This window comes from Sander vitreus, chromosome 22, assembly GCF_031162955.1.
Source record: "Sander vitreus isolate 19-12246 chromosome 22, sanVit1, whole genome shotgun sequence".
NCBI lineage: Eukaryota > Metazoa > Chordata > Actinopteri > Perciformes > Percidae > Sander > Sander vitreus.
This window is the reverse complement of record NC_135876.1, coordinates 14,620,092-14,691,529: the sequence shown is the minus strand read 5'-3', so window position 1 is coordinate 14,691,529 and position 71,438 is coordinate 14,620,092. Positions and strand designations below refer to the sequence as shown.

Genomic DNA, 71,438 nt, shown 5'->3' with positions numbered 1-71,438 from the left:
TTCAGGCCCATTTCCTTTTGACTCACATTCCACTGGGGTGGCATGACCCCAATGAGACGCCTGCTTTCCCCAGGTGGCAGTGAGCGATGCTCCTCCACAGTGTCGGGGCAGGGGAGCGAGGAGACCCCTCTTTGCCCAATGGGCTGAGCTGGAAAAACAGACGCCCATACAGACTCTTACACATCTCTTACGCACACATACACTCAGTTGCACCCTTCACACCCTCAGGGTCCCAAGCCCACTTTCAAGGAAATTTTGACATGAGCAATTATTGAGGGTTAGGGAGTGACAGGTCTATTCCAGGTTTCAACAGGCGCACAGTAGAGAAGCGGACTGACAATCGTCTGGAATTACAACTGGGGTTTAGGCAGTGTGCTGGACTAAGTGAGCTGCATGTCTGTCTGCCTTTCTCTTAATCCCCCGGGGCTTTTTAGACGAGCGCTCTCTGCCTCTCTCTGGATGTTTACACATCATTAAGGTTCCCCTGTCTCATCTCTGCACTGTCCTTAAAAGAACAGGGCTGCATTGGTCTGAAGTGGAAGAAAAGACACTGTCTGGTCAAGCGTGAGAGAAAGAAAGAAAGCAGTGCTGCAGAGGAGGCAGCAGAATACAGACAGTGAGAAAACACTTCAGTTCATGTCAAGAGGAGGTGTTTGTGAAGTTTTTTAGACAAACTTGATGCTTAGACTTTCATACCTCTTTTTGAGAATATTTTTGTGCAATAGTATTATACAACCAAAACTTTTGCTTGGGCATCATTGCATCATATATTTCTGGAACATATAATTAATCATATCCTTTGCAGTTGTGTCAAATGTGCATATTAGACAGAATTAGACAATTATTATCAAAAGGAAAGTAATCAGTGATTGTTTGCATCATCAACAGGGCTTTAAAACGAACTTTAGAAATCTGACTTCTGAAAGAAAAAAAGCAGGAGTAGGAAAGTCTGGTGTGTGGCAGACACGTTAGACAACACTGGTAATGAAGCATTGGCAGAAAGTGATAATTATTTTAATTAATGATAATGGTTTTAATGATTCAACATTTTGGCTAATTGATTATGATTGATTGCACATTACTAAACAAGGAAAGTGAATCAGGGAGGTAATCAGGGAGATGACAGCACAGGTCAACACTACAGCGTGACGGAACATACACTACACATGCTAATCAGACCCAGAGAGACGGAGAGAGGGAGAGGGAGCGAGAGAGAGACGGGCAGATGGAGGCAGGGATTGAGTTAAAAGAGGTGAATGTATTCTCTAGTTTATCTTCAAATTCAAGATGACTTTTAGCAAATAGCATGCATCTTCTTCAGAAAACAGTTTTGTTTGATGTGAATACAGGATATCTTAACAAAGCAATCATACTGACTGAAAATGCAGTAGATGTTGAGTCACTATATGAATTCACCATTAACAAACTTTTTTTTTAACACAGCTTCTTTTGTATTATGAAATATACATAAATATGTTCCTGTAAAATAACGCTAACCCCCTAACCATTTTAAATAAGCATAACTCAGTTTACTTTAAATCACAAATATCTTTGTGCTCCTAACCCTAACCCTAAACATCTTCACACCTGTATGTGCATTGTAGTAATGCACATCCTATGGAGTAATATCTCTATACATTGTACACATTCATAGTGTGAACCTTTGCACATTCCCTGATCAATATTGTTGCACATCCTGTACGAAACGGCAAAGCTCTCTAATTTTAAAACAATATTGTGCAAACTGTTAATAGTATGTTTTCAATTTTTTATTGTTATCTTTCTATTCTATATTTACATTTCTTGACTTTTGGGGTACTTTTACTTTTCTTTTATGTCCTTTTAATATGTTTATTGTCTGCATCAAACACGTGTACATGTGTAAACCTACTTGGCAATAAACCATATTCTGATTTAAAGTTTGGGACATAAGATCTTTATTTTTACCACTGAAACTGTATTTTTGGTGTCTTATAAATCTGTGTGGGCTACATGGGCACTTGTATGTGTATGACACAATAAATAACTACCTAACTTGTTTCTCTCGTGGCCTTTGTTCATCTGGATTTTATCGTGTGGGTAAAATCCACAACCTAATTGCAGAGGCTGAGAAATTGAACAAAGGTATTTCCTTGTCCAAGAGGTATCACTAGTGTCTCCTCAAAGCCACTTGAAGTGTGTTTCTGTATTGCACCTTCCACATCCTCATCCCACCATACAGTATCACCCTGTGACCCAGCCAGTGAACAACAGTTAAGGAGGGAGTCGGTCCTTCCTCTCCATCTCCTCCTCTTGCTTTCCTCCATCGTGCAGACACTTGTCAGAAGGATGTTTTCACTTCCCATACTCCCCACTCCACCTCCATTTTCAGATCCAATTGTCTAAGCCTCTAGCCATACCCCCACCTCATGCCCATGACATGCAAATCAACTTTGGAGAGATGGTGAGTAGAATGGTGAAGTGTCCTGCCCTCTGCCACCTTCCTCCCCCCTCGTCCTCTGTCCTAGCCCACTGCTCCTTCTCTCATGGGGTGCTCCTCAGAGTGGATGGACTGGGTTCGAGTTTAATTAATGAAATGTATGATAATGTGATTTCTTTAATAGAATGACATAGTCTAATGGTGTTGTGTGATTATGATTAATATAGTACTTTGGTGGGAGAGAACATCAGCCAAAGGCTAAATGAGGACCTTCTCTCTCCTGTTCCAGTCCTGGACACATTTCAGCTCTGCCTTGGACCTTTGAACAGCGCTTGTGTCTGTCTCGTAGCTTAGATAGTGAGTGTTCAAATCACTGAACACCATGTGCTTGTACTTTAACTTGAACATGTTTAAAGGAATAGTTTGACATTAAGGAAATATGCTTATTTGCTTTCTTGCAGAGAGTTAGATGAGAACGTCAATACCACTCTTACTGTATGTCTGTGTGGTAAATGAAGCTGCAGCCAGTAGCTGACTAGCTTAGCTTAGCATAAAGAATAAAAACACAAGGAATCAGCTCCCCTTGCTATGTCCAAAGGCTATGAAATCTGCCTACTATTTTCCCTTTATAATGAGAGTAACTGCTTTGATTTCTGTGAGGTGTTTTCTTCATTTTCCAAATATTATGCCTAATTTTGGGGACAGCAAAAATGGACACATTATCACCTTTTATGTTGATATAGCCTAATTGTTAGCAAACTGTTGCTTATTTACACATTCAGCAGTTAGGGAACACCATTAGCATTGATTTGAAGTTGTGTTTCTGGCCACCTGGCGAAAGTCCATTATTCACTCCCCTTTTCTTGAGGGAATCTCACTTTTTAGCTACTCAATGCAACTATGTTCACCTACTAGTTGCTAACTTCGTCTGTCGTTTGGTGCTAAGCAGGTAGTAAACAGTTGGTTTTTAGTTTTTAGTCAGTTGGCTAGCTGACCTAATGAGCTGCTAGCTATAGCTTCATATTTACTGTACAGACTTGAGATGGACTTGAGAGTTGTCTTCAACGTCTTATCTAACTCTCTGCAAGAAAGTAAACTAGCATATTTCTCTGAATATTGATATTCCTTTTAATTATGAACATACAGCTCTTACCTTAAAAGGGCTGTCCTCAATATACTGAAAACAAATTTAGTCTTGGCTGGGATTGCCTCCACATGGCTCTCATCAGAATTTGATTGACATTCAGAGTCTGGGCCAGGAATGGCTGCACACACTCTCACCTCTGACGTGACAAGCAAACATGGAGCTGGCCTGAACGGCGATAGTGCTCCCACTGCCTAGCTAATTGCTGTCTCTCTGCACTGCGCACTACCTGGGCCGGGCTTCCGTGGGAGATCAGTGCTCATATATAGAGCTCATATCGCTGATCAGCGGATCACAAAGGGAGAGAAAAGGCAGAGGAAATAGGGAGCGCCAACAGTGCTAGTGGCTACAGTGCGAGTACAGTTATTTGGTTAAGGTCTCTACACACTGGGGACATTTTTGTCATTTGTGCGATTAATTCGCACACCAATATATTTTTCCGAACTGTTTTTTTTTTTTTTTCCAGTAGTACTTTCACACAGAACGCCAATATTACATGCCGAAAAAGCGACGTACGAATGAAGACATCAACCAATCACGTTGTTTTGTTTACTAATGAGGAACGGGAGGCTGCTGTCCGGACCATAGGCTGTATAGATGGCAATCTTTCAAACTCTTTTCAATCTTGACAAAGACAGCGTTTACCAGAGCTCTTTCCGTTCTATAAAAGCCCATATGCTACACTGTTTACCAGAGGGAATTAAATTCACTCAGTATTTCGCTAAAAGGAAAATCAATAAAATAGCTTGCAGTAACTTAGTCTAGCTTAGCTTTTCCTGCTTCGGCTTCTCGACCATGGTCAGATAGCACAGGGGGAAACGCATATATATATATATATATTAGGGCTGTCAAAATAATGCGTTAATTTCGATTAATTAATCTGAGAAAAAATAACGCATTCAAAAAAAGAACGCAGATTAATCCATTCCATATTGACGTTTGACCCGGAGCCGTTCTAGCCACCATTGGACTGTAAAATGAAGGAGGGAGACGAGAATGTGCTGCCTGGATCATTAATTGGAACATTTACTTGTAAAAATCTTCTTCCTGCCAACCCTGGCTACCGAAATCTGGTGCCACTGATATGTCTGCGCTTCTCTCTGATGCTCTGAAGATGATACAGGCAACACAAACATCGCTGCACGCTAGTTAACCCTATACTCGACAGCAGCTAACGTTAGCCTACCGCTAGCTAGTAGCTGGATTAAACACGGTTAATATGCTGACAGCTAACGCTAAACAGTGTAAAGTTTGACTGTGTTTTACTGTAGAGGATTCAACACCGGTATGTAACAATCTGCAGCTGCCGTCGGAGAAACAACACAGACGGTGCGTTCAATGAAACTGGTAAACTACAGCTTCGTGGTGCATTTGAAGTTATTGTAAATGTCCTTTTCCCATCTGGTGGTTGTTTTTGTCGTTCAACAGCAATTTACTAGTGAAATAAGTTATTGTTATTGTTATACATTATTATTAAACATTTAATTTTTACCATATGGCCTTAGCAATAAACAAGCCGTTCTTTAATGTCGCCAACTGTTGTTTAGTACCCTTTTTTTTGTTTTTTTTATCGGTTCAGGCACCGTTAATTATGTATGCGATTAATTTTGATTAATTAATCACAGAGTATGTAATTAATTAGATTACATTTTTTAATCGATTGACAGCCCTAATATATATATATATATATATATATATATATATATATATATATATATATATATATATATATATATATATATATATATGGGGGAAACTGAGCTGGAGTCTCTGGAGCTAACCTCGTCACTTCACTCAGCAGCCGGGGAAACAAGACAGGACACCTCTGGTGGTCTGGAGGAGCTGCTGCATTAATTTTTGCTCAAACTGCAGAATCTATCTGCTGTACATTTACTTGATATCTTCACAGCTAAACTGGAACTCTTCTCTGCTCTGATCACTCTCTCACGTCCGCTCACACCGCATCTCCCGTCACTTTCTCTCTCGCTTAAGCAGCATCACCAGAAGGAGCTCAAACTGAACTGGCCTTTTAATTAACAACTGTAGCTAATAGCTGCCGGTATAATTAGTTTTGATTTTGATATTTGCAGACGATTATTTCGCCTTTTCGTGTTGTTTATTCATCACACCCATGGTGTGTAAAGGCTTTTAGCTCCATGGTTAGCTTACACTCATCGGGGGGACTTGGCTTCTGCGGGAGAGCGGTGATCATCAGCGGTAATGTTAACTTAACTACTTTATCAAAAGGGCCAACGGTTTCAACAATCCGTTCTCATTTTGCAGATGGCTAAATAGCGACACCAATGGGAGGGACTCACATGCATGCCCCACCGAATCGGCTACTAAAACAGAACAGAGAAGCACGGATTACAACACACACAGTGACTTACTAATTCTTTGCTCAGGATGCCATTACTCCACTATACTGTATCTTTACATAGCAAATATTTGTTTACTGCTATATTAATGTTCTGAATCTCGAGTACAGCCCCTTTAATAAAACGTAACAATATTTATTTTCTTCATGAAATTACAATGACTAAATCCACCTCCAAATGCTGCTCCTATTTCGGATTGTTTGTGAACTATAATGTCGACCTCACATAAACATGCAGCAGATTAATGTCTTAAACCGATCACTTGTGGTTCTATATATTTTATATTTGCAATAATCCCATGGGTCAAAGGTAGCTATTTTCTCTATCAGATGTAGACTGGTGAAGTGGCAGTCAAGCGTGCATCATATTATCCTTGAAGAGAGTAATGTAGCTGACTGAATGAAAAGGGTAATGATGTGGACAAAGGCCACTTATTTTTCCTCTTTTTAATGGAAGTAACTGCTTTGATTTCTGTGAGGTGTTTTCTTCATTTTCCAAATATTCTGCCTAATTTTACCATATGGCGAGAAAACTTTTCATTAGGCCTTGTTCTGTGTGGAAGCATGAAACGTCAAAACCCATAAAATTCTAGTTCTGAGCTTTAGAAGTGAACATCTTTGGCAGTCAGTGGAAGGTGATGAATCAAGGTGGATTCTTCTCCTTCAGAAACAAAGCCGTCCATCATATCCACCTGTCTGAAGGTTGCTTGAAGGACAGAAGTGAAACCATCGTCTGGAGAAACAGGAGGTTTGAGGGAAGTGCTTCTCCGCAACCGTTTGTCACTCTGATATCTAGTAAATGTGATAATTAATACTGTAATTTAACTAAACCCACTCTGCGAGGTCTGTAATTAAAACTGATGTACCTACTTAGCACACCAAGCATCACAGGTGGGCCCAAATTAATCTGCAAATAGAGCTAAATTGCCTGTGCTTAGCGTTTTCGTCAACGTCACTCACTTTAGGGGGAAATATCTGTAATTAATTCTGATATAACAAAGTCATAAATTTGAGGTTAAATGCAGCCATGACAACAGACGCGATGACAACAAGAGACCTCATCTAGTCGTCCCAGATGGGATCCAAGACTCTGCTTTCTCCCAAGAACTTGGCTGATGCTTCCTCCGACAACCGTTTGCTGCCATAAAGACAAGAGGAAGTATTCAAAGATAGACTCATCTTTTCTTGCATACACTCTCAGTCTTTTTCAATTTTGGGTAAATCGAAATTAACTGGAGTGAAAGCCGACTTCCAGGCTACAGAATGGAAAATGAAGTGATTAGTTCTGGATGGAAGCCAAATGAATGAATGCATTTTTGATTTTGACTTGCAATGAAATGAAGCTGCAGCCGCACAACAATTTACAAGAGTGTACAGTCTGGGTCTTTGCTCTTCCCTATCATTTGTGTGCTACTCTAGGCCCCAAAAAATGTGACAGTTTGGTAAATATCAACTTTTTCTTTCAAGAAATATCTGTCAGCAGGGATCTTATTCCCAGATGAGGAGTATTGAAATCATAAAAAAAAAATACATAAAGTATATCATTCATTTCACAATATAACCTGAGACATCAGCAGCCAAAGACCTTTCCACACCTAGAAAGGGTTTCAAATCATCAAGAACCACAAAGACACTAAATTAGCATATGGATAATGTAAAATGGAGGTGTATTATATTAAAGAGTCCAAATAAAATAAAGGCTCCTACTATGAATGAACAGTATTGTTCATTGTTCTCTCCTGGGTTTTTGATTTGGTTGGTACACACAGCACAAGCTGGCACGCCGCTATTGTTGAGCAAAAATAGTGGATTAAACTGAACGACAGTCAAATCAAAGAAATAATCACATGTTTATGAATATTTAATATGGTCATGGCAAATAAGGCAAGTAATTAGGAGTTTCCATAAATTAGCAAATTGTTATTTTATGTTAATGAGAGATCTTCAGCTTTCTCTCATGAATAATTTATGAATCAACAAAAAGTTTAGCAGGGAAGGAATGAGTGAAGTCTGACTGTTGATCAGACACATGCACATCTGCCGAGACACACAAGCACACAGCTTTCCTAGTGTTTTGTTCAATTTGTCACTTGATATTTATTAGGCTGGAAATGACAGGTTTTTATCAGATGAATGTACAATGCAGCCGGGTGTGGAGTTGTTTTGGAAGGAGAGGTGATACTGGCATTGCAAGCAGACACCACAAACGCCTGTCCACTTTATTTACAAAGCAGACTATAGTAGATTTGGTCCAAAAGGTACAGAAGAAAGAGATCTTGTAAGGTAGACACTGTGAGGAAAAGTGGGGAGAAATAAGGGGGCCAATTGCTGTCTAATGTTAGCAAAATGTAAGAATTTAAAAATTACAGAACAGACGAGTTGGAGGAAATATGCGAATGAGCGTGCAGTGAAGACCCTGCACACTGGTGAGCTGAGAGGGGTCTCACTAAAAGGGTTAATGTGAAGGCGGAGGAGAGGAGTGGGTGGGGCAGGAAGGGCAGTGAGTCAGAAAACAAGAGCAAAACAAATCTGTGATCTGGAACTCGGAGAGCAGCCACTCAGGAGGGATTAATGAGAAGTAGGAGGCTGTGAAATTATGTGGCCTTTGAGTGGGGAGAATGGCCCTAGCAGAGCATGGCCCTGAAATGAGGTGAGACAAACTTCACCTGATCCACAATTAACGGCATCATGCGGATGGGTGACACGGGGTCACAGCAGGGAAGGGTGGGAAGGGGGAGGGGGAAAAAAAATCACAATTCACTTTGTGGCAAATTATCACCCCTCCAAAAAGGGCAGCCATCAGAAAACCAGAACTCAATGATGGGAGGAGAGGATTTCACACACCTGTCTTTTTAAAAGACAGCGACAGGGATGAGAGGAAAGCTTGTTAGAAAGATTTATGCTTAATAGCGACAGACAGTAGCAGGGGATGGAGACAATTAACTGTACGGGAAAAAAAAAAACATAAATACAGAGTGGAAGAGTGAGAGACAGAGGAGGAAAATGGGGTAGAGTTGATTGCACAGGGGGTGAGGAGCAATAACAGGAGCACAAATGATTAAGTGGTGTTAGGGACTAAGAACACTTGTTTGCAAGGACAATCTTTGTGTGCTTTTGTTGTCTGCCGGCCGCTTTTATCTTTGTGTAATTCTCCGTCTGATGAAATGTGTTTAAAGAGATGAATTGGGATCGGAGAAGCCGTCCTGACATGATTATGAGGGATTCATCTGCAGCCATCTGCCACCGTTATGAAAAGGGGGTGGAGGGGGGCCAGCGAAGAGATAGAGAGGAAAAGGGAGAGAGATGGAGGGAGGAAGGGAGGGAGAGAAGTGCAGACCTTCTGTTCAGCAACCCTGCCACACAAACCCACCATTACACAGGCCTCTGGCCTACAGTTTAACATAAAGGCTTGCTTTGCCCCCAGTATTTGAAGGTGAGCTTTGGGTCTAATTAAAGAAGCTAAAGTGGGTCGTCAAACTTGTGCACTTGTTATTATTTTACATGTGTACAAAAGCTCATTAAAACATGATCTTAACGACAGAAAAGATTACTTTGATGCCATATCCATTATAGCTGTTCACCTCTAGAGCATTCAAGTACCATAACATGAAACGTAATCATATTTTTTAGAATATATTCCAGGTGCCACTGGTATTATACTCCGACTTGGAAATGGCACCTAGAGACTACATCATATTCACACACCAGTTGGAGGAGAGGGCACAGCAGATGGGTCCATTGCTCATCACAACGTCCACTTGTTCTAAAGGGGAAAGCGGGGGCCTCAGACAGCATGTCTTAAGTTGTGTAATAGGCTTTTAGTGTCACAAATGAAAGTCACACGTTCGTTGTTTTTTTTCTCAGGTTGTTTTTCCTGAAAGATTTGTTCACACAGCTCAACATCCCAGTGGATAAAATGGAGCATAAGTAAATTGTATACCATAAACCACCATGATCTTATAGAAGAACAGAATGAGGCAAAAACATAAAAATGCATTACTTTTGTTGATATTGAACAGTATTGATGAGTATTATCTCACTCTCTAATCTGTCAGCTGTTGCCATGGCAGCTGGCATGCAGGTTTTTTCCCTCAGTTATAAAATCATAGTGTGTTATTTGCCTCCATAGCTGAATTTTACATTGACATCTGTTTCCTTTTTATGATCACTTTTTTTCCATGTGTGGAAAAATCCCCCAGTTCTGCTGTGTTTTAACAAAGCACCTATTTCATTCTCACCCACTATACACTGAACCATCACTTCATATTACAGGTCAACGATACGGTGCTTAATTATGTGCCGGCTGCTTGGGGCTCCTAATAACCTGTCATTGAGGGGAATTTGAATGTCACACCATATTGTTGGGCCCTAATGGCAGCAGGCAGATCCACTGATGAGCCGTTTTGGGACAATTACAGCGGATATTCAAATCACAGGTCTAGGTGTGTGGTGAACTGCACCGCACACAGCCTGACAGGGGGGCTGACGTGCACGCACGCGCACGCATGCACACACACGCATGCACACACTTGTTGCATCATGACCCCGCAGCCCAACTCTCTTGACACATAAAGAAGACGCCTCCCCCCGCCGCTGCTGGAACAGTTTAACTGCAGCCTGATCGCTTTTATTATCCGCCTAATCCAGATATCAGCGATTTCATCAAGCCGGGAAGATATGCATATCATGAATTATTTTGACACTGAGACCTTTTAATTTTCGCCGGCAATATTTCATCCCACCAATCAGTGCCTGGAGTGGATGTCGGACGTGGCGGTGTCAGAGGACGAGGCTCCCCCCGGCGGATCGAAATCATCCGGGGGACAATAATGAGCTATGGCCACAATTATGAGCTGTCTGTGTGTGCATGCATCTCATCAAGGCCCCCATGCAAGCTGCTGCAGGAGGAGGATCATGCACAGAGATACCCTACACAATGCAAGACATATACAGCAACGGTTTCATTTTTATATTTAAAAAATAAATAAATAAGATGGCCTCAGAATGCAGATCAAGTGTAATCAGGTGTTTCACCTTAGAGCTTCTGGTGGAGAGAGAAGTAGCCACTGAATTTGCATATTTGCATGTACAGCTACTATACTTCACTACTTTTTATAAGCAAATATTAGCCTACATTTACTACTGCAGTAAGTTTACAGAATAACATTAGCGGTAAGTAGCCTAACTATAGGCTACATTTAGGCTAGTTGCTGTAGTCCAATTTGAGTTAATTTGCATTTTACTTAGTCATTGTATTTTGCTTTATACTACAACACTACATTTAATATGGAAATATTACTCTATTTTACAGCTATAGTTAGTTAGGCTACTCTGTGCATTAAGATGTTACATTCAAATCAAAATGTTTTAATGAAATATATTACATCGTTATACAATCAACTCCCCTAGTAGTTCAAATTCACCTTAACCAGCTACAACATTTGATGGTGCTTACATGCATCAGTAATAATTATCCAGTATTATAGTGACAGGAGCCATTCTGCATTATAACTACAATTTTAATGCAGAACTTTTCATTTATAAAAAATATTTGCATTGTGGTACTTAATACTTTGGTACCGGCACCCTTCAAAGAGGAATTATAGCTTGTATGGCTTTATTAAAGCAAATAGTTAAGATATATTTTAAAATGCTTTACATATCAGTTATAATAACGTTTGGGTTGTCAGGTTGTGATCAGTTGGACCATTGGACCATGTGGAAAAGGTCTAAACAACTGAAATCCATTTATCAACAAGATATTCACCTGCAGACTTAATGATGATACCTGAGACTTAGAAAGTTAGAAACCAATGAGCATTTATTACTGGCTTATAACTGATGATCTGTAAAAAGTATTGAACATTTATATAGCATTGATATAGACATAGATAAATCCTTAAGGGATGCCTTATTAGAAAGTGGTACCACTATCACCATGGAGACAAATAAAAATGTTAAAGTAAAAAAGATTTTCAGACTCAACAGCCTCATTACTTAACATTTCTGTTCGCTTTGCACACTCACAGACTACATATAAAATCACAAGGATTCATTATATTCCACAGCACAGGCGTCATGTCTGCCTGTGATATGTGGACTGTCACTTAATACTCTGTGTTCTTACTCCCTGTAGAGCGGGTATTACGTGAGCAAATTGGATGCTCAAACAGTCAGTCCGTGACCTTATCCTCATCCCGGATGTTGACCCCCGTATAAAGAGAGACATTACATCTCGTTACACAACAACACGGCTCGGGCGCTTCGCTCCGGATAAAGAAAAATGTCTCAATTAAATCTTCACCGGCGCCCCCCGCCGAAGAGTTATCGCTGCTCCGGTAGCGCTGATCGCTACACTCACACATCCTCAAAAGTTATTTGACATAAATTGCCGGAGTCACATCATTTCCTGCCACACTCTGAGCTGGATTTACGGCTGATCCCATTGACTGGGAGCTGAACCTCCAATAAAATTCCTCAAGAGCCCATGGGGCCGTGAGACGCACCTATCTACCCTCCATCAGGCCCTCTTCCCCCGTGCGCGCAGATTAACCATGCAAATACGCACAGGTGGGAGGATGATACCGACAACACATTTATGCACATAGTATATGCAACTGGGCTGATATGGCCATGAGGGTGAGGACGACTGTGCACAAGACAGGCTGATTGTGTTTTATCTGATGGGGGGGGGGAAGATGAAACAGGGGGAATGGCAAGGTGCTGTAGCGAAAGAACTCAAGGAGTGAAAGTGAAATTATCTGTGGCTTTAATTTGAAAATGAGAGGTGAGTGCCACTTTTGTTTTCTCTGGAGGATATCCCCTTCTGTGCAAAAAACGTCTGAGAGTCATATACGTTAAAAAAAAGGCAGCAAATGAACCCTTGAGGAAAATCATTTAAAACTGAAAATTGCTTTTTACATTAGTGCTCAGGCATTGTGGAGAAAGGTGCACACTATATTAACTACTAAAAACAACCTTATGGCTGCATTAGTCCACAGATATTACAGTCTGAGGTGAGCGAGGCAGGTTAATGGTTGCAGTATGTTAATGGTTATGATTCTTCTTGCTCAAGCCGACCAGATGGAAATGCAGTTTCAGCCCAGCTCTCGATAGCATTTGGACTCTTAGGTCATCTAATTACAAGTGTTTTCATCAGATGTTTTCAGATTATACACTGGAGCCCACACTTTTTCCATTTGTTTTCCTTGTCAGGCTTGCGGTCTCTCTCTAGTGGTGATAAGTAAGAAGTCTGAGCTCGGTGGCCTCAGAGGTCTCTTCTACTGCAAGTCACTGTGAATGGTTGGTATTTGTGCACAGGTACTGGTACTTGGTACTGCAAGGGACACATGAAAGTAATTCTGAAATGCAGACAATGTAGCATTATCCATAGCTGTCTTTAACAAGATGAGACTAAATGTGTGATTTGAAACAGAATTTTTAAGCGAACAGTTTGGAAATGCTCCAAACTGCTGCTAAATGGACTTTGAGATGTGATTATATTGTGAAAAAATAGAAGATGGTTAACCCTCTGAAAAATGTTTTTTCACTTGTGGTTGCAGCTCTACTTACCAAATTATTTTTGTTTCACTTTGGTCTGTGCATTGAATGTATACCGGAGTTAAAAAGCCAGCTTTCAAGTAACTCAGTGATTTACAAGATGTGCCAATGCTGGACTTCTTCATCCATTTGAGTAAGACCTCACTTAAATTTACTTGTGCTGCAACTTATTTTAATGTCTGATGTGTCCAGGATACATTTGTTATTATAAAGCGGTTCTGTTGTGTTTTACCTTGCAGAATTGTGATGCAAGACTTTGAGGATTTCCCTGTGTGTGTGTGTGTGTGTGTGTGTGTGTATATATATATATATATATAAAAAATAAAGGTTTCATTTAAAATGGCCTGAGCTATTTATTAAAATTTTTTGAAATTGTCATTAAACAAGCTGTCTAGTCAGCTTTCATTCAGTTAATATAGCTTGGCACTGCATTTCATTGCAGCAGCAGCAGCAGCATCAGCAGTGGCAGCAGTGGCTCCAGGGCCTCCAGCTGGGGCTGGCTGCTACCTCTGCCTGCCTACCCGCACCAAGACTGGGGAAAGTGGTGGGCAGGCTACACCATTGCCCTGGGGCACCTCACTTATGCACCAGTAAAGAAAAACAGAATTCTCCCTCTCTCTCTCGGCTGAAAATGGTTGCTGCCTTCAGCAATTTGATTGGACAAAGTAAGGTCTGGAGCACTAGGGTGACCACTGCACATACCATGAAGAGTATCGTGAGAGTATAACACTGGGAAATGATAAGTCAAAACCATCTTATATTCAGTAGAACCAGCCACAAAAAAATATGCTAAAAAATAAAAAGCACCAGACACATTTTGATTTTAAGTTTATCATCGTTTGCATTAACAGTGTAATGGAATCTACAGTTTTAGGATCTGCATTACATAATATACATTTGGGGACAGACACATGAAGTCTGTACACATGAAGTTCCATTTTTGAGGACTTAGTTTGTGGTGTTTTGTCATCCTTACAGATGTGGTATACTAACAGTTGTGGGAAATTTACACTTTGATCAACACATAAGAACAGTTCTAAGAAACAATGTTCAAGTATTTCTTTGCAGTAGCGGACATCAAATATTAAAAATGAGATTAGAAAATGCTATTTAGAGATTTTTTTCCTGTGCAAAATGGACAAAAATGTAATACTGATGATAATCCTAACTTTTAACTAATACCTTTAATTCAAAAACATTATTTTTGAAGGCTGATGCTGAACTATATTAACTACATCTAATGCAAAAAAAAATAGTAGCTTTTCCAGAGAACAACCACCATCAATTCAGATGAATCAGGTCAATCTGTGCCATTCCTCTATCCGTTTGACCTCAACCAACAGTGACGTCCCTGCACCATCAGAATGATAAAAGTTGCCTGGTCAGCATTGTATATAATAATTATTAATAACACTCGCACAAGTCAGAGGAGATAATAATTAAACCTGGTGTGAGTCATGGGGTTGTGAAAGGCGAAAGAAAAGGAATAAACTCACTAAGAGCGTTAGCATTAGCTGCATTAATGCTATATTTTGACTATAAATTGCAAATCAGTATTACAAAAACAGAACAAAAGTTTTCCTTCACATGTAAGGTCTGAGATTTTAGGGAGTCAGGCACCATTTACAAAATGTACATAACCACACCCTTGTTCCACTATACTGTATGCATGTGTGAGCGTGCACCAACATGATCTTGCTTTAAGGACACTGCTGGCTAAACTGAAAACTGAACTTAACGGGTGGGGCAACAATACTATAAAAATGTCAGTGGGAGTCCAAGTAACACAGGGAAGCGTTTGAGGAGCAGGCGGCTGACAGGTTTATCTTCTACATGCTGAGCAAGTGTTTAACTAAAACTATAGACTATAATGGTGATGTGAGATAGAGGGCTGAAAGCAGAGGTAGCCTTAAGTCTGTGCAATTAACACAAATTGCTGTCAGTCAACTCACCGCCACTGCAGAACTCACATTGGATTTGTCCTGCATTATAGCATCATCAGAGGAGTCCAGCTAAACACAGTTTGGGGTTGGTATATTAACCAGCTATGGAGTTCTTCTTTCAGGATGCGACAAACAGTCTAATGCATGTGAGCCAGTGGCTGAATAGGCTGCGGCCTCTTGCTGGTGTCCAGTTTACTATTTCTACTGAAGAGACGTCCCCTTAGTGAGCTAAAAGCTGGGGGAGCCAGTCTGCTGGGAAGCACAAACGTTGCATGCTCGAAGCTCTCAAATTATTTGAATGAATGTAGAAAAAATTATATTAAAAAGTAAAATGTCAAAAAGGCACACATAATAATCACAGATCTAGGCATCAGGCAAGATTGGCACAAAAGACTCATAGCATGCTACTAAAACTGAAGTGGGAAGAAAAAAAAAGAAAGAAATCTGCTTAAATAGGAAATTAAAGTCTGAAAAATATGTATGGTAAAGAAGACAACGATTGAGAATAGACACCAGGAGGAAAGCAACCAAAAATCATGCACACAAAAAAAGGAACTCCCATTTTCCAAGGTATTCAAAATCAGCCTCAGGAGATCTAAATGTGCCTGCCACATGTCAACTGTCAACGCAGCGATACACATTTCCAGAATGCTATTTGGTTTGGGCTGATTTGAAGCCCTCTGGCTGTCTTTTTAAGATATATATGCAGCTAGTATGTAGTTGTTGCACATACAGCCAGTAGTGGGATTTGTAGCTCAATATTTACACAAGTTAAAGTTATTGCAGGTTCCACTTGGCAGTCCAGCACTTGTTGCACACACGTGGCCGGGTTCTGTGTGCTTAGCAGAGGGGAGTCTAGACTAGTGTAGTGCTGTGAGGCAGGGCTTAGTCCGGGACAAGGCTTAGAGACGCTAAGGCTGCAGCTGGATGGTACTTTAGAGAAAACAGGGAGCAGTGAGAGAAACGCAGGAAGTGGTCACCAGTAAAAGGAGCGTGTCAGGAAGTTGGCGGCCGTGCTGAGCCAGCCCACGCCGTCTGTGATGGAACCTACGCGTGTGACAGCTTTGTCTGTCTCCTGGGATGGACTCTCCTCCTCGGGCAGGTAGTCTGGGATATCTGTGTTCTCCTCTACCAGCACCGCTGAGTCCTCCTGGAATGGCAAGATCAGCTGTACAAAGACAGAGAGAATTATATATTTATTTATATTATCACGAAGCATGCAATTTGTCAAAAAAAACAACAAACTATAAAATTCCAGAATTAATGTAAAGCACAGCTGTTCGACTACAGAGCCAAAGAATCATCACCTAGAGTCAGATTACATGACTGAGCCAGGTCTGACCCCTGCTGGTCACATTATATATGACTATTAATGCACCCATTGCCAATTATTTCTTATTATTTGAGAAACAATTATCTGAATTCTTTGCAGATTATTGGAAAACAAACACTTTGGAATCTCATGTGTCGTTAGCAGTTTCAAATACAGCTTCACTATATTTGAGCTCCAAATCGGTAACACTGCTGTAAAAGATTCAACTGGGACTGGTCATGTGTTTGGCAAAAATAAACTAGCCTACAGGCTGAGGCAGAGATGTGACTAGCTAGCTAATCATGTCAGTATGAATAAGTCTCAGCCACAGGCAAGGGCGGCTACGCTCCCTGTACACACATACACAAAACATAAAGAGGCTGTGCTGATCCATCAAATGAAAATGAGTCTTATGTAAAGCAATTTAAGGTAAACAACACAGATCTTACAGTTGTGTCTCTTTCTCACATACGGTATCTGTCTCTCAGCTTACCTCTCCTCCATCCTCGGTCTTCACCACCTGCTGAGCAGTCATTACTTTGGTGGAGTTGATTGCTGTGCCCAACGCCTGTAAAGAAAAAAAACTGCGATCAAACATGAATAGAACATTTTTGGTAAATTAAATGTTAATGCTAAATACTGCTGTTAACCATCAATTACAAGCACATGAGCAGCAACAATGACAATGTTGCTCCCAACACAGCTTGACAATATACTTGTCAGTCTTCCTGTATCGGGCAATTTTTGCTTTCCTTACTATTGGCACCAAGACCAATATCAAAGTTATGCTAGACATCCAACCAACTGGATACAGTATACATAAATGTGAACATGTATAAAAAGGTATAATTTGAAACTTTTCCACATTAAAAAATGTCTAGAAACCACTAGATCTATGTTATATATTTTGTTGAGTTGTGTACTTACATTTTTCCAAATGTTTCCAAAAATGTTCAAACCAGAGAAATCTGTAATTTGACTCAAGGACACGGTCCGTGTCATTTGGTCGCCGTCACCTGTCAATAGGATCATATCCACCCTGGTTGTCTGCCAGAAGCTGCCATAAATTGATTGATTTATCCAGTTTTAAGCCACATTTTTCAGATCTGATTCATTTTTAACTGTCTATTTTAACCAGATGAAGGATTTCAGTCATTGGATGTCTGGATCTTAAGTTATGAGAGAAACGAGCTGACCAAACATTGTAGCAGCTCGGCTCCTCCCCTCCGCCGACGAGACGAACATTTTAAGCGAAACTACTTCTTTATTCGGTGTCTTTAATGGTTCTAATCATCTGGCCTGGCCTGTTTTGGAGAGGAGCAGACCTCTGCGGATAATTTGGCTCCCTGTAAAAACCTTGTGAACAATGAACAATGAAAGAATCCTAACTGGGAGAAGCTGACTGCAATGGCAGCAGTTATGCCTTTTGTTATTGTTTTGATTGAGAGACCCCATAGCAGCAGAAAATTACATATTGTGCATTTAAGAGTACATTTTAATCCATTTTAGGCAAACTTATTTCTGCAATTACTTGCAAGTTGTAAATACCAGTAATAACGTTAAAATCTAACTTTTTGTTACACCTGTCACTTTTGCAGAAATTCAAGCTAAAAAAATACATTAAGTGTATCAAGTTTCAGAGATAAGTGGAAACAGTGTTTGCTTTAGTAATCAACCAGGAAAGTTACTGATAAAGCAGACATTCTTCCATTAAGTGAAACAAATTGTGAAATAAGCAACTGCTATTGACAAATTTACAACTGATAATTGTTATCAGACATTGGCAAGAATATGGTGTGTAAAGTAGTGGATGATTTCCTGCGTCCGGACAGACACTTACCTCCGCTTTAAGGTCAGAGCGGATCCTGACAACACATCTCTTCACAGCCATCTGGAAGGTGAAGCTGATGACCCCTCGAATCTTCAGCAACGCCTCCTCACAAAGGCTCCTTCGAGTCTGACAACAAACAGGAAACAGATGAGATGTGCGAGGCCAACATGTCATGGGTTAAGGGCATGGGTACATTATACAGTATACGATCGAAAATGTGGACGATGCAGAATCAGCTACAGTTTAATTAGGTCAAATGTGGCCATATAAAATACATTATGAAATGTATTATAGTGCAACATACAACATGCTGTTGAGAAATACAGTTACCATGACTATGGTTTCCAGCTGCCACAGTGTTGTGCGTTTCTGCTGTAGTGATAGCGATGCAGCCCACCAGAGGCCGTCTGTCTGCTGTAATGTAATCTGGCTAGGTGCAAGCTTCCTGCAGAGCAGCATTCAGGTTCAATCGCAACGCCCTGCTGTTCAATGGCTGACATTTACAACCTGACCCCTCCACCCCCCCCAATCCTGTACCAGATAGACACCGATAATGACAGCGGCAAACACGATAGCCCAAAAAGAGATTTTTGCACATCAAGGTTTGGTGTGTCTGAGCATGGCAGATGAGTGCCAGTACACCGTGGGAACACTCACAGAGTCATCCAGTCCATCAATGTGCAGCACCACAGTTTTGGCCCTCTTGTTGTTGGAGCCCAGGAAGAAGTGGGCTTTCCGCTGGCAGGAGGCAGCAGCGGCCTCGGCCTGTTCAGCCTCTTCTTTACCAGCTAACTGCAGAATCTCATAGATCTCAGAGGCCAGCAGTTTGGTCTCCCCAGGTGATGTACTCCTTTGGTGAGAGAGTTTTAAAAAATGGGAAGAGGGGAAAACAATCAAAAAGAAAGATTACTTATTTGTCAAATGTGGTTTATGTACACACAAGTGGTCAGTAGTTTATTTGTAAGTCCATTTGTAGCAATACTAAAAAAGGTGCAATGCAGTTGAATGTAGCCATTATTGATGTCAAGAACAAGTAAATTGAATCTTGTACACTTTTAAATGGCCATATTACTGTGCCAAGATATTTCTGTTAAAAGACAAGATAGAAATACCCATGCAAAGGCAGACAAATCATGATGCCTGTATGCCTGTGTGAGAGAGAAGTGTGAAGCATGCCTGAACTTAAAATTAAATCATTAAAGAACAAATCTGGCGCAAAATGAACCTAGGGGTTAATAACACGTGTACCGAGTCGACCGCTCTCTGGGATATGTTTTCATGCTAATCGAATGTGACCAGCTTTAGCCCAAACCGCTAATTAGCTTGTAACGCTAGTCGTCGGGGCACGGCTAAAGTAAAAAGAAATCGCTATTTCTATACCACTAACAAGGCTCAAAATAGCACCACACTTTCATTCACATATACATGTGGGCGCCAACTTGGGAAAACAGTCACGAAATGCTGTGCAACCAGTAACATAGCTCAAGCACGGTGTTTGTCGTTCGACTGGTCGTGACTGTTTTCCCAAAATGGCACCCGTCTGTACACTTAAAAAGTTCTCAATGCTTCAGTTTACATGTAGGGACCCTCATTATGCTACCGTTGAAGTGTGGTAATATTCTGAGCCTTGTTAGTGATATAGAAATAGTGATTTCTTCTTACTTTACTGGTGCCCCGACGACTAGTGTTATAAGCTAATTAGCGGTTTGGGCTAAAACTGGTCACATTCGATTAGCATGAAAACATATCCCAGAAAACGGTCGACTCGGTACACGTGTTATTAACCCCTAGGTTCATTTTGCGTCAGATTTGTCCTTTAAGCTCCCATTTCATAAGCTTCAATGGATGGGGACTGAATCTGACCATGTCCTTCCTGGTCACACACTGGAGATGTAGAACTCAACTACAGAGTGCCACAGCAACAGCCATCTCACCACCTATCCTTTCAATACATTTAGAAATGCTGTCAATCTTTGAGTTATCCCAATAATCTTTGTACAACCATTTAGTGTACCAAAAGACAATGCTGCTACCCATCACACAGCATTCAAACTCTAATTAAGCCTATAATGCATGTCAGTCGTGTTTTAACTGCCCGTTTTGCAAAAACTCCCTAGCAGAGCATAATATTCTAGGGGGCAGCAGCTTTCCTTGAAGAAGCCACATAAGGTCAGTTTCAGTTGCGGATATTATGTGAGGGATCGTGAGTTAAACCTGCAGGCTATACTGCTTTATATGTCATCAAGTCATCACTCCTTCTATAGTAACCACATACGACATCAGCTGTCTGGCCACTGGGAGCCTGGTGCTCCCCAGCGCTGTGCAACACATCCCTACTCGGGCTCTATGGAAGCCAAACACTCTCTTCCATTGATTTACTCTTCCATTCTTCACTACTACGTATTGAATTAGAGGCAACATTTTCTTGATCTTTAGATCTTAATGTGTTGAAGGAATAAAAATAGTTTTCACACCTGTTTGGTGCGACTATGCTGGACGAGCCCCCTCAGCCATGTGTTCCCACTCTGTCCAGCTATGATCGACCTCTACCCAAAGTCAGATTGACTAGACTGCGAGCAGGGAAAGCTGCTGCTGTTACTGCAGGGCTCCTCTTGATGCCACGCCTGACTAGCTGAAGTGACTGGCTTACTCCAGGGCAAGCAAGAGCTTTTCCGCAGGAAGAGAAGAGAGAAGGGGAAGGGGGGGGGGTGCATAATCATACAAGCTACAGCCGGCCACTTGAACATAGGTCTATTCCTATCAGGGTGCTGATAATGACGTGCAGTCACTTAGCAAAACTGCCACAGCCTCTCAGGTGAGACCAGCTATCTGAAGCACAACACCTCCTCAAACAAGATCTGCCTACGACACTACACAGGTGACCAGAGTGTTTTCATCATGCTCTTTTAGAAAGTTAAAGAATAGATTGTGTACGATGCCTCCAGAAAAGCCTACAAATGATACCAGACTAAAAACAAGCAACAAAGAAATATGCTTTACGTATGCCATGTGTGCAAAATGAGCCATCTCTGCAAAATAACATGCTAACTCCACGACAAAATAAGCTCACATCCGTAAAAGCATGCAAGTGGACAAGAAATTGAGGATGGCAAGACGCATTAAAATCTATAAAAGATGCAGAAACAGCAGCTTAACTGTTTAGCACCCTATTCTAATTCAGCTTTAATCACATTCATCCTGACATGGCAAATGAAAGGACATCATCCTGCCTGGAACATTTGCAGACTGGCACACATTGTCCGTGCAAAACAAAAGAAATCCTAGGTTAAGGTTTTACGTAAAGAAAGTGCACAGTGAGCATGTGAGAATGTGTGTGTGTGAGAATGTGTGTGTATGTGTGTGTGTGTGTGTGTGTGTGTGTGTGTGTGTGATGTGGTGATGACAGGGACTTGCTTCTGCATGACATTCTGCAAACTCAGCATCATGCCCAGTTCGCCCTTCATCTTCTCCCTGTTGGCTCGACATTCTGCCAGGTAGCGCACGGCCTGCAAGGACAAGGGCAACCGTTATCTATCCGCCGCTAAAAACTGACAGACCCTTTGTGATATCATAAGAGAGAGAGAGGAGGCTTTTAAAAATGGTAGAGCATGTGCAATGGTAAAATATTACATAACCAAAATAAACACACCTGCACTGACTTCTTGTTTACACTTCACGGGTTACAGTCAAGGAGCAACTGTTACATAAAGCCACTTAAATGTGTACTCACAATACAAGTCATGTCCTGTACTAAAGGGTGGTGGAAGTGGGGAGAGGTTGATATATTAAGACTTTGTATTGTGTTTTCACCACAGAACAGACAGCAGATATCACCAGTGTACAGTGTTTTTAAATATGTAGCCGTTTTAAAGTCACCACTAGCAGCTTGTGACTGGGACACAGTGTTGGGAGAAATGGCCTTCATACGGTTACTGAAACCGTAACTGCTGGACAGCAGGGGGGGGGGACAAAATATGACATGAGCAGAAAACACCCAAATTACCATTAGGGAGCACAACTGATTTCTCAACTAAGACTAATTTAATCAAACGGAGCCTTGCTGTTGATATTTTAACTAGAATGTTTAAATAATTAATGTCTTAATTTCATTGTATAGTGGTACTAAATCATCAACCCTGTGTAGTCAAACCTTATAGTTTTCCAATACGCAACAGTTACTTTCTGTGATGTAAAGAAAAAAAAAAGTAAATAAATGGATGCTGCTGCTTACCAATAGTGCAGAATAGACGACCTGCGGGTTGGGGTGGTCCAAAAAAAGGATGAGACCCGGCAGACAGCCTTGGTCTTCTACTATGGCTCTTCGGTTCAGGGGGTCTGCAGCAAGATCTCGCAGCTGGTTCACCACGGTCAGTGCATCCAGCTCTGCACTCATGGTGCCTCTTGTTTTGATGCCGTGCACATTAAACCAACCTCTTACTCTACTGAAGAAAAAAGTTAAATCAGGGAGCTTACATTATACAAATTAAGGCTGCAGCTAATAATTATTACATAACAAATTTAACCTGTAGAATTTGTCAATTATTTGCTAGGACTACAAAATGATAGAAAATAGTTAAAAATTACTATCACACTTCCCCAGAGTCCAAAAGTGATGTCTTTAAATTGCTTCTTTTTTTTTTGACAACTGATATAAAAAGCCCAAAGATATTTAATTTTCAGTTGTATTAAATAGAGACAAGCAGCAAATCTTCACATTTGAGAAGCTGGAACCAGTGAATGCTTGGCCTTTTATCTTCATAGAGGCCAACAAAACTGTTGACATCATTTTGAAATGAACCAACTAATCAACCAATTGTTACAACACTTATACAAATGCATTTAAGAAGCATTTTTTTGTCATTATGTTACAAAAAAAAATAATCCCAAAAGCTATTTTTATTTTTTACTAATTTGGTGCAGAATAATGATATATACAACATACACACAATAATGATAGCTACACCTTGCGAAATAAAGTATTGGTGACGCCAAGTCTTACGGATTTGTTGGGGTTTCTGGGAGTTTACATCAGCAGTAACCTCTCACATGTTGTGCTACACAATCTGACTGATAGGTGACTCTTGTAAAGTTACTGATTTCACTGATATGCATAGATAACACAGTGGCTATCACATTAGTACACATACATAGCGCATGCTTTGGTAGGAAAAAAATAAAATCAATCGTTTAATCACATGTTTTGCTGCTAATACAATTAAGCCATTTTCGTAAGCCAACATACAAATACTCACTTCTGCTAAAGACACTCTCTACGACCCCCAACCTCACCTCAAAATACGCCCTGACAGAGGCGATTCGGCAGCTAAGCTAACGTAAGGCTAGCTAGCTAGCTAGCTAACTTACTTGACAATTATAGCATACCTTTTAGTCAGTTTTCAGTAAAATCATGAGACAACCCCAGCTGACTTCAGTTACAACAGATGTAAAAACGGCGTGACAAAAAAGTTCCGATACCACCATAAAACAGCTATAACAAAATAATTTCACTAACGCTAGAGGCCTGCGCCTCTTTCTTTACTATGCTCCTTTAGCTAGCAGCTGTGTGAACAGTGTTTGGGTTTTGTAGCACATCGATGGGTACAGCTGTTTTGTGAATGAGGACATCCCAGTTTTCTATAATGATCCCAACAGTTTATACCGTCATACCGGACAAATCTCTGCCAGGGTAGCAAGATTACTTTTCCTAGGATGGCAAAGGCATGTGGAAAGAACGACCTGCAGTCCTCTCCCTCTGATTAGCTAGCACTTGCTGCCTGCTCTGTTTGGGTTGGTTAGGTGTAGGTAAGAGAAGTAGGATTGGTTAGTGTAAAAGTAAGAATGTCAGGTTAAGCCAATAAGAGAAAAAGTAAGGCAGAGTAGGGCGGGACATGCCTTCGTCATCCTGGGAAAAAAATACTCGCCGCCGGGAAATGTAGGGAAGTATAACGAACATACACAAAGTTTCTGTCATATGATTGGACAGTATAATTTGATTGACTGATGTGAAACCCAATCATCAGATAGTTTTCTTTTATAGGTCAAACGCAGTTGGTGGCTTTTTTTGTCAATCAAAGTGAATAACAAATGGTTGCATTTCATGGCCACAACCTAGCCATTGTGATCCATATAATCCAATTGGCTCATAATGTATTCCCACATTAGTGACATCCTGCTGTAGATGTCCGTTGGTTGACAAGGTGGAAAAACTCAGAACGTTGTCTCCCAGCGTCAGTCTTGGTAAGTTGGATTCAAAGTTACACATACACACATACAAGCGATCTTTGATTATGAATGTAACGTCAGTTACACACGTACAACTAACGTTAGCGGTAACTAGAGTTGTGCGTGTCTTCGACATATCCTAAAAAATGTGTCAGCGGTTGGTAAAGTTGCCTGGAGTTAGCTAGCCCGCTATCGTTGTTAGCATCTTTTAGGCACTCTGTCCGCTAAAGAAATAATTTACCCTTTTAATTTTGCTAACACATTAACCTGTACGATTAATCTAGCTCGAAAACATAACGTTACATTTGTTTATGTATTTTTAGATAACCAGCATCGTCCTGTATGTTTTTCTACAATTTGCATATAACGTTAGTGCCTTTGCTAAAATAAAAGCATTAACTGTTAATATTGTACGTTAACGTTAAAGATCATACCATTTTTTATTTATTTTCTTTTTACTTTGACAGTTGTATTACATGCCCCTCTTGTTGGGAAAATGGATCAGAGAAATTCGATTCCATAATCAGTTATTGGCAGCAATGATAATATTGAAAAATGAATTATATTGCCATTAACATTAAAGGCTGATACAGAGAATGTATGTCAGTGTATTGTACTGGAGCATCTTAACACAAGTATACATTGCAGAGACATAAAGTTCCCTTAAGAAGTAATTGTTGGATTTTAAGTTTTGTGTTTAAGGTGATTCTAACTGAAAGTTCTGTTTCCACTAGAATTACCGTTTGGTGATGATACACTTGGTGTTGAGGCATGTGTCCATCTGCCCTTGTGAAACACATCAACAGAAATGAATAAAGACTATGCACGAATCGAAATGGACCTGGTATGTGCCAATTTGTGTTGATGTCTGACTCAATAAAATTTCAAAATTTGATTTCGTAGTCTAACACAGAGCCTGAAACGCCACCGTATTGTACCTTTTGTCTGGCTCTTATCTGAAAGCCCATTGTTAAGGTCTCTCACATGTGTAATATCTGAGAAGTATCAGTCATGGACTAGTGGATGTTTCCACTCGAATGCAGCTTGTGTTGACTGCATTTAGTTAATTACAAAGTTAATTGTAATCAACAGAACGTGGCATTTTTCTCTCTTTCGTTTGTGATGTACTTTTGTTTTGCAGGCTTTTGGATCAGCCAAGCCCTATGGGTCCTCGAGAAGTATTGTGAGGAGAATAGCTTCTAGTCTTCCTTTTAACCCCTGCCCCAGGGTTCATTTTCAGGTAAAGGAAGGTTACCATGATCATCATCTTTATAGTGTTGTCATTTAACAGACAGACCGTCAGTCTTTTAAATGTATATCTTGTACTTTAAGATAGTGGCATGTTCTGTGTCACATTTGCTAGAGTCCTGTCTCTCCTGACTGTTGGAGTCACAGCCACATGACAACAAATCACACACCCTCTCCCAGTTTCGTTTACATCAGGATATCTGACTGTTTTCATTTGTAAACCATAAACAGACTCAACTTTGAAATATTTCAGTTCAGTGGCACATCATTTTAAAAACTGCTTTTCTTTACTTTTCTGTCTCTTTCAACACTGCTTTGTCTTTTCTTCTGTCTCCAGCTACCCTCCCTAGCTTTGAGGAATGCAGTATGTCTGCTTTAGGTCAGTTTGTTCAGCCACCTTCAACAACACTGAGCTGACTAAAGACCTACTGAGCTACCTTCTAACCTACCTGAACCTTTCATTACCATTGTATAGATTCCCTCCACACCTCCTCACTCTGAACTGCCCTCATTTCCTATTTTATTACGTAAATACTTACATTTTTAGTTGTTGAGATCAGTGTTGTAATGTGTCCTGGTGGGTGTTTTAAAAAAAAACAAAAAAAAACATGGCTGTTCTCTCTCTGACAGCTTTATCCGTACAATGAGGATGCTGGTGTCCTGATTGGCAGCAGGAGGCAGAATGGTTTGGTGGCCTCTCTGGCTGATGTCGCCTGGATCGACAGGGATGAGGAGGATGACGAAGACTCCTTTGGCAGGTGAGAGCGCAATAGTGATCTGTCGGCTACATTTTCTAGGAGGAGAATTGCAGTTTCATGTGTAAGAATCTACTTGTTCCTGTGAGTAGCATCTAGAAAAAGGTTATTCTGCCTTAATTGAAACAGGTCAGCGATCCCCCCTGGATTCGTGTTTCGAGCCCGCCAGCCTCATCCTCAGAGAAAACCCTTAACCCGCCAGAGGTCACTACCAAGCCTGCATGAGGGGACGCCAGACCCGCAAGGGCCAACAATCAGCAACAATGAGACCACTCGGAAGATCAGTGCACTGGAGACAGAACTTGCCAAACTCAGAGCTCAGATAGCACAACTCGTATTGGCTCAGGAAAAGACCACACAGCCAGGTATCTCTTACAGTCTTCAAAAACATAGACTTACCTCTTTCCACGTCAAGGGATTTGTTTTCCTCCATTTGCTCCAATGCAGTAATATAAAGTTTCCTCTAGATGGTAGCAGAGTTTCACATGTCATCCAGCTTTGAGATGTTTCTTTCCTTTGTTTCACCTCAGCTGCTACCACGGGGACCCCTCCCCCTCCACCCTGTGGCACCCTGCCTCCCCCTCCTCCTCCACCACCTCCTCCTCCACCACCACCACCACCACTGCCACCGCCACCCTCAAGTCTCCAGCGGACATTTTCTGCCATTGACTTGATAAAGGAGCGCAGAGGGAAGAAGACGGACAGCCAGGCAGTTTTGGATTCAAGGCCAGCAGAAATCCCCAGCATGCTTGATGTCCTGAAAGACATGAGCAAAGTCAAGTTGCGATCAGTCAAAAGGTACCTCTACTTAAATAGTGAATCAATGAGAATACATTCAGATACATTTGGAAATGATCAAATGTGAAGACTAAAGTATTTTTTAAAGGTAATAGATGTTTATCCCAGCTAACCGTAGGTGTTAATGGTCTTGCCTCTGTGCATTACTGTAATGGTTGTTTTATAGTTTGTCATAAACACAGATTCAACTCGAGCTGACACATCTTTTCCTCATTTAGTAGTTTGTCATGCAGCTTCAGAACAACACATGTAGACTTGTGTCTTCTTGAGCAGCTGCTATAAATGGAAAGGTATATGTGTATACCACACAAATAGTCCAGTTCTAATCTTTTGTAATTGCTCAACTGTATGTTTCATAGTCGTCCAGGGGAAAGTGAAGCCAAAGTGAAGTCCAGCGAGCCTGCAGATGCTGCAGCTCTCATCGCCGAGGCCCTGAAACGCAAGTTTGCCCATCGCTATCGACACGACAGTGAACAAGCAGACAAAGAGGAGTTTAAACTTCCCGTTTCAGAAGTAAAACCTCAAACCGAAACCCCTTTGGTGAGAGATGTTACTGTATTCATCACTGTTATCTAAAACAAGCCGCAGACACCACAAAATCAGCCATTAATGAGTCCTTAGTGGAGCAACTGCAAATATTGTTTCTGCTTTCTTTTTTTTAAAGCTCCCATATTATGCTCATTTTCAGGTTCATGATTGTATTTTAAGGTTGTACCAGAATAGGTTTACATGGTTTAATTTTCAACAAACATCATATTTGATGGATTTTTTTCAAAGTTTGTATGCGTGTGGAAGCACCAGAGACACAAAATAACACCCCAAATCCCAGAAAGTTTTTCAATAATATGGGCACTTAAACTTAAAGAGACTGTTGTCTGTGTTTGTAGATATGATATTGAATTAGGAATCGACCGATATGGATTTTTTAGTGCTGATACCGATTGTTTTTCATCAGCCTTAGCCGATGACCGATACGGGCGGCTGATTTTTTTGAGCCGATATTTGGAGCCGATACTGCTTTTGCTCCCTCAATTTACATCATAAAAATGTCAGTCATTTTACATTCATATCACCCAAATTATGTGTGCATCATATGGATGGGTGCACTGCATATGGTTAACTGTGCAAGGGTAAAAGGCTTTCATCAACATCTACAACACAGCCTTGATGATGCATTGCTTGCTGACATATTATAAGACCGATATAATCAGGTCATCACAAAATGTCCTTTGTCGGCACATTTAAATAATTTAAGAAAACCATAAACCTGAAAAGTAGCCATTGAAATAAAGTGCTTGATTTGTAATTTAAGACTGCCATGGTGCTGGAAGCCAGCACTCTGCTAGTGGGGGAGGTGCAGTGGATGTTCTGCACGTGAACTGCAGCGTCTCCAGCAACACAGAGCTGCCTGTGGACGCCTGTCTGTAAATAATGCCGGGAAAAAACTGTCGGCGAACGCAGCAGCCGCGTATCGGCCGATACACGTAAAAACGCAAATATCGGCCCGATATATCGGTCGGCCAATAAAATCGGTCTATCACTATATCGAATAACACCATGTAACATTTTTCTTAAGGTGGAATTTCAGGGTCCATTCTCACAAGTTCTTTTGTTATCCGTGGAATCAAGTATATGTTATTTGACTGGACTCGTCTTAAGTGGTTTGTAGAGTCGTGTGTACTTTATTCTGTCTTATCTGTTTTCACAGTTTGGGCAGCACATGTTGAAATCAACTGGAAAAAGGAAGTTGCTCTGAAAAGGTGATTCTCAACTCGTGGTCCAGATGTGCTGTGGACACTTTGAAGTGCCTTGTCAACCTTTTTATTATCAGCTGTTTCTGTGGAAGAACCAGTCATCTTGACCATCTGTTTTTGCACTTTTATAACTTATATTAGCTTTCTCTTTTACAAACACAATTTATTGTATTTGTTTAACTGAATGTCTTTTTGTTTTTCTGTTGAATAGTTTCAATTTCTGCTCATACCAGTCCTGAGTGAAAGTGTGAGAGGCAACACTACAGAATCATTTAACATTATTCATTTTATTGCTCAATCATTACTTAGGTTTTTGTTAAATGTTGCACATAGCATAGTTGGTCACATTTGCATTCCCATTTTGCAGGGGTCTGTGAAAGCTAAAGAGTTCTTTTATCACAGAACAAAGGGAGCACTTTATTTGTGCTGTATTGTTTATACATGTATGATAGACTAATTTATGATTGGGATCCTTCTATTTATGTTGTGATTTAAGTAGAAAATTAAGATTTTAACAGATAATTATGTTGTAGATTTGTACGTCATTTCTTTCCAAGTGGCATTTAAACGAGTTTGTTCTTTATCTGTTGAGTCTGTGTATGTTGTGTCCCAGTTGCCGGTCTTGCCGGGGCTTGTATGTCTTTTGCTGGTTCAAATATATGCATCCCAGTTTGTGTTTAACTCCTTAGTACGATCCGTGTTTGAGCCAAAAACATTCCAGAGATTCTGCCTTTCATCACCAAATATCTTTTAATGTCCCTTTTTAGGATGATGCATAGTGAGGAAAATAAGATGCTGTAACTGTTAAGCAAATTCATATTTCTAGATTATTGAAAGAACAGGTATGTGCGCATGTTGTCTCAGTTCTGTTCATCATGCCAGCGTAGTTGCTGCTTCAACTACTAGTATTACCTTTTTATAAAGGGAAGGTGGACTGGATGTGGCAATAGTAGGATTTTGTAGAAGAGTTGTCTTCCATAAAAATCATAAAATTTGGATTGTCAAATCTGTAAATTAAAGTTTGTTTTGTCTTGACTTGCTCTGGTCTGTGTTTTAACCCAATAAGTCACATTTTCTCATAAATTGTTCCTTAATAGGATCAGTCAAAGGTTAAGTGTAACTTAACTTGGATACAGTCATTTCTGCTCAGGTTAACTACAGTATTAGATGACATGCTTTAAACATGTAAAAGTCAAAGATTTGTCAACAACAGGTTTTATTATTCAAATCGCAACTGCAACAGGCATGTATCAAAAAGGTCAATACAGCAAAGCCTTTACAAAATCTGGCTCGACACTGAAGTCTTCCCAAAAATGGCTGTCGCAACAAATTGTAAACAGTTTTATCAACAGTCTTACAGCACTTACAGCAAAATACAAATCAGCTAAAGTAAGAAAAGCACCTGTTATCTCTCAAAATGTTTAAACAAACACAATTTGTGCCACTATACAGAATCAAAGTAGACAAACCAAACACAAAGAAATGGAATGTTCAAAGTCAGTCGACCATTTTGTTTCCGTACAAAAAAAAAAAAAAAGTACAGCTGGAGTTGTTCCTCACAACAAAAAGGCAAAGGGATTGGACAGTGCATTCAAAGACAAGCACACCATGCACTTGATGGGAACAGGAGCTGGTTTGGTCACTTAGCATAGTTTGTGCATAGTTATAAGGCATCAATCGAGCAGTCCTTTAGGTTGCATGTGGCTGTGAGACATTCTGCGGAGAGGGAGAGGCTCCTTCAGTAGATCCTAGCCTGGAAAAAAAACAACCCTGCAGCGTCTGCAGTCACCTCCTCTCCCTCTCCCTTTTTATAAGAGACTGGCAAAACCCTGAGCGAGTCAAGTTGCGTGGAGTGGAGTTCCAGGTGAGATGCGTGTGCAGTGAGTAACTGATCTCCAGTCTGGGAGGGAAGCTACCCCGAGTTCAACCAGCACTGGAAGATTCGGAAACATCAGAAAAGGACTAATGTCTACAATACCTTTACAAGGTCTCTTGGAGACACCATCGTTGAGTGCAAGAACACATTGTAGCACAGGTGGAGTTACTTATGGCATCTGGTGCGTTTGACTAAGGTTCTGCTCATGGCTTCAACAGTGGGATGACAGTTCAAACGAGTGGTTCTTCACATCTGTGCTTCCAAGGCAAACCGTGGAGCCGACATGATTCACTTCAGTTCAACAGAAAGAAACGACAAACGAGATGCGTAAACAGTCTTCGTAGAGGCAGCAAAAGGACTGGGCTTGTCACATTTTTTGTTGTCGTTTTTACATGAGGAAGAATCTTCAATACAAATGCAACACGGCATTACTTTAAAGTCTTCGGAGGGTCTCATGTCTGAATACTCCAGTTGTCTCAGTCAGTTTAGATTATTTTTCAAATCTTTGTTTTCAAATGGCACTTCAAAATACCAGAAAAAAAGTCTTCTGCTTTCTCCTTAAGGTTCACCAACAAAGAAAAGTGGTGTGTTCATTCAGTAATGCCAAAACTACAGTGGACAAATAAATAAAACAAAGCAAATAAATGAAAATACAGCAGTAGCCACATGAGGTATCTATGTATTGCTCTATGCCAAAAAAAAAGAGGAATTAAAAATTAAATAAATTAAATAAAATCAGTGGTTTATCAAGATGGGAGGCAAAAGCAACAAAACAAACAAGGTGTTAGGATCAGGTTGTGGCAGCGGCAGGGCTGCAGGCCACTGCATGCCCCACTCGGCCCCCAGTGTGTGGTGAGGCCCCGAGGCCGGGGTCAGGAGGTTGAGGTGAAAGGGCACACGAGGAGTGTCAGGATTCTCTGCTTCCCTGAGGTATTTCTTTGGAGCTGGTTCCTCCTGCGGCTGTAGCGGTGTTGCTGTTTCTTCTAGCGGCGGTGGCGGCGTCTTCTGTGTCGGTGCCGGCTGAGCTGGGCTCCGCCTCCTCGGAGACGGAGGTTTGTTCCTGCTGTAGGCTGCCCCAGCTGGCCTTGTTCAGCCCCATGTGGCCCAGCATGGTCTGGGACAGACGTGTGTCGGAAAAACGGGCCCACTCTGCGAACAGCGGCTCCGCCACGTATGTCATGAAGCCTGAGGGGAGAGAAGAGGCGGCAGGCACACATTAGAGCTAAAGATTAGACACAAGTTGTAAGTGAAAACGGAACACAACAAATATACAACACAGCTCCTCACCAATTTGAATGTTACCAACTGTGTTGATCCCTCTGTCACAAAGTGGGCTGACTTCAAGTTTGTGCTTCTTCTCAATGTCTCCTAATAGAGCATAACAAAATAGACTCAATGTCTGAGCTATTATATGTTCTACTACTACAAAATGACTTACAGAGAATAAACAGAAAGAACAAATCGAGAACCTGTAATGGGGTTAAAGAAAGGAGCAAAAATAAATAACTGAAGGACAATGACAAACAATATAACAGCAGGCAGCAGAAAAGATGATAACCTTGTTGGAAGAACTCCTCGGTCACTTTCTCACTCCACTGTTTGCTCAGCTCCCAGGGTCTGCAGGGGTTACAGATGTCCGCACACTTCAGAGCCATCTGTAGAGGGTGGGAATAAAAACAAAGTTAGAGCCCACAGTTGGCTGAGATGCAGAAGTTGTGTGTGTTTTTATATGACAGAGGAGGTAACCAACCTGCAGGATGAAGTGACGGTGGCTGCCGTTGCTCAAGCACAGGTTCTCCTGGTCCAGGTGCCTGCGAAACCTGGACAGGTACTCATTCTGTCTGCTGATGTCGGTGGCTAAGATTAAGGAGCCCAACTCCCTCTCCATGTTCAGGCTAAGGGGTCGGAAAGACAAAATGATCAGGTTGTTTAGCACTGGTAGCACTGTTTAGGATGTGTGCTACTGTATCTACTGTTAAGTGTAGCAGTTTTCTTGGTGCATCATAATCATTTCAGGTACAGACTGACCTGTCCTCAGCAGGCAGATGGGAGAACAGCCCAGTCTCTCTGAGCAGGCCCACTGCTGATTTCCAGTGGTGGTTTTCCAGAACTGAGGTATTCTGCACATTAAAAAGGGGGAAATAAATGTGCAGAGATACATTCATTTAATAAATTGTATGATGTCTGATACATCCATTCACAAGTTCTGGCAGGCTAAAGAGCGACTGTTAGGTGTTTTTACCCTATAGAGTGTAGCTAGATAGTGGTCAGTCTTGATGAGGAAAGGCTGGTTGACTCCAGGATGGTCCAGGTCATGTGTGGCAGCTGCGAGAAGTCCCAGTAGGATGTCACAGGATGTCAGAGACTTGGCAAGCTGCATTCACAACAACCATTTCAACCATTTTAATTGTCATTACAATACAAAACACTCCTTCACTGAAACACTTTCAGATCTGGAAATTACGTAATGACACTCATGCAACGGTTCATGTCTCACCATGGGTTCCCGCATGTAGCAGTACATGGCCTGTGTGACATCTGCAGCGTGGATAGCATTGTGGTAGGGGTTGTCGCTGTGGTAGTCCTCCTGGACCATGACCAGGAACCTCCAGAGTTTGACCATGTCCAGCTGGAAGAGCTCCACCAAGCCATACTGGTTCAGCAGGTGAAAGGTCAGGGTGATCAGGCTGTTTCCTGAACAAGAGGAATATCAGAGTAAGCATTCTGCTTTCATCGGGTTTGCGGATCTCTTCTTTGCTTGTATTAAACAGGGGGAATTGTACCGCCAGACGTTGTTGCAATGCAAAATATCATCAATCTGTTATGCTCAGTGCATTGTTGGAGTTTTTTTCTGCTTTGTAATTAATTTTATTGGTGCATCCACTTTTCCTAAACCTGCCTCAACTACCTGTTCTTCACTTCCCATAATTACTTATTTAACTTCATTTACTTTTTCTTCCCAAAGCAGTATGCACGGCGACTGTTATCTCTTTTCTCTCTTTCATCTCTTGCTTGAGTTACACAGTATAAATCAAGACAGATGTATGGCGAGAACATGGTCTGAGTCACCCCTTATTCATAATACAACATATCTTGTTCTTATCTACTGAGGCTACTGTCGATGCAAAAATATGTTAGTTCATTATGCTCCCTATGAGACTGTTGTGCTGGTTTAAAAAGAGTCTATAGAGCTAGCCTAACTCGATTACAGCTGCATTGGAAAATGAACAATAAATTGTTGCATCCTCTTCAACAAGCAATGGACGATGAGATACAAAATAAAATTCCGTGATTCAATTATAAAATGAATCTTCATTCAGGTAAATTCTCTCTGTCGGCCAGCATCCAATAGATGGCACCATTGGTAACACATTGAATCTAAGTCTGGTTTAATGCTGGATGATCCCGTCAGTTCTGCATTACTTCTGTGTTATGACTTTGAAAACAACTTCTGATCAGTGTTTCAGATCACATTTTACATACCGTTTGTCAACCTATCGAAGAGGAAAATGTCAAAATTCCAGTTCCCCACTTTTTCCAGCATGCACTACGAGAGGGAGAAAAGAGAAGCACAGAATTAGTGACGTGAAGTCTGAACAAAATACATAATTCTCTAAGTCTTATTATGGTATCATTAAAAATAAAAGGTGCGTGTCATACTCTGGCCTGTCCAGTGTAGTCCTCATCCAGGATGTGGAGGGGGATCTGCTGGGGGACTCCCCGCAGCAGACGGGATGAGTGCAGGTACCTCTGGAAGCTGAGCAGTCTGTGGACCCTCCGTTCAGGAGCAGAGCTCGCTGACGTGGACCCATAGTCCAGCCGTGCTGCACACACACGCATATAAATTGACTAAAGATGTAATATGTAACAATGTTTTTGGTAAACGTTTATTTTACTAGCTCATTAGGCTCTGAGGATCATTTGGGTTGCACAAACTCGGTGGGGATCTTACACCGACACAGAGATATACAAACAGTCTCTGCTGACACAGCCGCCCACTCATAAGCCTTTTCGTCTGGGATCACACAGCAGACATGCTTTGTCAGTGGTCACACACACACGCTGCAATCCGGAAACACGTCAGCATGAGGTAGGATTACTTTGGGGTCAAAATGTCAACACATACACTACTTCTCTGTAACTGGTTTATGTTCTAAAAGGTTTCACTGAGTATGAAAGTGGTTATTTTATCACATGCCCATTCACAAAGCTTTAATAAAAAAGCCTCTCACATGGTTTACACACCTTGGTCTTTGTCATCATGTGAAATACTGTACCAAAGCAGTGCACACACATCTGTCAATCTTGCTGGTAGAGGAACAAACTGTGTGTGGTACAGTTTGATAATGTCTCTACTTATCAAAAAGGAGGCTGGCGAGTCAAGGTAACTGGCTGTGATTCATACTCACTGTGAAGAGTACGGAAGTCGATGTACAGGTATGGGTGGGAGCTTCTTCGTTCCGGTTCAAATCCAACCTGACTTCTCACTCTCACATCTCCTAGAAGAAATCAGCACTTTCCTCAAGATTCATGCTGCTTGAAAATAAATGTGTGCTAGGCTAAGTAGTATTTACAAATATTTTTGAATAAATACTGGAATTGATCTTGCTTAAGTGCCACAAGGATGGGCTTTACCACCAGACAATGGACAGAGCACTACAATAAGACAATCCCAAATGTACGTGAAACTACCAACACAGCCGAAATCCTGCCTCTGTTCCGCTCGCCACAGCCAGACAGCATATGTTTCACCCCAGAGGGTTTACCAGTCTAAAAATCTCAAACTGATTCTGGTTTTCTGGCAGTAGTTCTAGATGACTACTCACTAACTAACTCACTAATATTCCCCTCACTTTACTTAATTGCTATTTTTGCTTATGTTATTTCTGTTTTACAAATTGTTTTGGTAAATTTGGTTTCTTTTGGGTTTCCTGCATGTTTAATATTTTGTGCTAAATGCCTTTTAATCTCAAATGTTTTGCAACTTTTAAAGTACTATATGAATAAACATTTTCTAGAATTCTACAGCACTATATCCTTTGAGTTTTAGCCAGAAAATCACTGTCAAGGCCTCATGGGAACTGTACAGTAGTTGTTGAATGCTAACAAAATAATCAATCTTAATTATATGTCAACTTTTTCTAGTCAATATGGTAGTGGATATGTAGGCATATTTACTGACAGAAAACCTCACCGTCATGTTTCCCCTTTTCATAACAATTAGGAAATAATACGCCTTATACTAAGCATTGAAAGAGAAGCAGGACTTCACCTCTCTATTGTCAAAAAGTGGTAAAAACATCATTTTGGTACTCAGAGCAAACTCAAACAAGCAAAAGATGTGATTTTGTAAATACTATTTCACCCAAGTCTGGTGTATACTATCCATGTGCGGGCACAGTCACGCACAAACACACACTCCCAAGTCCCAGAAGAGAAATTCCAATGGACAGACAAACAGCTGAGCATGCAATGCCATGTCAGGACAGTCTGCTCTACTAATAGTACTCAGAGCCACGGAGAGGGATCTATAGTACATCCATGACCGTTTTTAGTAGTCAGGCAGAGAAAAAGGAACAGGCTCTAGACTCAGACCAAAAAGACGGCGGTCGGCCTGCTTGTATACTGCAGTCAAGAGCAGTGACAGCACAGTGAGGTGACAGGATGGTGCTATGACACTGATGCAGTAAAATGCGATTGTGTCGTTCCAGGCAACACTTTATATGCGGCAAGACTTTATATGGCAGTTTACTCATCAAGGTGCTAAACAGTGCAATGGTAGGTTTCCAGCATGGGACTTCTGATTGTGTCGTATGTGCATTTGAATTCAAATCAAAGCGGTCACACAGGTGTGTTCCCCCAACCAGCATGTTACTTACTTGCAAAGAGCTGTTTGAATACTACACAAGCTCCTATCAAAATACCAAAAACTAAGAATTACAATTCAAGGCATAACAATGCTCAACATTATTTTTAAAAAGCTGTTTGTAAAGTTGTTGTTTTGAATGTGGAGAGTGAAACCGTATCAGTGGCCTTTACACGTGCAAAAAACATAAATTAGGACCAAAAAAACATTACAATTCATGCACTCCTAGGCAGTGAGCGTGTGTGTGTGTGTGTGTGTGTACATATAAGTATATCTGTTACATCAATCTCATGTGCTAGGGCTCGGCACACGTGTGTGAGCTTGTGTGATTAGTGTGTTTTCAGAGTCAAAGGGTCCATGTTTCCCCTACAGTGCATTAGTGCCGGCACTCTGGGGTGGATGTAGGTCATGTCACTATAACCGATGCGGCAAAAGCTCTGAGTCCTGTTATTTGAAAGCATATCAGCATTAACTTAGCATACTGAACCCTGGCCCAAGCAAACACCAGTCTGCATTAGTGTGCCTCTCCTCACACTCAATTTAATATAAAATCTACAGACACAGATGCTTTATGCTGGTGACGTATGAGACCACCATACTTAGCCAAGTAAAATGAGAAACAAAGTGTGGCAATATTATGTGAAAGCTACAGTACAGGATTTCAACAAAGACATACAGTAAGCCCTAAACTGACCCTGCTGTTTAATGCCCCCTGCCTACTTACTAAGCGTCACAACAGCAATATGATATCTATGAATGACACTGACAGGATAACACTGTGAGCAATTCTACTTTCTTTCTTGCTGCTTACTACCAGCCAAACGCCATCTGATTTAAAGCAACACTATGTAACATTTCCCAACGCGAGCTGTAGTTCCAATGAGACATCCTGTAGGGGGACCGAAGAGGGAAAAGTTACTTAGTGTTGCTTTAATAATTAAGGTGGCAAAAGTTGCATGCGAGGGCACATTTGTGTGGGGTAGACTGATGTCAGAGGTCCACCCAGGCTCTAATCGCACCATTATCCTCAATAGCCTTATTGATTAGGAAGCCAAGACTGCTCTGGCTGCTTCCTAGAAGCATTTGACTCCATCTGCCTGGCAGAGCTAGGAGTCCTCCTCTCATATGTTTTTTAAACTGCTTATCCTGTTTAGGTATGCTGAGGGCAGCAATGGGCAAATGGACACACACGCAGTATGTACATAAAGACACCAACGAACCCTTAGTCTGTTTAGCGTTCAAATGAAATTCTGTACTGATCCAATTTCAAAAAGACACTCAACACTACAGATACACACAATCTTAGCGTGTTCTGATTGAGAAATTACCAAAAGGTCAGGGATTGAGTGGACACTCCGGCGCGGCCACATCTCTTTATAATCTTTACATCCCTCTCTCCATTTCTGGTCCATCCATTTTCCATTTAAACCTACTGATGTCTGGAAAGTGTGTGCATCTAAAATGCATGTGTGTGTGTGTGTGTGTGTGTGTGTGTGTACGCACCAAGAGTGGGAAAACACTTACCTAGCATGCGAATGTACAGTGCTGTCTGGTCTGAGCTGTCGTAGGAAATGGCTCCTCGTCTCTGAACAAACAAACAGAAACATCATCAAGTGTCAAATGTTTATACCAATATAATGTAATTATATTATTACAACAATGTAATATAGGTCCCAAAATTGATGTGGGTAATATCACAACCACATCTCTCCCAAACACACACAAAATACAGGCAATGTTTTTAACATACACACCAAGTTTGATAAGTAAAGGGTGGTGTAATGTTGCACAAACTACTACACTGATAAATATGTTGCAGCTCCATATCATCAGCCTGATGCAACACTACACCATTGATATCAGTCATGTGAGAGCACACACGCGCACACACACACGCACACACACACACACTGATGTCAGCAGGTGAATGCAATTTTAATTCATTTGAATTTGCATTTACCTTAGTGGAACTAATAACCAGGACAGATGCAGCCCACCAACCCTTGACAAGTCAATACCATTCCTCAATAGTATTTGAGAAATAATTTTTTTTTTTTTTTTTTTAACAGCATATTAATCTAAAACATTATGGATAGCATCAAGTTTGCATTTTCTTCCTTTAAATAATCAGCAGCTGCATCACAATAAACAAAACAAACATTTTCTTTTCTAGGTTTCTGGAACCGCAGTAACCACTGAACTTCTGTAAAATAATACAATGTAACTTTTGGTTTGAATAAAGGGGCTTCTGTTTATGTTAGAAGGCGAACAAGTTACCAAAATATAGATATCCTAGCAAATAATACGATTTGTTGTCGGTTTTATTTTTTCGTGTGTCTACAACTCCCTGCAGTGCCAACAGAATCCCTCACCAGGAGGCAGCCGCAGCAGTAGAGCACTACAGTGGTAGTTGTAGCAAGTATGACTGTGGTAACGGCATATTTGCTCTGTCGACAGACAGCTGCTCCAGGCTAAACTGAGGTGTTGGCTCACCTCTCTATGCACTCCACACATCCTAGCCCCCCTCCAGGCTGACTATTCTCTCCCTTCTGGAGCTACTCTTGTATAGGGTTACCCATTCCACAGGGAGCCTGATGAGTGGGCCATTTCCTGACAACCAGCAAACTGGTCACACCATCAACACATGCAAACACAAATGTACATGCTTGTATATTCCTTACTTCATATCCTTAGGATTACTGTGCCTCTCCTTCACACACACACACACACACACACACACCTAACACTGTCTGTCCTCTCAGCTCATGACAGCTGCCAATCCAAAGCTAATATTTTACTGGCTAGCAAACAGCTCGACTCGAGGTGGGTAATCTGCAAAGCTGTATTTTAGTGTCAACAGGCATCTGTGTTTACACACAGCACCAGTGGTTAGTGTGAATATTATATATTGTGTGTACAGTATGCATGGGTTGTGTGTGTGTGAGACATGCATGGGAATTGTATAATACTAGCTCTAGGGCTGGGAATCGAAGAGTGACCAGCCCTGCCAACACTTCAAACATTTCAGCCAGAGCTAGCCCCCCCACACACACACACCTAGTTGGCACTTAAGTGGACATTGGTATGTGCTCCTTTCTGATAACAAGCTCAATGTCACATTCCCACTGTGAACGGAGGGGAAAGTCACGTTTTACCCTTGAAGTGGCCAGTCCATAACACACACCCCTGCCATGCCTTGTAGTGCCAATACACACAAAAACATACACCCATGGTCCTGTCATGGTCTGAAATTAACTTGAGCCCCTTTTTAAGCTGTGTTTTTGGCATTTATGCTTCACAACTGAGGGTGATGGGAAATAAGGGAGAGAGAGAAGCATAGGATGTCAAAGGTAGGACTTAATGTCACAGACAGGAAATCCACTTATACATTTGATTGGTTTGATTTGCTGTCCATCTTTGCACACGCTTATAACAAATTGAAATCATATGAAACATTAGGGATATAGTCCAGAAATAGAGACAGAGCGCATTTAAAGGCAGGGTTGGTAACTATTTCCAATATACACTTTTTTTTTTTTTTATATATACATTGTTCGAAATGGTCTTTACACCCGACAGCAATAAATAATTTATGGGCACTGAAAAAGAAGCAAAAAAGATCCGTCACCTGTAGCTGCTGTAATCCTGTAAAAATGCTGTTTTGTTGCCAGTGGTTGCACACATTTCTCCAGGTGTTCTGAGCGCCGTAGCAGTTTTACCAGCAGGCTAAAGCCAGGCTCCCTGCTTCACTCGCCTGGGCCAGCGAAGTTGATGCCACAGCATACCTACCAGCTCAATTTGTATTCTTCATGCAAGAAACTAGAACTTTGTACAGCCGCTTAACATCAATAGCCTTCCGCAATCCAAATAGCTACTGGATAGTTTTAGCCTAACTATGCAGCAGCTGCAGGAGGTACTGATTTGGTTACTGAGAATGGTGACTGACTACTAGCTTCTTTGTTTGGTAAAAAGTTGTGTGCATTTACGGGAGATTTAGGCAGTTTCTTAAGCTTTTTAATGTGTCAAGCCTATATTTTGCAAAGTGAGCTGGTTAAACAAAGAGGTGCTGGAAATAGGCATAGTCAGAGGTGAATCTCAACCCTTCAACTGTAAACATGGGTGGTACAGTGCCCATATCATGGGTTTTGATCATGGTTGCTCATAGGGATGTAACGATTACCGGTGTAACGGTAAACCACAGTAAAAATGTTAAAGATAACAATAACCTTTTTCATTTAAAATATAATTATCTCGGTGGATTACCACGGTGTGGAAACCGCGTGTTCCCAGTTTAATCCAAGGCTCCTGAAGTTGCTGCGCGGGCGCACTGTGTAGCCTACAGTGCGTTTCTTGAAGTTGGAATCATGGCGTGAGGAGACACTTGCTCTCTCTCCTCAGATGATTGACCAATCATTGACGAGAGTTATTGCTTTGATCTCCTGCCAATCACTCACGCTCAGACAGGAGATATGAGACAGAACAGCTGTAAACAGACTTTTTTCTTTATCATTCTTTTCCTGTTTTCGGACTTGTTGAAGTGAAGTGTGTAGCCCAGAACATAAGTTTAAACTATTCTGTAGCTTGCTAAACTGTCATGGGGTTTACTGCCTCGTTATCTGTGTAAATGTTAAAGCTACTTTCATATTTCAATAAGTGTTCTGCTACGATGTGGATTAAGTTTTGCCATGTTACGACATGACATTTATTTGGAGTGAGAGAGATATATTAACGCCTTGATAATATTGCTGTGTTTCTTATTGCATAGCTGATAGATGTGCAGATTGTTTAATATTACTTGTGCAGCCACGTGTTGATATTCAGGTAGTGTTTGCTAGCAAGGTGCAATCTCCAGTAAACAGACTGTGGAGCCACGTGCTTAGCTATTAAAAGGTGTATTACACGGTTTGCTCCATTATGGATATGTGTGCTATAATAGATGTGGCTTATTCTCAGATTGTGTTACTGAGCAATGTGTTACATTTATGTTAATTATTACAGAGAAATGAATGCAATTCTTAGTATAGTTTCTTGTTATATGCTGGTGACTATAACATTTAGTTTTTGCTAAATAATGTTCATAGTAAGTCAGATGCTTATTAATGTGCATTATTATTTGCTTATATTTCAGAACCACATCCAACTCCACATGTAACGTCAAATACAACGTCATAGTTAACTTCATGTTGGAGTTGTAAATAAATCTTCCTGGATCTCAAAATCAGACATCTCTGGTCCAAGTTCTTACCAGATACCCTAAAGCGGGCCGGTGTTTCAGCAGCCAGTTTTCACTCGTTTTCACAAGCCTATTACCTATATTTTTGTAATATAATAAACACTGGTACACTTTTTGAAACTATTTCAGCTTGTGTAGGCCTATCAGTGCTTTCTGAACATATTGAACACACTTTTAAAAATACCGCGATAATACCGAAACCGTGATCATTTTGGTCACTATAACCGTGAGGTTAAATTTTCATACCGTTACATCCCTAGTTGCTCACAGGTGTGGCACAGCAAAGGTATCCAGCTTAATGGAAATCTGCCAGTCGTTCATAGGCTGAATTAAAAAAAACAAAAAAAACAGATAAAACATCTGAGACATCAACAGGTTGATCACAGGTCACCAACTTTGTCAGTTACAAGAGCTGACAAAAGAGGAAAAATGCATTAACTTTGCATTTCAAGATAGAAACGGGTGGATTTTTCCAATGACTTTAATACAGAGTTCTTTGCGTCTAGTGGCCTTTGGAGACATTACAGCTTTAGAGACTTACGCTTTGGCTTCACAGTCATGCTGGTTGCCAGTTTGCATTTGACCCACAGCCCCTGGCATCAGACAAGGCAGGGCCAGGATTAAGATTTCTACCAATACGTTGGCCTATGACATTTTTTTTTTATACTTCAGGCTCATGCAATACTGGGGTGTGGAGGGAGAAATTTGACTCACTGAGATATTAAGAAATTAAGTCATCATCCTTCAATCTGACGAATCCTGGACAGTGCTAACTTTTTGAAACACCCAGAAATACAACAAGCCTTTTGTAAAAACCTTTTCTGATCAGCCCAAACATTGTTATTACAAATAATACATATAGTCAAATCAAGTCATAGTTGTAGATCACTAGTACACAGATAAGTGCTTACTCAAACCCTGGGTTATTCTGCCACCTGGATTTCGTTAATTTACTTGTATGGGTGAGCATTTAATTGTTGAACAATGTCCCAGATTGGTTACAGGCCACATTTTCTTCTTTTTACTCCCATTTAATTAACTCTATTCTTGTTTTTGGGGAATGGGCTTTTGGTGCCTTTAACTGAACACCTGGAGCTGCAGCCAGTTGCGTTTACTCGGAGCTTTCTGAGAACAAGCCAAATTCCGTTTTGTTTGGAGTTTACTGCTAGCATAACAGTCTGCTCATTGTGCTCCCTGCCATTCCACATGAGCTCGTTTACATACAGCTCCGTTTCTTATCTCTGCTTAGTCTCGTTGCCTGGGGTCACAGCATTCAGGTTTCTGAGGTCAGGAGGTCACGTGATGTGAAAATGTCTGAGTAACATCAGGTCTGTTATGGTGATGTTTGCTCAAAGCAGACAGACTTATGTATTAGTATTATTAATAATAATGCTGGTTTAAATCTAAAAAGAGGCACTGGCTGAGTTGCAAGAACTCAAATTCAAACAGCTCAAGGGGCTTTAAAAAACAACAAAAAAAATGCTCTCTTGTCATCATAGCATTGTGATTGAGCTGATATTGTAGTCTGACGCTCCTTCAATGGTATTCAACGGTCCATTGCACAGTGCAGCATTCTCACTCTTCCTTGTTTCAAACACAGACATAATAATCTTCATGATTATCATTTAGCTGAGGTCAAGCCTATTGCACACATTGTCAGTAAGTCAGTTGGGGCAAATGAGGAAGCCATCAGTATTCCTATAAACTGACATATCAGGAACAAAGCAGTGCACGCACACCCCACACAGGCACATGTAAATAGCCAAGATAAAAGCAGCTGGACTCTGCACGGTTTCATAAACTGAAAGCTTCCTTCTGAGTTATGACCTCTTGCAGCACTCTGCTGCGTGGGATGACACATTTCAGTAACTGGGTGCTAGGCCATGAATGTGGACAGGTTTGGACTGTGTGTGTGTGTGTGTGTGTGTGTGCGTGCGTGCACCAGCCATTGCATACATAAAAGCCCTAGATGGAGTCTACCTGTGTTTTATGAGAACACTGTCCACTCTGACAGTGATGCAGTGAGTTTTTGAGAGAGGGCTGATGGTTTGAGGGGAGGCCTGGGGTGAATTGGCCTGATGGTTAGCCGGGGAAGGACGGAGCAGCGTTATCACCAAAGAACAAAGCACCATGTCGAGCTTTAATATATCTGCAACCACTGTTTTCTTGTTTTTTTTACTGCCGGGTAAAAGTGTCTTAAAATGATTTAAGCAAATTATTTACACAGAGAGCTTTAAGGGGCCTTGTATAAATGTGCTTTTAGCTGTGCTCTATGACACAAGTAGAGTTAAGGGGTGAGGGAAGAGGGAGACTTGCTTCATATTTTCACAGGCTTTCTACCCTGCACAGGAATTTCATTCATCTCAAACATCATCCCCAGGCTCTAATTGCTTCTCTGGGCCAGCTTAATGCTCCCCCTTGCAAGTCTTAACCTTCTGAGGAGAGCAGAGCAAGCAGTGTGCCTGTGGACAACTATATGGTACAAGCTAGTAACAGTGGTAAATAAATTCTCCCTTCCTGTATGGGCTCATCTCATATGTCTATAGGACTACAGTAAATATGATTAATATTCAGCAAGAGCAGTTGGCCCCTGACATTGTGTCAGTTAGTGTGTTGATGTATGAAGCCACAATCTCACGGCCGATTGCACTCGACACTGCAGCACAAAAACAGAATGGTCATGTGATAAGAGGGGCCCCTTACAGAGAAAGACAGTCAGGCAGATAAACAGGGAGTGTGCATGTGCAAATGCAGACAGGATGTAAGGTTTGCCTCCTGTTTATTTACTAAATAATACAAATCCTCTTAGTAAACAGTACCGTGTACTCCAGCTCATTCACGCAAATTTCACAGTAAAACCAAACTTTGGCAGGCAAAGAGTTAAAGTTTTTGCAAAAGGTTGTGAAACACCAGGCTTACTGTCTGAACAGCTCCTTCAGCATTCTTACCACATCCTGAGACTACGTCAATCCGATGGCAATGCGCAGAAAAGAAAACGCTTATCGGTTCAGTTAAAATCAACAAAGTAACTCCCTCAGAGAAGCACTGTGGTGTATTCTCTTATCATGCTCTGCACAGAAACATCCAGTGTGGATGAAACAAGTTGTGTTATTACCCACCCTTACGCACAGCCTTATCATCTCATGTCCCTAAACATCTAAAATGAGAGAAGTCTATCTAGGGTCAGTGGCCCACATACTCTTGATAATATCTCTGACTGAGATATGATGGACTAAGCCGATAGAAGATCAGTGTTTCAAGTCTAAGCTGCTTTCCAAGCCATGTGACTGCTCAGGCCTCATCAATACTGTGCATCTTTATTATTATCGATTCTTGTATCTCTGCCGGATTTTTTTTCTTAAAAAGTCAATTAAACTTGTCAAAACAATGCGACTGTGTGAATGTGTTACTAGTACCAAATCATGACAGCCATCCACATTGGGCATGGATGTGTAATATCTCTGAAATGTAGTTTAGATGGAAACCTTTGATGTGTCTAACTCCTTGTCCTATACTTCTGGTTCTTTCACTTTGAACCAATCTATTGACATTCCTGTGTTTACCCTTCACTCCAGAGTAGCCAGAGGGGACCAGCATGAATCACTATATACAAGCACAATTCTAATCTTCCAACTCATTTTGAGTAATTAATCAACAAGCAGCCAACATGCATTGTAATAAAAACAATACAGGCATTGTACTAGATAAATAAGCCCATTTATTTAATGTTGTTGCTGTATTCAACGCCTCTTCAGCAGCATATTTACACCCAATAATAAGCATTCCATGACCACAGAGTGACATATTCTTCTGAGACTCTGTCGTGTCTTCAACCCTACTCTTTCGTCCTCTGTTTACAAGAGGAAATGTCTTAATCTGCAAGGGAAAGGGTGGGGGGGGGGGTGGAGGAGAAAGAGAGGGAGCTTGTGAGTGAGTGGAACAAGACAGCCAGAGAAAGAAAAGAGACTCCGGCCATCTGTAAGCCTGGCAGCAAGCCAAACCACTGCCCACAGAGCCCAGGCAAATGCCTAACTGCCTCTTTCTGCAATGGTAGTCCAGAACTGCTTCCACAAACAACAGGCCTGTGGAACCACACATAAAAAACACAGCAGCCACCAAGGACAAATGCACCCTTATGGTCATAAATAGGGCTCGAAACACAATATTTGTATAAGTGTAATTGCTCTGTGACAAAAGGCAGAGTGACAGTGCCGTATGTGTGAATGCATGTTCACCCAATACTGCCACTGTTCAGGAAGAAAAAAAAAAAAAATGTCAGCAGGTCTTTATGGGCCTGGTATTAAAATCTGATCCGAGTGATCCGATCGCAAGTGGACAGCTCTAGGTGCACGTTTTCAGCTGTCTGTCGAATTGTGTCTCCAACTGCGTCCTCAGTGACCACTTATGATCGGATCTTATCTCCCCGCTCTATATGCAAATAAACACGTACATAATTTCCGTTTGTATATAGGCTGGTTGTGTGTTTATAATGTCAGTCGTTAGTAGGTTGTTCACTTGAACATAAATCAAGTGAAAAATGAAAAGCGCTGGCCACAGTCTGACTGTGTGCCAACCATAGACTGTAGCCTATATAAAAGGGTGGCGACAAAAGGAGATCTACGGACCGGTGGCAGGACCTGTGCAGGAGAGAAAGAGGTTTTTTTTTGGGTTTTTTTTAAAGTCTCAGTGTGTTCAGCTCTAGGGCTGCTCAATTATGGAAAGAATCATAATCACGATTATTTTGGTCAATATTAAAATCACGATTATTTTACACGATTACTCAGTGACTTTTGGAAAGACGTTGGAATTATTGAATTAAAAAAAACAGTTAAATCAACAGTGAAAACACCTTGAACTGTGAAATTTCACTCTAATACTTTTCCCGTTTGAGCTTTTTTCTCTCCATTCAGAACACAGGACAAAATCAGGAGTTGACTTGCAAAACGTAATGTGCAAAATAATTGTTTCTCGATTACTCTGTTTTTGGGATTGTTAAGAGCAGAAATCGTAATCACAATTAAATATCGATTAATTGCACAGCCCTATTCAGCTCTCAGTACATTTGTAGCTAATAATTGAATCTCTGTGGTTTGAAGTTTAGGTTATATTATAACTGCTTTATTTTACATTTCACGATGCTTATAGGAGTCACGTTACGTTACTGCTGATGAATCCCCAACATTTCCGGATTTTGCTGCTTCATAATAAAAACAAACATTCAAATACCAAAATAACGGAGGACTTTTATTGTGAAGAACTTATAGGAAATTAAACTGTTCACAGCCGGGACTTTGACCACGCATATTACCATCAACTCCGGACAGCGCTGTAGCTCTGGTAATGCGAGACTAATAAATAACAGAAGGAGATGACATAAGAGCAGGAAGTTTTGTAGTAGCCTAATGTCCTACATTGGTGAATATGGGGACGTTTCATGAAATTAAAAATAACGTTATTTTCAAGGCAACTGCGCTGCAGAGCTCAAGACAGCCGGGGACAGACAGAATATGATAATAATACCATCCTATAATAACAACAACAACAACATCCAAAACACACGATTCACTCAATGGTTTCTGTGACATGAAAAATACTTTGAATGAGTAGGCTAGCCTACATATTTCAGCTCAAGGTTGAGTAGGCGGTCTTTAAAGCAACACCAAAGCACTTTTCCTCCTCGGTCCCCCTACAGGTTGGAAGCGGAATTGTCCATTACCGCTGTCGTATGTCTCATTCAAACTACAGATCCGCTACCCGATCTGGCAAACTTGCATTGTGTGGTTATAGCCGATAGAGGGCCACAAAGCAAATGCAGAAGTTCCGTTCACCCCGTTACAAGTTGATGAACCACTGAAACGATTTTGGAAACATTATTTTAAAAAAGGTACAAAATAATCTTTGGTGTTGCTTTAATGTGGACACAGGACACACTGCCGTTCTCACTGTTATTAGAAAGTGGACACGCGGCTCTAACCACCTCCAAATGCGTTTTTTGCGATCCAATCTCAATGTGTCCTCAATGCGTCCTGAGAATGTTTTCACCTGTACTTAGAGCTGTCCACTTGTAAATTGATCACTCAGGACTGATGTTAAAAAGGTGAAAACGGGGTCCGTGTTGAATTATTGACTACTTCGCTATTGCTGTCTTGTTTTTGCATAAAAGTGTTTGTAAATCTTGTGCGATTTAAAGGAACATGCCGACTTATTGGGACTTTAGCTCATTCACTGTATCCCCCAGAGTTAGATAAGTCCATACATACATACCCTTCTCATGTCCGTGCGTGTCGTAAGTCTGTCTGAAACACCCACCACTTGGGCGAAGTGATTTGGTCGCAGCACCTGAGAAGCCCCGTGGTGAGGAGCAGAGAGTAACAACGGTGCTTTTCAGGTGTTGCGCTAATCACTCCACCCAAGTAGCAGTGCTTCGCCTTCTGAGAATATAGTTCCCAGTTTGTATACGGTTAGAAGATGGCTGTGTCTCATATGACCTTGTTAGTTGTACACACTGTGACTATACAAATCACAACATGTAAATAGGAAAATGTTGGCGTTATTTTGTCACTTACTGGGAGCAGTAGGCTAGATGGAATCGGTGAATGAGCTAAAATCCCAATAAGTCGGCTTGTTCCTTTAACAATGTTTCCACAAAAATGACATGCAGTCTGATCATTATTGTTTCACTGAAAACTCACTCAACACTACAAAGTGCACTGCTTGTTGCAAATGACCCCTTTGTTCACAATAAAAAAAAAAAAAAAATTAACTATGGCCCACTTAGTGAACCCGAACAAAAAACACACTAGCTTTTCACTTGTGTTTGTATGCAGAGGATGAGCAATCTAGCATTATGCTGAGATGGGTTTTCTCCTGAGGTTTTGGATCCTTTCTTTCGGCTGCAGTCTGATAACCAAGGTCCAAGAACCAACAGGGCGCATGATAGCTTCAGGCCTTCGGATCAGTTTTACAAGTCTTCCTAACTAAGACAGAGCATGAAGATGGAGTGGTAGGACAATAACTGGAGTGAATGGATGGATAGAAAGATGAATGGATGGACAGAAAACTCTTGTCCTGCCAGGTTATCCAACATTTCATGACATCTGTCAAAAACACTAACAACCCAGCGGAAGAAAAAAAAATAAAAAAACACCACTGAGAACGAGCAACATTGAGGGCCTTTCATAGCCATGGCTATGCATTAGTCTTTGAGGGAGCTGCCTGTGGTGGTGTGATAGGTTCAAAGCGGACACACATGGGTGGTTATGTGGAGCAGCGTCTTGCACAAAGAACTAATGGACAGCCTATACATGGATTTCTCGGCAACGTCATCACTGCTTGCGCACGCAACCGGGGCGCAGAAAGAACACGTGTTTCGTGTAGCTAGTAGTAGTAGCAGCATAGCATAAGTCAAAATGCCAAGGAGTTGTGTGGTTAATTGTACAAACAGAGCCAGTGATGGGTGCCTGATGTTTAACATACCTAGGGGGAAGCATGCTTTTGCCAAAAAACAGCAGCGGTTATGGCTTCAAGCCATAAGAAGGGCAGATTGGGGTCATATGCAAGAGTCAGGCTCCCATTGTATCAATCAGAAAAGTTGCAGCTTGTTCAGTTGCTCAGCTAAGTGATATCTACCTGTGAGGGCTGTAGTACTCTAGTCCGGACCATAGACAGTTAAAGGTCCGGACTCGAGATAAGTTTAGACTGCTAGCTAAAGCTACACCGATGTTTTGCTAACGTTAGCGCAACAGTGTCGCTCCTACGAGATGGGTGGGTTTTTATTACGTTACACACAAAGCTAACTGGCTATAGTTAGCCTGTACGTATGCTAGCGGACATTAGCTAACGTTGCAGAGACAGCTGCCGTAGAGTTTCGGCAAGCTAACCACGACAGTGGTGTTGCCCTCTCGCCCACAATCAACCTCTGCTGCTAAAAACAGTCAACCTGCAGTGATGTTTTAAAATGGAGACACACATATCGTAACTTTTCCCAGAAATCCTGGCCATTATTTTAAGGCATAAACCAACCATAGGGGTACACTCAGGGGTAACCCTGCTGCTAACATTGGCTGTTACATTAGCCTAAAACAATAATTATAGCCACACACACACACACACACACACACACACACATTACAGTAACACTGCAAAATTAAAGACAGACAAATAGATCCAACTAAAAATCACATTTTACTGAGTCAGCAGTTAACTTATATACAAACAATAAGGAAAGCTTCAATACTTAAGGTTGTTGCAGTAGCAGACCAGCTCACCAAACTGGCTTTCTGCCCCTGGTATGCGCACGCACCCTGTAATGTTTGTAAACAGGAAACCCGTGTATTGAAGAGGACGCTCACACAGTCAAAGATGGTGACTTGATGCTTAGTTAATGTGTTAGGAGATGCCATGCAACACTGTGGGAGTGTCTATTCATGACCAACAAGCGGGATGTGACCCAAAGAGATGACAATACACCCAGCTGCTTTTGGGCAAAACTACTGAAGCAATAGTTAGAATGTTTTACCATTTTAACTGACTCATGACTTGATGTGCAACTTTTCTGAGCTGAGGTTGCGGGTGCACATGTGTAAGAGTTAGTTAAGCAAGTGTACGGGACAAAGGCCTAATGGATGGTACATCATCTGGGACATGTTTAGACACAACAGTGACTTAATACGTGGCTAATGCATTATACTGCTGTGCCAGTTTTTCTATGTACATGAGAGTAGGTAAAGGTACTTTATTGTCACATACACGTAGCGAAATTCATTCTCTGCATTTAACCCATCCCTCAAGGGAGAGTGTGGGGAGCCATTTACAGCGCCCGGGGACCAACTCCAGATCTGAGCCAGTGCCTTGATCAAGGGCACTGACTGGAGAACCTAGTACATGTTTTTTGATGGTGGGGAAACTGGAGGAAACCCACTCAAACATGGGGAGAACATACAAACTCCACACAGAATGGCCCGGAATGACCTGGATTTAAACCCAGAACCTTCTCGCTGTGAAGCCACAGTGCTAACCATTGAGCCACCATGCTGCAAAACATGCACCCACAACATGAAGACTGTTGTTGTGGCCTACCTTTTCTTTCACTGCAGAGCAGAAATGTAGAGGCAGGCTTACCAAGCGCACATTTTAAAGAGTGCAAGACTCTGGGAAAGCAGGAAGTTCAAGTATGACTCAATGATATAGGTTTCTTTTGTCAATGTGACAAGGGATGTTAACATAAATAACTGTGTGGCACGTTCCTTCTGACAAATATAGCAAGTTCCAGGTCCCAGGAGTGTAAACCAAGAGGGCCTTTATCTGTGGGCAACATGCACAAATGCAAAGTGGTTTTAGGTTGGTGTGTATTTTAGGTCTAAGAGATAAGAAAATGTGTGCATCTGTGCAAGTGAGTGCTCACTGTGTGTTAGGGCCTAGATATCCAACAACCACCTGCAAGATTCCTGTGGATTATTTATATATTCATATAAATGCTGGTTTTAAGGCCTGTGTGATTCACAAAGCCAAACTCACTGTGGCTAAATGATTAACAGTACAGATTAAGGAATTTTAATTTATTTACCTGTGACAGCTGTCTCGGATCAGGAGCTCCGAAGAGAGAAGAGCTGGAGCTGAAACTAATGGCTCCCCTCCGGCTGAGGACATGCTTGGGAACCGGCCTGTCTAGAGGCAAAACCGGCAGCTGATAACATACTTCCATTGAATAGTCAGGGCTGGATCCGGATCAAAAGTATAAAAAATAAATAAATAAAAAAAATCAAATATATAATGAAAAAGATAACAAATGCAATGCGAAAACAGATGACTGGTGAACTAGAAAATCTCCCAAAGCCGAAAAATTATTTTAATATTGTAGAAACGATCTGCTATCGAGCTGCAAAGTATTTCTGTTCATTATGAGCGACTCGAAACTTGTCCAGATCGCCTTCATTGATGCTGCGTCTTATCTACCTCCACCGTTTTACCTCCTTTGGTGTCATTTTGTAGGAAAAAAATTCATGCTGCTGTTGCATTTGCTCCTTTCCTTCTTATTTTAGTAAAATCCGGGCCCACGAACGACGAGACCTTCTTGCCATTTTCTGGGTCTTTATGAAAACGCTTCCTCATTTTCAAAGCAGAAAAAAACGTCCGTTAATTTGCGTTTCGTGGCGTTCACGGATCTGCATATCACATATCCCGAAATGAAAACAAAAGGCACGGCCACTTCCAAAAAATGTCATCAACATAACATATTGTATGCAACACCGGCGGATGAGGTGAGGCAGCTCCAGGATGTGAGTCCCTTGTCAGCCGTGGTCGGGAGGTTTTTCTCTCTTTCGGATTTACACCGGCGACGAAATATAATCAACATGTAGGGCTTTTCCGTCTTTTTTCAGAAGCTGCATGATGAAGGAGCAGTTGTCTAATTTACCGCTGACCGTAAAGCACAAAGTGTCTGGCTCAGAGAGGGAAACCCCGACGTTCATCTCATTCACTTCGATTCCGGTGGGTTTAAAAGAAACGTAACGGCATGTAACACGAAACTATCAACCAAAAGACGACAAATTAACAACCTAAAGTGTGTTTATTTCCCTATAACTACCTTCCTATCGTCCTAAACATTAGCCTACTGTATGGTTTTAAAGCACACACCACCTGCCAGAGATGGTGCTGTTGGAGCGAGCAAAAAACGCCCTTGTCAAAGATAAACCAATGGCGTCAATGCTGCTATTATAACCACAACGCTGATTGGACAAAAACGCTTAAACTGTATAAACCAAATTACATGATTGGTTATAAGGCCAGGGCGATCCCAAGACCTATATGAGCAGTCGTTTGTAGACGGCGTGGACTTTCTCAAGGGTAATCCTCCACAACGGGGCTTGCCCTGCAGCGGTCCACATCATTGCCTGTGATTACCTTCCTCTCTCATGACTCATACTGCTTGGGAGCTGAGACTCACCGGGAGTTTGAAAAACAGCCTAGGAAATACAGCTAAATTGTTGCAGCTGTCAGAATGAGGCAATTTGCTCCATATGACTGATTGTGGTGACTCAAGACACATGCTGATTGCATTGTAAAATAGACTTTGAGTTACTCATTTTATTGTCTGCATGCAATATTTAGGTTTATCTGCCTGAAAAAAATGTTCGTAAGATACTGGGCCATTGATTTTTTTGCATGATAAGATGTAGCTGCACCTCATGAATCAAGAAAAACACACAGCACTAACAGACCAGAGCATTAACATTTTCACTGGAGGTTTCTGTGCCATGTCCATGTGCTGGGGGACAATAGATGTGCCATGGCAACAGTCAGGCCCAGCGCCAATGGAGGCATAATCCCCTCCCCATCTCCATGGGTCTGAATGCAGTTCCCCACAATCATACCCCCCAGTAAGAGGTCCTGCATCTTTTCCAGGCAACTAAGGCAACACTGCAAAACACAACAACAACTGTGTTGTAGACAGTAGCAGAGGTAGAAAGAGTCCTAGAATAGCCAACTCAAGTAGAGGTGATTTGCCTTCAATTATCAGTAACAGTTACAGGTTACTCACAAGGCAAATTTAGTATTCCGACTAAAACCATTTCATAATTTATGCCCTACCACACATTGCCTGCCAAAGTAGTGCAGCTCATTACAAAACATGTTTAGAGAGAAAGATGATCAGTTAAACTTATATTTCATATCTTCCAAAATTATCCATAACTGTAGCTTTCTCAGAAATTTTTATCTTTGCAAACATGAGTAGAACACTTAATAAAAAATCAATTAAAAAAAACAATGTGAAAGTTGAATTACTGAAGTACAAGTAGGTGATAAAGCTTCTCAATGACTACTTCTAATTAATTACTTTCCACCCTGGATGGTGAAATACCTTGCAGCTGAGAATACACACTAAAACCATTTAATTGTGTGTTAACTGCTATACTTAAGTGTTAGTGTAAATGACTAACTTGTCACATCTTGATTTTTCAAGGTGTTAGCTGCAAACAGAGCTGAGAAAGTCAACCACACATAGGCGGTTCTGTTTTCGCATTCACAGCTTACAAACTTGTTATTGCCAGACAATTCTCAAACTTGATCTGGCATATGACTACGTCAATGGCCCATCACGTGTGTGAGCGCACAGGACAGCACATCATTATCTCTTCCAGGCCATTTTTGTTGCCACATTCACACATAAATGCAAACTAACAAACACCACGCACCAGAGATGTTCACAAGTCATTTTTTGGAAGTCCATGTCGAGTCTCAAGTCATTTGCCACGAGTCCAAGTCGAGTCTCAAGTCTCTGGCCATCTGATCTGTCCCTAACACTGTATTGTTAAATCTTATGAATTCAAAGCATGTCCTGTAGCTGCCATACATACATTACAGTATCAAAATCAGTTGTAGGATAACTGTATGGGGTCTACTTAACACATCCCTCTAGGACCCCTTGGACCTGGTGAAATATTAACCTAAGTCTGTCACATCATATGGATACAACTAAACTTAGCACAAAAAGTAAGGAAATTGGTGTTTGGTAGATTATTTCTCTGTGGTAACAATGCTTTTTGGCAATAAATATTATACTGTTGGAAAGCCTGTTTAGTTCCCTTTCAAATGGTACCCCATTTGTAAGGAACATGCATTTGTGGGATGAGCAGCAGCGCTGAGTATGTGGGTTGCGCCCATGAAAAATTTGCCAAATCTTCTCTGCCAATGCCAATCAGCTTATTCTGCCATTGACTCATTTGGTGTTTGGTGGATTGGATGATTCTGCCTATGGCAGTTGGATCATAGGGTCAAAGTATGGAGAAGATGCAGAGAATGTTATGCTGATTGCTGCACCGATAGAGTAACACCTTTTGGTGGAGGCAGTGTGATGGTGTGGGGCGGCATCTCCCTCACTGGAAAAACGAGGCTTGTCATCATTGGAGGAAATCTCAATGCAGAGAGATATAGAGATGAGATTCTGCAACCAGTGGCAATCCCATATCTCCACAGTCTGGGACCGAACTCTATCCTCCAAGATGACAATGCTCGCCCCCACAGGGCGGAGTTTATCAGAGACTACCTCCTTAATGTGGGAGTGGAGAGGATGGAATGGCCTGCCAGCAGTCCAGACCTCAACCCCATTGAACACTTGTGGGATCAGCTTGGGCGTGCTGTGCGTGCCAGAGTGACCAACACAACCACGTTGGCTGACTTGCGACAAATGCTGGTTGAAGAATGGGATGCCATCCCACAGCAGTGTGTGACCAGGCTGGTGACCAGCATGAGGAGGAGGTGCCAGGCTGTTGTGGCTGTGTATGGTTCTTCCACACACTACTGATGCTCCCGTTTGTGAAATGAATAAATTGTTAAATTGCCAATATGTCTTGTTTCTTCAAACTTCAATCATCCAATCCACCAAACGAGTCAATGGCAGAATAAGTCGTTTGGCATTGGCAGAGAAGATTTGGCAAATCTTTCATGGGTGCAACCCACATACTCAGCGTTGCTGCTCATCCCACAAATACATGTTCCTTACAAATGGGGCACCATCTGAAAGGGAACTAAACAGGCTTTCCAACGGTATAAGATTTATTGCCAAAAAGCATCGTTACCACAGATAAATAATCTACCAAACACAAATTTCCTTACTTTTGTGCTAAGTTTATAAAGATACAATATGCCTGTTCCCAGCATTAGCACAACACTTTGCGATGGTTAGCTTGTTACCTGTGACGATATATGCTAAATGTAACGTCTCTTTCACATTAGCAAGTGACTGACCTATCTGGGTGCGTTTTGAGATCCCTTATGAAGTTCGACGTTGATCCGGCATCATTTATTTGGGTGCCACACACCTTGCATGTAGCTGTTCGCTTACTGCCACTGTTTACCAAGTTATTGAAAGCAAAACTAATGACAAAAGGCACAACTCCGGGCGGACTTGGTGTCGCCATCGTCAATGCATTTTTTGATATGTGAGTGCGCGCACATTTTGGCAAAGGGCAGGGGACATGCAGCTCGTCATACGTTTCCCCAATGTATATGCGCCAATAAAAGAAAATAGAAATACATGAATACATTTAGATTTAAAAAGCAATAATTGCATGAAAACAGGTTGTTGACGAGTCTCGAAGCTCGAGTCTGAGTCAAGTCTGAAGTCTTTTGGGTCGAGTTGCAAGTGAAATCTGAAGTCAGCTGTGTGCGACTTAAGTGCGACTTAAGTCCAAGTCTCAGACTCGAGTCCCCATCTCTGCCACGCACAGACACACACCTTCGTAGAATATAGTAGGTGTGTTTAACTACACTAGTATCCGCCTCTAGCATTAGCTTGCAGGTGAGCTGCATACCTCATTCCCCTTGAGGTTACAGCTACAGTATCTGCCTGTAAGGTCCCCCAGTGCTCCACTCCCCCTGACTCTATTTTTGCCAAGAGGGCTCTGGAGACAGATTCCAAACCGCTGTGGTGCCTCTAATAGATTTACCTGTTACCCTCTGACAACACTCTGGGTATTACAGGAGTCATTATCTATTGCTTAATTGCCCATGCAGCTTTTTATGCCTATAGTGCTCTTTGACGTAAAGATTCTATGTGCATCTGTAAACAAACACACCACCTAACATTAACACACAGATGTGTAAATCTGAAAACAGACATTCCAAATGTTATATTTGATGTAACTGCACATCCCCTTTTAAAGGCTGTCTAATATTTCCCTTAACTAATTAATTACATATGCACCACAATTCATTCACCATACATTTGAACCTGTTATCTCACTCATATTAAAATTGATTGCTATTACCATTGGGTTGAATTAGAAGAAATAAAACATAACTTTTATACTGTAGTATAATTTTGTATTAAATGCCATTACAAACATCTAGAACTGTATTGTGTGTGTTTAGAGCCACCTTGTGGTGAAAAAGAGTGCTTACATAGACAGTGTGCTTGAAGGATCAAAAATTAAAGAAATATTGAGGTTAATTACAGTATATCATAAGTTTACTTAAAAGAGAAGACTTTTGGTTTGTAATCAGAAGGTATTAATTGTGCAGTGAAACTGATATTAGGTATATCTTCTCCAATATAGTGACAACTATATAATACCTGCCAAATAAAAACAAAATGTTGCAAACCACGTTGGGCTGACTGCTACAGTTTGCATTTCCGGACTTGGACATGTGCAATGGAAAAAAAGTATGTAGCACTAGTGTAAAATAATAAGTCCAGAAGTGCTACACTTAATGACTCAGATGCAGAGTCCCAGATAGCATCAACGTGTGACAGTTTAATGTGTTATTCATGTGTTACTGAAGTGACAAATCACTTTTTTACATCCACAAACAAACTGAAAGGAATATGAATCATAAGATCTAAATGCAACAGCATAAACACAAGTACAATGTTCCTACCACTAGATGGCATTATTTTACTGTGTTGAAGGCCAGTAGGCTTTACTATCACAGCTCCTCGGTTGAAACTACAGCATGATGCTCCTTTGATCAGCATTGACATTTAGGTTGTCTGATTAGGATGTCTGATTGATTGGCACTGGGTTTTTTTTTTTTTTTTTTTTAATTTGATGGCTGTAAAAATAAAACAAAATAGTGGTAGCAGCCAGAACAGAATCTAAACTCTAAAAGATTGATGTATTGTAATATTGAAGCTCATAAATTGGCACTAATAGGGTGTCCAGCGGGTTACTGGCGCTTTTTAATTAAAGCCCAAATATATACACAAAAAGAATTCATCACTAGGGCTTGTTTTGATGTCTTTGGTGAAAATAGATAATTTTATTTTGTTACTAAATTATGAATGCCTACAACTTTTTGTTGAGACACTTAGATCCAGATTTAAATGGTGAGTCATTGGCCAATCCCAGGGGGGTGCATGTTTTGTCACAGATTATTTCCCGTATACCTAATTTACAGAATGAACCACAAAAATTGTGGGAATTACTTGCTCGATTCACAGTCACTGCATCAAAGAAACTTGATGATGACTTTGCGCTACACCTTTCCAAAGTCTAAGATTAAGACAACAATTTCTTAAAAATAACTTCAAACATCCATGAGATTACATGTTTAAGGATGCGTGTTTACTGTGTGACCTGCTCAATGCAGGCAGCCTCTTGGTGTGGAAACACCGAGCTGCTTCACTACACTTTGAATTGAAGTGTTAAAAATGAGACAATGTGCACTGCACTCGTGGTGCAGAGGCTGAGAGAGGCGCTTGAATGCTGAGCGCATCTTAGTTTCCCATGACCATGACCTGCAATGGTGCCTGTTAAAACAGACTGACATCTCTTTTACGTCATTGTATGGGAAAGGATGTTACATAAAACTCCATGTGGAAATCGGGCTGTTTGATTTCATCTTTCTTATTAAGTGACACAAAAATGATGTGGGGCATTTACAAAACTGAAGGTTCACATTTCATTTATCATGAAAATCCACTTTCTGTAAACCTTCTTATACTTACACAGGGTTATCCATACTGTACCTCTGCATTATATTGACACAATTACAAAATCATATAATTATGATTATACAAGTAAAACATCTGTATTTTCATTAAAATGTGTAGTATTATTATGTAATGCCTGGTTAGATGTTCAGTACATGTGGTCATTTACCTGGCTTCTATTTAGCAGGTAATGATACAGAAGGATGTCAGAACTAAGAAAAGAGTCGTTGTCTACCTCAGGAGAAGATCTCTACTCTGTTCTGGATCTGCACACAAGAGGCCATTGGGAAGTCTTACAGGTGGACATTACAGTCTAAAAATTCAAAAGCGAAAATAGATCAGAAAGCACCTGTTGCCCACATTATCATACATTTTGCACACTTGTCTGCTTGTCAAAACTTATAAGTATATGAGTTTAGAGTAAATTAAATAAATTAATAATAAATGTCTAGTTTGTCCTTTGAAAATGAGTGCAACAGAAACAAGGTAATTAACTAACTACATTTACTCCTGTTGCTGTAATTGAACATCTTTGTTGTGTACTTTTTAAACTAAGTAATTTAACTTGTACTCATGTGTGTTTGTACTTTGCTACATTTTAAATCACAATTATTACAGGTTACAAATATTGTAAACTGTCCATAATCGTTACAAACTATTTCACCCATGAATTAGCCAACATCACTTTATATACAAAATATGATACAAAATACTAAGTTTCAACTCTGTCCTTGACATTCTCAAATAACGTGGGAAATACCAATTATGATAAAAACAGTGGTGTCTGCTTATATTTAAATGAGATACTTTTTACCACTACTTGTCATAATTACCTTTAAATATATGTGTTCATCCAAAGGAAGTCCACATTGAATTACTGATAACTTTAACAGTTACTAGTAGACTTTTTCTACAGGATTAAAGTTGCAGCAAGGTGATAGTATTTATAGTTGTTTAGGATATGTTAGTACTGATCCCCGATCACATCCTAAGTGATGTTTTGAGGTGAAGAATTTCACCTCAGTGGGTCTTTTTAGGACAAATGTGAAAAAGCAGAAAATAGACCACATTATCTGAGAATGCTTACAAAGACCTTTTAAATCACAAGCAATGACTGCTTACCATCTGTATGAATACTATATGACTTCCACCTAACTGAAATATTCATACAAGAGAACAGATGGCACCCTTTGCTCTGCTCCCTATTCTGGTTCCATATACACTTTTATCATGCTTATGAGCTTGTAGACCTTTATGTGTGGTTGTGTGTGAGTGCATGTGTGTACTTTTGTGGCCTTTGACAGTTACCTGCAAACCCTTTTACTATATAACCAAAACACCATGTAGCACCACTGAGCAAAATAGCTGAACAGGAGGGTCACACTGAGCTCTTTAAACTGGCAGCTTCTGGCTGGCATTCACATTGGCTTTTCATCGTCAAGTAATCTTCATACTGATCTTAATTTGTCAATCTTCAATCTTTATTGCCCTTTTACCAACAGACTGCAATATAATGAGTCAGACAGTAATGGCTTAAAAATTATGAATTAATTTCAATCACAAAGACATAACCCAGAACATCTTCTTAATTGAGCCATCTAAATGGTGAGCATTTGAGCAGTCCTTGGTTGTTGTTAATGAATATGTAATCACACTAGTTCAGCCTTTTTAAAGACTGCTAATTAAAACTGAATGAAGTGGTGAGCCCACAGCATCACAAAGTAATGAGAAAACAAATTGAATCAGGTGAACACACAATGGCAAAAAAGGCAAAAAAGCCTGCTACATTTTCACAGATCTACAAATCACAGGTCACAGAAACTTTACTGTTAAGTGGATATGAATGTCATTTTTGGTTCCCAATGTGGTCTCTTGTCCCTGGGTGGAAATAGGGCTGGGCGATATGGAGAAAATCAGATATCGTGATATTCTTGTCCTAATACCTCTATGTCGATATTGTGGCGATATTATAGGGGTGACAATTGGAACAAAATATCTTCACAATGAGATTTAAGATAAATAATCTTCAGTAATGTAGATATAATGACTAAGTGGGTAAAGGTAAAAATAATAAAAGAGCTAGAACAGTCTGGTAACACAGAACATGACATCACTTTACTGTAATGCAGCCTTTAAAACCAGGAAAAGACAACACTTAAGCCATTTATGATATTACGATTTCCAAAATCTAAGACGATATCTAGTCTCATATCATGATATCGATATAATATTGATACATTGCCCAGCCCTAGGTGGAAACTAAATAAAAAAGAGATACATTTTCAGTGATAACATTTCTAAAATGTTTAAATATGACTCACTGACTCTGACGTGCCTGTGTGAAAAGCCACGTGGCCTTATTATAAAGGGAATAGAGGTGCAAGGAAGCCAGATGTCATTTTGTATGAGTCAGAGAACAAGTGTGATCAAAAACCACATTAGGTATGCTTAGATGGGTCATAAGCTACCAGAACTTTGAGGATCCTGTGTACTGACACAGACTTCCATAGTATCTTAAAATGTAACATAATCACTGAAAAAAAACAAGAATAATGACATTTGTTGAAAATATCAATGGATTCTAAAAAACTAATAAATGGAAAACCGCCTGAGTATTTTCACTACTACATGGGGGAAGTACCTCTGCTAGTTTAGAGGGTCGCATTCATTGATTAAATACTGTCTATACATATGGAAGTGTCATTGAGCAAGACACTGAAACCCAAAGTGCTTCAGATATCTCAGTCGCTTTGGACCAAATTTTCAACCAAAACAATGTTATTTTAATCAATACTAACCATGTGCAATAAAACACCTTAATCTTTGTAGGATATTACCTTCTCATTGCTGTCATATGGTACCAGGAGGAGAAATGTAAGACCAGTACAGCTCCCTGGGTCTCTGTGTAGTTAAACAGTATTGTAGTAGTACACCAGTATGGGCAAAAACAAACAAAATATTTTCAGGTGAGATTCCTCCTGAAAAAAAGCCAACACATACAGTTTGGGTCAATAAAAATAACTACAATAACAGCAGCAATCGTTTATATGTTGTACCTTTAATTGATAAGTTTATGAAACACATCATGAAACTTAAAAACTATGGGGTTTTGAACTCAAGAATGTTTTCACTTAACCTGTAAAGACCTGAAAAATATCCTCACTTTAAAGGATTTCCTTCATCTGAGAAGACATTAAGAAGACATTGAGACCTCATACATGTATGTAAATAAATTAAAACACTCATACACATGCATGAATTTAACTCCAGCGCTCCATTACTCCCGCCTGGGTTTGGTCCATCAAGGCCCCTGACCTTCACTGCCGATCATGAGGCAGCGCACCTGACCCCAGCGGTTGATGAGCGGGGGGCCCATGGGATGGAGAGGGGGGGTGCCATGTTGCATTTTCAGATGGGGGCCCCGGGCTTCTTCCGTGCTGGGTATTTCCTCCTCTTCTTCCGTTTTCCATAGGGTCTTTTTGAACCATTCTTAGTCTAGCCCCCCGCCTGAGACCACTTTGCCGTTGAAGATCCTACCAGGAGCATCAGGCTCCTGACAACACAGCCCTCAGGTTTATAGGGACACACAAACCTCTCCACCACGATGAGGTGTTGGTTCCCGGAGAGGGGGCGGTATTGCATTCGCTTTGTATTGCATTTCGCACTGTTGCCAGGTTTACAGAGAACAGTTGTGGTAATTAGTAAACGGGATATTTCCAACTCCTTTCTCAATATAATCTGTAATATCAGAAGAACAGAAAATAGCAATATGTTAGACACTACATTTCATCTTCTCCCAAGCAAGATAGTTATAGTTATTAATTGGGAGAACAGAAAAACATCAGTGAGCTACACGCTAGCTAGAAACACACACAGAAATTGCTTTTGAATGTGCTATATATCTTTTCTCTCTTTTGCTCATATTTGTATATGTTTTCTTTTATTTCCCTTTTCCTTTCTTGGCTAATTCATTAGACCCTTTTCAGACTATGAACTCTTTATACTGCGAGTTAAGGAATATGGCTGTATTAATGGCCAAAAAGAAAGTATTTAAAAAAAGAAAAAAAAGAACTGCTATGTATCTTCTCAAGTGTAGGGATTGCAGTTTTTTTTTTTTTTTTTTTTTTGCAAACACACCATATAGTTTACTTTGTAAATTGTAAATAACAGCATATATATATGGATAACACTGCCACTAGAAGGAAACGTTTGCACAATTACGGAATAGTACCGAATTGCATTTTGGAGGAAAAAATGTCCCTCCTTCGAGCCGGATTCGAACCAGCGACCTAAGGATTACCATGTATTCTCTACAGTCCTCCGCTCTACCAACTGAGCTATCGAAGGGAGCATGCTCGCCTTTCGTAACATTTGATTAAAAATAGTGCCTTGGTATTTTATGTACAAGTATGCTGACGATTAGATCTCGAACGAACAGTTTCACTGTAATCGGCGCAAAATCGCGTCCGCTCCAGTTAGATTGTTTAGACTGGGGCGAACGAGTTGCAGTTATTCTGAGTTGTATGTCATAAATGTAGCTAACGGTATAGAGTCAATAACGAAACGAGCTACTTAAAAATCATCAGTTAATGCTACATAATCACATTGTTCTTGGACGTTAAAATTAGCTGCTAGTTCGTTAGCTGCTAGTAGAGAATAAAAAATAGAGTATAACGCTAAAGCTGCCATAGCTTGTATACGTCACACACATTGACTGTAAATATTAATATTAACAGTCTAGTATGGTTACACATTACAAGACATCCCTTCCATACAGTTGAAATTGACAAAACCACTGATCATGTTTTTGAAGGAGAAGTATTCACGGACATCTGAATAGTGCATGGCGGTTTTTTTTGTTTTGATTTACTGGTAACTTTAATGATATAGTTACAAATAACAAAAGGTCGGTCACAAATCTCATAGATGGTAATCTAGCTTTAGTTTAGCTGGCTTCCCAAGTGCAAAGAACTACCTAACGTTAGAGTTAGCTAGCTAGCTAGCTATGAAACAAAAACTTGCTAACTAACCGCTAGCATTACAATTTTTTACAGACGACATAATTTGTTTTATTGTTGTTGAAAATGCCGTTCCCTTTCGGTTGTTTGTACTTAGGTAACAAATGTTATAAGTGAATTTACCTTTTGATGAACATGGGCATCATTCCTTTGGTGTACAGTTGCTGTAGCGAAGTTTGTATGGATGTCGCTTGAAGCGAGATCCATACGAACTTCGCTTCGATGTCTACCTATAATGTGAATATTTTTTTCCCAGGATGGCAAAGGCATGTCCCGCCCTACTCTACCTTATTCTGCCTCTGATTGGCTTACCCTGACATTCTTATTTTAACTATTTTTCAGGCTGATCTAAAAACGAAACCTCCTGTTATGCCAGACTCATTTCCAACAATCCCAACGAAGGTAACGACTACTAGCCAATCAGAGGGAGAGCAGGTGGGTCATGCCTAGTAAAACAAATGTGGCACCCGGGATGGTAACTGGATGGTAATAGCTAGCGCAGCTAGCGTCTCTAACGCTATTGCCTAGAAGTGACGTGGGATCCACAATAACGCGTCTCTAACTAAAAAAGTTATCATAAACATAATGCAAAAAAAGTTAGTATTAATATCAGGGTAACGTTTTACCAGTCCGTAAACCTTTAAAAGACGTTCATGTCATAGTTTAGCACATCTATATAACTAAGACGTTTTCCTATACTAACGTTAGCTGTTCATATAACGTTATTGTGTAAACGTAAGATTATGTTATGAGAACTAAAGCATGGATGTATCATTAAACCAATCATCTGCTCAGTGGCCTCAGGAAAAATAAATATAATTAACTGTGGCCATGTTGCTGATGCTACATTTTACTTTGCTAAACCCATAGTAATCTGGTTGATTCGACATCCTTTTGTCACGGCTTTGCAATAACGTTAACTGCTTTCTAGATGTGATGTTAGGCCTTCACTTACATACACTGCACAGACACCAAGTCACCTCTGAAAGCAGTGTAGAGGAGGATGTAGAGTTTGGTAGGCAGCTGTTCAGTACTGCCCCTGCCCAGTTTCAAATATGGGCAAGGTAAAAATGGCAACCTTTGACGTGACAGCAATAGCTTCTAAAAACAGAACTGACACCAGCGAGATAGGAACCCACACCCGCTAGGCCAAGAGCAGCAGGCCTACTCTCCTACTGGAGATTGCTTTCAGAAAAGGACTCTTTAACTTTACCAGCTTTACTGGTCTTACTAATTAGTGCAGTGTTGTATGTCTTGGTAAAAGCGTTTGTCAAAAATGAATACCATGGATAACTTGGAGAAACAGCTGATTTGTCCCATATGTCTGGAAATGTTTACAAAGCCTGTCGTCATCCTACCCTGCCAGCACAACCTCTGTAGAAAATGTGCCAATGATGTTTTCCAGGTAAGAAACTGAAAAAAAATGCCACTGATTAGTTTTTAGCATTAAGGGTAATGTATGTATACACCTAAATAACACAGTTTTTGTTTTATATTTGCATCTCCAACTAACAGCCTATGCTTTTTATGAACTTCCCTATATTTTTTATGTATGAAAGGCCAAACCAGTAACTGTTAGGACAACAAAGAGTACATGTATATGATATTCTCATATAATTGGAGAGTTTTAGACAGCAATTCAGCATTATTTGTGTCACAACTGATCACTAAGGGAAGGCTGTGTTTACAAACAATAATAGGCCTACTATAATTCATCATTACCAGCATCAGAAAACATTGAAAGCTTAGGAAATGTAATTGATTTAGTTGTTGTTAAGTTTTAGTCGCTTCAATAAAACCCCTGTCAACCGATTTGGGAGAGATAGCAGGGCAGTTTAATATTTTTTGTGATGGGGTTTCACTTTTGTATTATGAGTGAAACAATTGTTGAGTGAAACAATTAAATTGATTTTTGCAAATGAGATTGATTTATCAATTAAAACTGCCATCATACTAAATGTGAGGTTTGAGCTGTTTACTGAATTATTTACAGGCTTCAAACCCATACCTTCCAACGAGAGGTGGCTCATTGACATCTGGTGGCCGCTTCCGATGCCCGTCCTGCAGACATGAGGTGGTTCTGGACAGGCACGGTGTTTACGGGCTGCAAAGGAACCTGTTGGTTGAGAACATTATTGATATGTTCAAACAGGAGTCAAGCAGGTGAAACAGATCAGATACATAGATGTGCTCTCTTCAGTTTCTCTTGATAGCAGACACTATCTAAGTAAACAGTGATCACCTTACAGTTCAGAGAATAGCTTTGTTTATCAATCAAAGCTGTCTTTAAATAGAAGATAGTAAAGGAGAATAAGGATAAACTGGTGGTGTGATGGCAGGAAGTGTAACAGTTGCTGGTGTGGCCTCAGTGCCAGTGGCTTCTGAGTCAGAGAGCTGGAGTGGATGACAGGAGGTTTCTAGTTTTAGTCATCAATCTACACCGATGATTTCCCTGATCTGAGTAGTTGGCTGTATAGCCAAAAGGCTTGTCTGACATAAGATCCACTGCACTCAGGATGCTCAACATCATACTGGATCAAGATGTTGTGGCATTATTAAGTAAACTATTTTATGGCCAATTAACTGATATCTTGATTAATTTTTATTGGATAAAATTGTCTGACAATGTAAGTATGAGTTCATAAAAGATAACGCTAAACACCTGCAAGCACACCTGTATACTACACAGTGTAATAGTGATGTATTGATTACAGTGCTGACAGTCCATGCGCATGGCAAGGCAAGACTGATGGATCATCAATAAACTACTGAGATGTGTACTTGTGACATTATCAAACTGGCATTATATGTCATTATCATCAATATGCACTGACATGTATGTACGACCTGACAAGATACCACTGTTTTCTTTAAACCCAACAGCAGCAAGCCAGCACCAGAGAGAAAGGAAGGAATGCCAATGTGTGATGTTCACGAGGAAGAAAAGATCAACATTTACTGTGTGACCCATGGTGTGCCCACGTGCTCTATGTGTAAGGTCTTTGGAGCTCACAAAGACTGTGAGGTGGCACCTATCACCAGCATCTACCAGACAAAGAAGGTGAGGCCTGAGATATTCATGGAGATAATGAATACTGTCAATCATGAGAGTATTACAAATATAATAATAGATAAACATGGGTTTGTGTTAAAAAGTACATCATGAAAATATTGATCTGACTATTCATCATAAAGTACATTTACATGTATTTTAACTTTGTCCCAGATTTGAATCACACTTGGTCTCAGGTATTTACTCCATGTCCTTGTCCCCCAGACGGAGCTGAGTGACGGGATTGCCATGATGGTTGGTAACAACGACAGGATGCAAGGCATCATTAGTCAGCTTGAGGAAGCCTGTCGTGCCATAGAGGTCAGTGTCCAACTGCTGCAGTGCCTGGCCGCTCACTCACGCAGCAAGCCTTGCTCTCTGCACACACTAATGCACCTGCACAGACGTTTAAACGGACAAAATGTGTCACTGCAACTCTGTCTGCTTTCATCTGTCGGTAAGCTTAAGACAGAGAGGTGGAGAGGGGGAAATTAAAGTTTTGGTGCCTCACTCTCACTTTCTCTCTGTTTTCCACATTTTCTTCTACACTGTTATCACGAATTAGTTGACTTTACTAGAAATTTGGGTGGAAACCCGTTTAAACCGTCTACGTTTTTACACAAGGTGAAACTTAAAGGTGCTGTAGGTAAGACTTATAAAACTAACTTTCTGTCATATTTGCTGAAACTGACCCTACGTTCGAGTAGAACTACATGAGAGGTAATTAAAAAAAAAAAAAAAAATCCGGCTCCTCTGGCACCACCTACAGCCTGTATTGCGATTCGCAAAAATCCACAGCTCCCTGTTCAGATGCACCAATCATGGCCAGGGGGAGGTGTCTAACTGCATGTCAATCACTGCTCATGCACACTCATTCATTCTCCCTTATGGGGGGAGGGGCTTAGGAGACTGTTTTGTGCTTTAGCAGAAATGGGGGAGGGACTGAGAAGTTGTTGATGTTCAAATGTTTTGGCTAAGTCCTGGATCTTCCCAATCCTACCTACAGCACCTTTAACAGGTCAAGTTGTATTAACACAGAGCGGTTAGTTGATGCAGTAGACAAATCAAGTTTACATTAGTAGTCATTACTAAAAATCATTAGTAAACTAATTATTTTGTAATGTTGTCTAAATATAATCATGTTAAGTTAAAGCTTTAGTGCGTAACTTTTTTATATTAATGAACATCCGTGACATTCAAGCCATTGCCAAATGAGTTGAGACAAAGCCAATTAAGACTATCAGCTCCACACAACTCTCTCTGTATTTCTCAGTATGGCTATGTTCAGAAACTGGTGGCTATTTTTTAATCTTCCGTGTTCTCCTTGGCTACTAGCAACAGAAAGGAAAACAATACACATAAAACATTGTAATTTTCCAATGTATTGCAATGCATGGAAAGTTGTACTCAGGAGACAGAGTTACTGATTTCCAGTCTGGTGCAACAATAAATGTAGATAAACATAAACACTAAATCAACCTTACAAAACTAAAACCCTGAACCCAGAACATAAATGCACACCCAAAACATTAACAGAACATTATTAAAACACACTTTAACTAGGACAGAAACCGTTATAACATATATTTTTTTCTCCATGAGGCTTTGCATTGCTTCAGCGCCGAACAGTTCAAATGACCCCGCCCCTCCCTTACAGAAACTTAACATCCTTAGTTATCTCTGCTTAACATGATCTGTGCACTGCATACTTAAGCTGATTATTACAAACAACTAATGTGATTTAGTAATGAATATGTTTTTTAGCAAAACATGAAATAAAGTGGTGACCACTAAAAAGTTTAATTACAACTAATTCTGGGTTGACAGTGTACATGCACTTAGCAGTGCGCTGCACTCTGGTCCATCAACATAATTAATGGGGGGAGAAAAGACAGCTTTCCTATGGTTCACATACCACAGTTGGACATAGTAGGGAGGAAGATGGAGTGGCTCCAGTCCCCCATGTTGTGTCACCCTCAGTGGTTTTTTAAGGGCAGATATGCAGAATGTCCTCCCTGCACTATCTAAAGGGAAGAAGACAGTATTTACATGATCGTACACAGAAAGCAACAGCTATTGCTATCTTTGGTTTTGAATATTCTAAACTCTGTTGTAACCTAGAGTTGCATTTACAAACATGTCTTACTCATAAGACTGAGATGAATGATGATGATGATTTATATGAATGGACTTTTAGAATTTATAATCTTATGTGTACATGTGTCTCCTTTCATCTCTCACTCATGCATGTATAGGAGAATGGTCGGAGGCAGAAGACCCTGGTGTGTGAGAAGTTTGACCTGCTGTACTCAGTTCTGGAGGCAAAGAAGAGGGAGATGAGTCAGAAGGTGACGGCTGAACAGGAAGAGAAGGTGAACTATATCCGGGGACTGACCAGGAAGTACGGAGACCATCTGGAGGAGAGTTGTAAGATGGTGGAGTTGGGTATCCAGACTATGGAGGAGCCGGAAATGGCTTTATTTCTACAGGTCAGAGTCAATACCAAATGGGCTCCATATGAAATGTTTACCATTACCAATATGTTATGTATAAGTTGAATAGATATGTAGTCTTTCTTTCTCTTGTCTCTTTCAGAACACAAAGCCTCTCCTCAAAAAGTGAGTAGCATACATGTCTTTATGCATCAATAATTACACTGGCAATGGGTAAGGGGAAATATAGTATGTTTGCTATGTAAAAAAGATAACACATTGTAATTTTCAGGTAAAAATCCTTTCTGGCTTAACACTATTACAAACTACAACTGGATGTTTCTTTCCCTTTTGTTGTTTGCAGTTGCTTTTTTCATATTCATGTGAACAATTTACCAAATTAACATGTGCACCTAAAAACCCCTCAGCCTAATGCAGCGACGTCACACCGGCTCTCTGGCAGCTGTCGAAAGTAATTCTGTGAAATGTAGCAAATAATTATCTTTAGATGCAGCATCCTGAAATAACTTGCGGAATGTGTTAAACATCACAGGCTGATGATGTATAACAAGTGTCACATTGTCTGTCTGTCTGTGGGTAAATTTTGCAAATTGCACCTTTTGCACTCAGGCTTGCAGAAGCATCCAGTACAGCACACTTGGACAAGGTTGAGCGTGGCTATGAAAATATGGATCATTACACTGTCGACTTCAACAAAGAGGGCAAGGCCCTGCGCAGCCTTGACTTCCCCCAGGGTGAGTTGGTGATGGCAGCAAGTTACGGCTTACAGCTGCGACTTGTAGTAGTCAGACTTTTATTTCCCTTCCTATCCTTTCTACAGAGGATGAAGACGAGGATGAAGAGGATGAGGATGGAGAAGCAGGCACCGAGGAAGGAGAGGGGGCCCAGACTGTTTCGGGAGGCAGTGCTGTTACAGCTGCCTCCGTCGAACCTCCTGCCACCCAGCAGAGTAGCTCCTCCCCAAGCGCAGCCAAGAGCGCTGCCTCCACCTAGCTGTCAGCCGCCGACCTAGACAACACCTTAACCAGGAGCAGGATAAGTTTTGCTCCTAGATGTTGATTTCAGATCAGTTGTGATACTTTTCTCCCAGATCTGGGAACAGTGAGACAGATTTAGATCTGCGCCGAAGGGAAAGTCTGAGTAGCTGAGGTAGATCTAAAGGAAAAGACAGAAGTTTCAATTCCCTTCCCCCTCTTTAATTGTGATTGTGTTAGCATGCATCACTGCATACTGACTGATCGTATACATTTAAAAAAAAAAACATTTTGGTTCCTTCTTTAGTAGCTTTTTTTGACATACCAAATGACAAGTCTATGGGTGTCTATTGGTTCCAGAAATTATACATTTTTTATGTAGCTGACCTTTTGCGACTCACTGCTTGAACTGCATCATTAGCGAGCATGACAAGAGGGCCTCAGGTTTTCCTCCTGGTCGTATACTTTTTTATGACTGATATAACTTTATGAGTAGTAAGAAACTATCACTGTGACATTTCAGTATTTCATACACGTAACAGGCTGTATTATGTGTCGTATTCTTTGTCATGTTACGGCGTATTATTATGTGTTATTAAAACTGAATTGTACAAACACCTACTGCATAGTATCTCTCAAACCTTGGCTCTGTCACTGCACTTCAGGTCTAAACTACTAATGAAAAATATTTTGTGTAACACCCTTACCCATTTGTGTGTCTGTGTGTGTGTGCACCCTTCCTTTATTTCTTCTTCACACTCATTTTAATTTATTTCTCTCACAGGAAATCTATCTAGAAAAAGCATTAGTGCCATTTGTATAGCTTGTTAAGACAGTTTATGGTCGTGACACCACTCCTGCCTACAACTTACTGTACGTATTAGACTGCAGCGTGCCTCAAACCTTTAGTTATATATTTGCTGCCCTGCAAAGGTCTCACCTTGGCGTGACTCCACTATTGAGATAGTCCGCCATCGAGTCCCATCTAATTATTGTACACCGTATCTCGGTGAGTTGGATTCTTTACAAATGGGCTCAATGCAGCACTAAGCCCCAGGTTGCTAAATGGGCCAAACTGAATAGGATGACTCACACCCACAGCTCTTGTTTAGTCACACTGTGGGTCAAGGATCAGTACAGCATGCTCACGCACACACACACACACACACAC

At 40.8% G+C, this 71,438-nt stretch overlaps 4 protein-coding genes and 1 non-coding gene across 10 annotated transcripts; 2 read left to right on the top strand and 3 right to left on the bottom strand.

The window, feature by feature from the left end:
- Window positions 1-14,311: 14,311 nt before the first annotated feature.
- Window positions 14,312-24,273, bottom strand: armc1 (armadillo repeat containing 1). 4 transcript variants are annotated; one of them, XM_078280545.1, is made up of 7 exons: window positions 24,254-24,273; window positions 22,818-23,028; window positions 22,001-22,092; window positions 19,244-19,436; window positions 18,596-18,712; window positions 17,249-17,323; window positions 14,312-16,611 (listed from the first exon to the last, which is right to left on the bottom strand). In XM_078280545.1, exons 2-7 carry the CDS (start codon window positions 22,977-22,979, stop codon window positions 16,420-16,422), a joined length of 831 nt encoding a protein of 276 aa, XP_078136671.1. In that variant the 5' UTR covers window positions 22,980-23,028; window positions 24,254-24,273; the 3' UTR covers window positions 14,312-16,419. The 4 variants fall into 4 exon arrangements, with proteins under 4 accessions (XP_078136671.1, XP_078136669.1, XP_078136668.1 ...); XM_078280543.1 differs by lacking the exon at window positions 24,254-24,273 and adding an exon at window positions 23,969-24,225 and having other exon boundaries at window positions 22,818-23,025; XM_078280542.1 differs by lacking the exon at window positions 24,254-24,273 and adding an exon at window positions 23,969-24,224.
- Window positions 24,274-24,723: 450 nt separating this feature from the next.
- mtfr1 (mitochondrial fission regulator 1) lies at window positions 24,724-30,398 on the top strand. Its single transcript, XM_078280104.1, has 8 exons — window positions 24,724-24,823; window positions 25,543-25,652; window positions 25,950-26,048; window positions 26,687-26,814; window positions 26,941-27,176; window positions 27,342-27,609; window positions 27,969-28,149; window positions 29,318-30,398. The coding sequence occupies exons 2-8, from the start codon at window positions 25,617-25,619 to the stop codon at window positions 29,363-29,365; spliced, it is 996 nt and encodes a 331-aa protein (XP_078136230.1). The 5' UTR covers window positions 24,724-24,823; window positions 25,543-25,616; the 3' UTR covers window positions 29,366-30,398.
- Window positions 30,399-30,562: 164 nt separating this feature from the next.
- pde7a (phosphodiesterase 7A) lies at window positions 30,563-52,978 on the bottom strand. Of its 3 annotated transcripts, none has more exons than XM_078280101.1 (12): window positions 51,904-52,978; window positions 38,630-38,690; window positions 35,649-35,738; window positions 34,900-35,063; window positions 34,723-34,786; window positions 33,737-33,933; window positions 33,482-33,613; window positions 33,268-33,359; window positions 32,990-33,134; window positions 32,798-32,894; window positions 32,527-32,607; window positions 30,563-32,424 (listed from the first exon to the last, which is right to left on the bottom strand). In XM_078280101.1, the coding sequence occupies exons 1-12, from the start codon at window positions 52,039-52,041 to the stop codon at window positions 32,147-32,149; spliced, it is 1,539 nt and encodes a 512-aa protein (XP_078136227.1). In that variant the 5' UTR covers window positions 52,042-52,978; the 3' UTR covers window positions 30,563-32,146. The 3 variants fall into 3 exon arrangements, with proteins under 3 accessions (XP_078136227.1, XP_078136228.1, XP_078136229.1); XM_078280102.1 differs by having other exon boundaries at window positions 35,649-35,735; XM_078280103.1 differs by lacking the exon at window positions 35,649-35,738.
- A 10,053-nt stretch (window positions 52,979-63,031) lies between these two features.
- trnay-gua (transfer RNA tyrosine (anticodon GUA)) lies at window positions 63,032-63,117 on the bottom strand. Its single transcript is given in 2 exon segments — window positions 63,032-63,067; window positions 63,081-63,117. It is a non-coding gene; the product is annotated as a tRNA-Tyr (tRNA).
- Window positions 63,118-64,917: 1,800 nt separating this feature from the next.
- Window positions 64,918-70,880, top strand: LOC144537051 (tripartite motif-containing protein 55-like). Its single transcript, XM_078280466.1, has 8 exons — window positions 64,918-65,193; window positions 65,782-65,951; window positions 66,672-66,849; window positions 67,066-67,161; window positions 69,096-69,329; window positions 69,436-69,458; window positions 69,903-70,027; window positions 70,114-70,880. Exons 1-8 carry the CDS (start codon window positions 65,065-65,067, stop codon window positions 70,284-70,286), a joined length of 1,128 nt encoding a protein of 375 aa, XP_078136592.1. The 5' UTR covers window positions 64,918-65,064; the 3' UTR covers window positions 70,287-70,880.
- The last annotated feature ends 558 nt before the right edge of the window (window positions 70,881-71,438 follow it).

Excerpts from the sequence above, each read along its gene's own strand:
- armc1 (XM_078280545.1), bottom strand. The coding sequence starts at position 22,979 with ATGAGTGCAGAGCTGGATGCACTGACCGTGGTGAACCAGCTGCGAGAT. Across the intron at positions 18,713-19,243 it reads TTGATGGACTGGATGACTCT|ACTCGAAGGAGCCTTTGTGA; the intron begins GTGAGTGTTCCC and ends GTTTGTTGTCAG. Across the intron at positions 17,324-18,595 it reads GCTCTGACCTTAAAGCGGAG|GCGTTGGGCACAGCAATCAA; the intron begins GTAAGTGTCTGT and ends TTTTCTTTACAG.
- mtfr1 (XM_078280104.1), top strand. The coding sequence starts at position 25,617 with ATGAATAAAGACTATGCACGAATCGAAATGGACCTG. Across the intron at positions 26,049-26,686 it reads GCCCCAGGGTTCATTTTCAG|CTTTATCCGTACAATGAGGA; the intron begins GTAAAGGAAGGT and ends TCTCTCTGACAG. Across the intron at positions 28,150-29,317 it reads CTCAAACCGAAACCCCTTTG|TTTGGGCAGCACATGTTGAA; the intron begins GTGAGAGATGTT and ends CTGTTTTCACAG.
- LOC144537051 (XM_078280466.1), top strand. The coding sequence starts at position 65,065 with ATGAATACCATGGATAACTTGGAGAAACAGCTGATTTGTCCCATATGT. Across the intron at positions 67,162-69,095 it reads AAGCCTGTCGTGCCATAGAG|GAGAATGGTCGGAGGCAGAA; the intron begins GTCAGTGTCCAA and ends ATGCATGTATAG. Across the intron at positions 70,028-70,113 it reads CAGCCTTGACTTCCCCCAGG|AGGATGAAGACGAGGATGAA; the intron begins GTGAGTTGGTGA and ends TCCTTTCTACAG.
- pde7a (XM_078280101.1), bottom strand. The coding sequence starts at position 52,041 with ATGGAAGTATGTTATCAGCTGCCGGTTTTGCCTCTAGACAGGCCGGTT. Across the intron at positions 35,739-38,629 it reads ACTGTACATTCGCATGCTAG|GAGATGTGAGAGTGAGAAGT; the intron begins GTAAGTGTTTTC and ends GATTTCTTCTAG. Across the intron at positions 32,895-32,989 it reads ACCGTCACTTCATCCTGCAG|ATGGCTCTGAAGTGTGCGGA; the intron begins GTTGGTTACCTC and ends CACCCTCTACAG.